Raw genomic sequence first — 72089 nt, forward strand, 5'->3', positions numbered from 1 at the left:
TTCTTGAGTGGCGCGTGCTGAGTGCAATGGTGCTGTTTAAATGTCCAAGGTCTGCGGCCACAATGTTTGCGTGCCAAAGGCTTTAATACACCCACCAGAATATTTTCGCTATAATATTTGGCATTTATTCTGATGCCACGATCGATTAGTATGAGCGGAGAGCCACCATCAGCTGTTATCAATGCGTTTCATGTCTTTCAGCTGACACACTGACAGGGAATTGGAGCTACCCATTTGTCTCCCGGTTAGGGGACATTTCTTCTCTAGACACGTATAAAAGCGTTTGCTGCCATGCATGTCCTCATTAGGATTTGCCTCTTCAGTGTTGGTTGGCGGAAACATGGCCAAATTGGCCTGATATAAATTACACTGCTGCTGATATTTGGCCAATATTTCCGAAGTCTTGTTCAGGGCAGTTTGAGAAAAATTCAAGGGCTGATGCATTAGATTCGGATAGAATTGTAAGGATTTGAGGAAAAAATTCTCCAGAGGAGAAGGGAATGTGGAATTTAATACAGTATTAAGTAGCGGGCAAAGGGGGAGGGAGGTAGACTGGTGGCTGCCAAGGCACTTGAAGAGGGCTGCAGGGGTGTTTGTGGCATGGTGAAATTGTTTGAGTTAGCCTGTGATGAGGATGAGGACGGTGGTGTGGGTGGTGTTTGGGATTTTCTGGTTCCTTGGGATCCTCTAAGTCCCCTGCAGGTTTGTGTGAGGGTTTCTGTAAATTTTCAAGAGAAATTATTATTATTATTATGGACTTATTTTAATATTTCTGATACCATACATTGTTGTGAACATCTGCCAGATCCTTGATGACCAATGTCTCCGCCAAACTAAGTAGGGTGGGTATTTATTCCTCATAGACATTCACCTCACTCGAGTACATAAAGGTTAGCAGAGAAACAATGGCCTGAAATGAAGCTCCTGGTAAAATTATCACCGAATGATGGGTATTATCCAGGGTCCGAAATATCTCTAGGAAAAATTAACTACAGGCACTGAGCACAACACGATGGGCACGCAGTGTCCACCCTCAGCCGATATGGCAACATCGGTCAGATGACTTTGATCCAACAAAATGGACAGTGTACTTAGTAAACTGGTCTGAAATCAAATAGAAAAATATATATTTGGTTTTGTTTTTAATGAAAAAGAAGCTAAGTTCGGCCGGGCCGAACTTTTAATACTCTCCACCATTTGGAAGAAAACTGAAAATTTTCAAAAAGAAAAAAAAAAAAACAAAAAAATCCAAAAATTACCACTTAAATGAAAACTGCTATATGGAGACTATACGAAGACGTGGACCTAATTACGAAAATTTTTGTCATAGGTTGTAGTACCCACTACGAACTTCAAATATCAAATCATGGTTGGCGCTTGAGTTCTGTTGGCCAACCGAAGGTGCACATTTTTAGCTGACCTCTTTGGCAAGTAAACACGATCATTTTGTTTGTTTACAAACTGCTGGACAACGAATTTTTTTTCATCGGAGAAACCCAAATTCGGCAGCTCATCAATTTCGGCCAAGCGAAGCAACTCTTTAGCTCTTTTGAGTCTATTTTTCTTTCTGTTGCGGTGTACTTTTTGGAATTTCAATGGCTTCACCCCGAGCTCATTTTTCTATATTTGCCGATTGGGATATTACGCTATGTTCAGCTCACGAGCCATTTTTCGGCCACTGTGACGGGGGTTCCGATCAAGTCGCTTCTTTACTTTTCGAACCATTTCTGCTGATATTGCTGTTTTCTTCCGTCCATTTCCTCGACGTCGGGCTATGCTACAAGTATCACGATGCGAGACACAAAAAATTTTAATTCACATTTAAATGCTGGAGTGCTCTAACGATAGCCACTTGTGCTTTTCCAGCCAAATATAAAGAAATCTCACCATCACGCTTGACTTCCATCACGAATAACTTTTTTTTCGGGAAAATTCTCACCAAAATGCTTTTGTATGCTTGTAAACAATGTAATGAGCTGTCACTGGAATAATTTTAACAGCTTTCGGACGAGTGGCTTAGAAATGACAATAGTCTGAAGTTGGTTGCACTTTTTTTATCTCACCCTGTATTTGTTTAAAAATCCACATCTGTTGGCCTTGAAGCAACTTCCGTTTTAGACATGCTCCATGATTTACTAAAAATCCAAGGACCAACAGACCAAATAAGCGTGGATTTTTAAACAATATTTTTTCAAGGACCAATATTTTTTCAAGGACCAACAGACCAAATAAGCGCGGATTTTTAAACAATATTTTTTCAAGGACCAATATTTTTTCAAGGACCAACAGACCAAATAAGCGCGGATTTTTAAACAATATTTTTTCAAGGACCAACAGGCCAATATTAAAAAATGTTTTTCAAGGATCAACAGACCAATAGTAAAAGATTTTTGCATAAAATATTGTACCAACAGTAGTGTATTCAAAAGTATAGAGGACCAAAATGTCAATCATTTTGTTTTAAAAAAATAAAAATGCTGTAAGTTGTGTTGAGCCGAACTTCGAATACCCTCAACCTCTAAATTTTTCTTCAAAATCCTTTTAAAAGGTATTTAAATATTCTCCAAATATTTGTCCAAAACTTCAAGTCTATGTATCCTTAAATTTCCCCCAAATGAATGCTAAAAAAAAAAAATTCCATGCGATTACATTTTAAAAAAGGAGAATCACATTAAGAAAACTGTAACAAATTCCGTGCACTTGTTGTCACGCGGACCAACAATGACAATGGCTGACGATGATGATGATGACCTTTCGAAAAGTGAAGCAGTCGATGATTACAAATGTCAAAAACCAAAACGAATCACCAGAGTCATGTTAATTGAAATGGTCAATTTTATGCAAACACATGGCCGGCTGGCCAACTGCTAATACCTCCAGTCATTATGGGTTAAAACGACGACGGGCCACCATCACCAGTGGCGATGGCTAACTAGAACATCGTCGACAATAATGAACTTTATGCAATGCAAAATAAAAATGGCAACAACAACCACAACAACACTTAAACAATGACAATGACTTCAAAATTCAAAATAACAGCGGTTGGATGCCTCAGTTGCAGGATTACAATATTGGTTGCTATTTTCGTTGTTGTTGCTGCTGTCTAACGATACTCGTGGCAAAAATCAATGAAGGTTATTATCGAAATCTTCATTGAGATTATTGACAAACAAATATAAAAATATACCCCATCATCATGCCATGGCTAATGGCTGCCAGAAGAGCCACCATTGGTAGCCCAAAACAAAACGACAACAAAAAACAAGTAAGCAAAGGCTACAGTCGAGCGGGGCCGACCGTTAAATACCCTACAACACTATAATAAATGATACAGTTTATATAGGCGAGATACTCGAAAGAATTCCACAAGATATTGTTCCAAATAATAAAGAAAACCATCAGGTTTCGTTCTCTAATTTTCGAATAATAGCAACTTAAACTAATTTGCTCATTTCCAATTTATTGGTAGATGTTGCACGTAAATGGTCTTCCTAGATCTGGAACCAATATTTCCCAAAGACCTATAATCTCTCACAAGTGGCAAAAGATTAACATTTATTATTGGTTTTTGACTGAAACGCATCTATATGAGATACAGAAATTTGACTATATTCTTCAACGAAATCAGCGTTAACGAAATAGTCAGAAGTGCGTCTTTCCTGTATCTGTGAATTCTCCAAAAAGTCACTGGAATGGACATTTTCGTATTTTGTCTACAAAAGTTGGCAAACTATTTCACACATTGAATATTTTTGGATGGCCATTCAAAATTGCTTGGCTTTTGCAATGTCCGGTAACCCCCATTCAAATGTGCGTGAGGATCGGTTGATAATTACGACCTGCTGACAATTTTGCAGTTTTTTGGTCCATTTCAACCCCTAAATATATGGCGATCATCTCCAAAAAGAGTAGGCTTCTATTCTGACCCTCATCTTATCCCCATGCAAATTTTCGTAAGGATCGGGCCATAAATGCGATCTGTATATGATATCCTGATATCCTAACTACTTAGTTTTGTTAGCTGTAGAAATATTACCAAATGTTTAATTCAAAATGAAAATATGCCAAAAATATGACAAAATTGAAAAAAATATGAGAAAATTTAAAAAAATCAACATTTTCATCTTCATGGAGATATTTTTATGCGATTTTTTTAGACGTTTTTTCTTTCCTGCCAAGATGCCATTCTGAATTAATGCGAACTGTCGAAATCAGTTCAGCCGTTCTCGACATATAAGAGATCTTTCAAGCATATCTTCTTTGATAGACATATATATCGCACATATTTCGCTATATATCCGATTTGTTGGATGTTAACATCAATGTAAAGGTCAGAAGTAACCTTGTCATGGCTTTGTGATTTCGCCGGTATTTAAAAAAATCGCGGTTTAATGAAAAATTTTGAATTTTTTCAACACAAAAGATATGGTCTATTTTACCCGCTAAATATTATCCGATGGCCACCCAAATTGGTAGGCTTCTTCCCCGACCTAATCTCTAGCTACATGCGAAATTCCGCGTCGATTGGTCTATAATTGCGACCTGTATAGCTACTGCAAAATCCGACATTTTTTCAGTATTTGGTCCATTTCAACCCCTAAACATTTGGCGATCATCTCCAAAAGAAATAGGGTTCTATTCTGACCTAAGCCCCACCTCCATTCTGAATTTTGTGAAGATCGGGCCATAATTGCGACCTGTAGAGTGATTACAAATTAACATGGACAGACGGACAGACGGACAGACGGACAGACGGACGGACGGACATACATAGCTAGATCGACTCAGCTCGGCGAGCTAGGAAGATCCATATATACTTTCCTATATGGGAAACCAATATTTCGAGGTGTTACATAAATTCTGGCCCAATCAAACTTATAATACCCCCAACACATAGTGTTGTAGGGTATAAAAATCAACATTGAAAATTAGATGATTGTCATGAGATTAACTAAACGAACTGCAAATGCAATGACATTAGCCAGAAGCCGCACAGAGGACTTTCCAAAAGTAGTCATTCACGTTTTCCAATAAAATTGCTCAAATGTTAAACAGAGTTCAAATATTCTCTTGGACTAACATTCATCGATGGAATTATAACAAACAAATATTAATTGTCTAATTGGACAGTTTTCAGGAGAAGAAGGAGGACATAAAATTTAATAATTCATAATTTAGGCAGAGATAAAGAAGTGAATATTTCAATATTTAATTTGAATATTAAATATTTTAGATAAGGAAAAAAAGGTCTTCTAAAGGTCTTCTCATAGAAGAAGAGAAGGTCTTTTCATAGAAGACCCGGAGGATTTCCAATAGAAGACCGGAAGGTCTTCTATAAGGAACCAGATGGTCTTCTCAGGGAAGACCTCAAGGTCTTCTGAAGAATATCGGAGAAGATCTTCTCATAGAAGACCAGAAGGTCTTCGTATAGAAGACCGGAGAAGGTCTTCGTATAGAAGACCAGAAGGTCTTCGTATAGAAGACCGGAGAAGGTCTTCGTATAGAAGACCGGAGAAGGTCTTCGTATAGAAGACCGGAGAAGGTCATCGTATAGAAGACCGGAGAAGGTTTTCGTATAGAAGAACGCAGAAGGTCTTCGTATAGAAGACCGCAGAAGGTGTTCGTATAGAAGACCAGCAGTGGGTCTTCGTATAGAAGACCAGGGAATGTCTTCTCATAGAAGACCAGAAGGTCTTCGTATAGAGAAGACCAGAAGGTCTTCGTATAGAGAAGACCAGAAGGTCTTCGTATAGAGAAGACCAGAAGGTCTTCGTATAGAGAAGATCTGGTCTTTCTTCGCAGAAGGTCTTCGTATAGAAGACCGCAGAAGGTGTTCGTATAGAAGACCAGCAGTGGGTCTTCGTATAGAAGACCAGGGAATGTCTTCTCATAGAAGACCAGAAGGTCTTCGTATAGAGAAGACCAGAAGGTCTTCGTATAGAGAAGACCAGAAGGTCTTCGTATAGAGAAGACCAGAAGGTCTTCGTATAGAGAAGATCAGAAGGTCTTCGTATAGAGAAGACCAGAAGGTCTTCGTATAGAGAAGACCAGAAGGTCTTCGTATAGAGAAGACCAGAAGGTCTTCGTATAGAGAAGACCAGAAGGTCTTCTTATAGAGAAGACCAGAAGGTCTTCGTATAGAGAAGACCAGAAGGTCTTCTCATAGAAGACCAGAGAAGGTCTTCTCATAGAAGACCAGAGAAGGTCTTCTCATAAAAGACCAGAGAAGGTCTTCTCCTAGAAGAGATGAAGGTCTTCTCCTAGAAGACCGGAAGGTTTTTTCATAGAAGACCAAAAGGTCTTTTCATAGAAGACCATTAGCTGGTCGGCTCTTGGAAGACCGGAGAAGGTCTTTTCATAGAAGACCAATAGCTTTTTGGCTAATAGAAGCTGGTCTTCTCCTAGAGGACCAGTAGCTGATCTTCTCTTAGAGGATCAGTAGCAGGTCTTCTCCTAGAGGACCAGTAGGGCTGTTCTTCTCATAGAGGACCAGTAGAGCTGGTCTTCTCATAGGGGATCAATAGTTGGTCTTCTCGTAGAGGACCAGTAGCTGGTCTTCTCTTAGAGGACCAGTAGCTAGTCTTCTCGTAGAGGACCAGTGGCTGGTCTTCTCATTGAGGACCAGTTGCTGGTCTTCTCATTGACGACCCGTAGCTGGCCTTTTCATCGAGGACCATTGGCTTGTCCTTTTACAAATAATTTCAAATGAATCAAAATCCACATTTTTTCACCCAGTAACCTCCTTTTAATTTAAGCCTTCCCAACCATTTAATATATTTTGAAAATTTCTCAGTATGTGTGTTTGTGTGTGTTTTGGCTTTAACTTGCGGCAAACTATTCCATGAATGCATTTGGGGGAAAAAAAAACTGTTTCACCTATTGCCCGACATATGTTGCGATCGACCATTGACCGAACTTTGATAGGAAAAACAAACGCCAACTTCAACAATAGCTACCAACAATTTGCAACATTCAATCTTGTCTATGCCTCATCGTCTCCCTCTGAACCCATTCGAGCACCTCGAATGTGTAACATTATGTTATGGTGATTGTGGTCCGTAACATTTTATGGCCCATTGTTCGACCCGCCAAACCAAAAAAAAAAATAGAGGAAAAAATTGTTGGGCGTTGTACAAGATGAGAAAACGTTAGTGTGGGCTACTGCCATAGCGAAATTGTGGCGGACCATGACTAAGGCTTGTAATGGTATTTGGACAAGCGATCGAATTGTCCATTTGCAGATTGTTGATTTTTTTTTTCACCGCATTTGCCAAATATCTTGGGGCGTTTCGAACATTTCCTGGAGTAGATAAGAATGCAATGACATGAAAACAATTTTTTGCGCTGGAATATATATATTTTTTTTTTTTTTTTTTTGGAATTTAATAAAACAATAATGTAATTGAATCCAATGTGGTGAGGGTTGGCTGGGTTAATTTACTTATGAAAATTTAATTTTTTGGATTATCAAAACTGAGTGAATAATTATCGAAGCAGCAAGGACCTCAGAAGCAATTTTGGTAAATTTTGGAAATTCAATTTTAGAAAATTTATTTTAATGTTTAAATTTTATTTTTAAAAATTAAATAAAATGCAACAAATGAATACGGAATTTAATAAAACAATAATGTAATTGAATCCAACGTGGCGAGGGTTAGCTGGGTTAATTTGCTTATGAAAATGTATTTTTTTGAATTATCAAAATTGAGTGAATAATTATCGCAACAGCTTGACAAAATTTTGGTAAATTTTTGAAATTAAATTTTAAAAAAATTAATTTAATGGTTAATTTTAAATTTTAAAAATTTAATGAAAAGCAACAAATGAATACGATTCCATTTCGTGCTAAGAAAATATATGCATAGTTTCGGACACATGCCATTATTTTTACATTCTGTAAAGAATTAGCAGCACTTCCCAGCCCGCGTAGAACCGCTAACAATGGAAATAACTTTGTCACATGAATATGTATGAAATCAGTTGTAAATGACAATATACGAAACAGAATTATCTACCAGTAGCCAATCTAATCATTAGAAAGGTAGAAACAAAACAAGTAAAAAAGCACTAAGATCGGCCGGGCCGAACTTTGAATACCCTCCACCATTTGGAACGAATTAGAAAATTTTCAAAAAAAAAAAAAAAATAAATAAAATCCAATAAAAATTCTTTTATAATCTTTAAAGTATCTAATATAGGAAGGTGCCGATATATGGGGGGATATACGATATTGTGGACCTATAAAGACAAATCTATGTCTGCGTGTAAAGTACTCACAAGGAACTCTTTGTATGGATTTTCAGACAATTCTGTTAAAAAATGTGGGTAAAATCATAAAATACCGAATATCAGGAGGTACCGTTACATGGGGGATATACGATATCGTGGACCTGTATAGACAATTCTTTCTCAGGGGGTGAAGTACTCACAAGGAACTACTTGTGTTAATTTTAAGACAATTCCATTGTAAAGCGTGGCTAACATCATCAAAATACCGAATATCGGGGGTTACAGTTATATGGGGGATATACGATTTCGTGGACCTATATAGACAATTCTTTTTGGGAAGGTAAATGCCCACAAGGGTAAATTGGGTAAATGCCCACAAGGGACTCCTTTTGTGGATTTTCAGACAATTCCATTGAAAAATGTGGGTAAAATCATCAAAATACCGAATATCGGGGGGTACCGTTATATGGGGGCTATACGATATTGTGGACCTATATAGATAATTCTCTGCCGAGGTATAAAGTACCCACTAGGAACTCCTTGTGTGGATTTTCAGACAATTCCGTTGAAAAATGTGGGTAAAATCATCAAAATACCGAATATCGGGGGGTACCGTTATATGGGGGCTATACTATATCGTGGACCGATATAGCCCATCTTTGAACTTGACCTGCCTGCAGACAAAAGAGAGATCTGTGCTTCCTATCTTAATTCGTTTAGACTGTAGCGTGATTACAACAGACGGACAGACGGACGGACAGGGCTAAATCGTCTTACAATTTTACGCTGATCAAGAATATATATACTTTGTTGGGTCTAAAATGATTATTTCGATGAGTTACAAACGGAATGACGAACTTAATATACCCTCCATACCTTTTTTGGTGGAGGGTATAACAAAGTAAAATAAGTATTACATTACCACCGAAACGGCTCCCATCTGCAACCCTCTCCCTTGTGTCCACCATCAATGTCATCATCATCAAGATTTTTGCAGACTTCTGGTATTACAACAGCATCAACGGTCTTTGTTTTGTTTTGCTTAGCTAGTTCTTTAGAAATGACCTTCGCCGGCAAGCAACACTTGCTCAACAATATAATTAAACGCTTGAGAACTTAGCTGGCAAAAAAGTCCATAAAATTACAAAATTGTGCAAGAAATGAAAAACAAACAAAAAATCTGAAATCTGCAAAAAAAAAAAAAAAAACGTATCAAAATAACAATGGACTAAACAAATAGCAAACATTCTTGTTAATAATTATTTCTGGGTGCCAAAACAACGAAAAAAGTGTTTATGTATTGTTTTTTGGGAGGTAGGAAGGGAGAATCACAGCCAGAACCCCCATCCAGCAAATGGCAACATTGGCCATTGATCTCCAAAATAACAAAAACAAAAAATCTGCAAACACCAAATTACAAATACACAACTTTTAACCGTCAAAATATCTAATGAGAAAATCGCCAATCAGCGGAAGTTGATCGTTAAGATCTGCTCTCTGGGTGTTTGTTCGTTGTGTTTATTTTGCTAAGATTTCGGAAATTGTTGCTCTTTGCCAGAAGATAAAAAAATTGGTCAAAACTTTGTCTGTTTGGTGTTGGGAAAAGAATTTGAGATTCTTTTGTTAAAATAAAATGTCTTGGTACATTTCGCAACTTAAAAACTTCGTTCACTGCTGTTATGTCTTTAGTTGTGGTTTAATACATTTTGGGCACCTTCACAAGAAAGGAGGTCCAAATTTGTTCAAATTTGCATTTATACCCTCAGTCATACAGAGGGTATATATCATTCGATACGACCAAAAGGTGCGAAATAACGGTTTAAGAACCAAATTCGTAGCAGAACATTTGTAGTCGATCTAGCGATGTCCGTATGTCTGGTTGGATTGTTGGCTGGTGCGCACGATAACTCTTTAAGGGAACATTCGCTTTGGTGCTACTTGGTACATCGGCATATTATTATCAAGCTTAGATCGATATCGGAGATGAACAATATCGGTCCACTCCTTCTGGTACCTCCTCAATAAAAGGTCGAATTTTTCAAAAAAAAAAAAAAAAAAAAAAAAAATTACTGCAGAGACAAGGAAAGGATAATCCGATAATTCCTCCAGCTTTGCAAATCCTAACATTTACATTCATGCTAGGTTAGGTGCGAAAATGAACAATATCGGTCCACTGCAACAAATACCTTCCCCAAAAAAGTTCAAACATACGACGTCACATATGGATTTTTCTATCTCAACGAGCTGAGCTAATCTAGTTATGTGTATTCGTCCGTCTATCTGTCCATGTTAATTTGTAAGCACGCTACAGATCGCAATTATGGGACGATTCGCACGAAATTTTGAATGGAGTTGGGGCTAGAATATAAGCCCTTTTTTATTTGAAGCGGTTAATATGAACCAAAAAACAAAAAATCCTTATTTTGGAGCTGCTCCACAGGCTACAATTAAAGGCCAATCGCTGAATTTTGCATGGAGTAAGAGCTTAAGCAGTGCAGGAGCCTACGAATTTGATAGGGTGTATGAGGTGAAATTCAGCTTAACTTTTGCGAAAAAAAAACTCACATTCTCCACAAAACCGCCAAAAATTTTAACTCCTACAAAATCCCAAATACACGTAAAGGGCACTTCTGGTCGTAACATTACTGTTGATAGCCAAATAACTGGACTGGTTTTTGACAATATTCACCAGTTCAGAATGGCCTTTTCACAAATTCTTAGAGGCTTAGGCAGAGTCTTTTTATATACTCCACCATTATGTTTATCAAAGTAAAATAAAATATTGAAAAGAGTAGAATATGTTAACCTAGAATATCAATCCGTTTTAATTAAAATAAAAAAGACAAGAAAACAATCTTCAAAATTCCGAAAATCGGGAGGTACCGTTATACGGGGTCTATCAGGATTTCTAGAGAAAGACGGACATCGCTAAATCGACTTAAAATTTTACTCTGAACAAGAATGTATATAACAACAACAATCGAGGTGTTGCAAGCGGAATGATAAATTTAATATGCCCTCCATTGTATGGTTGAGGGTATAAAAATCGCGTAAAAAAATAAATAAAAATTTGAATTTTGGGATTTTTTTTTTTTTGTCTTTTTATTTTTTTGTTTTGAATTAGACTTCACTTTCGAATTTTTCGTTTTGACTTTGTATCTGGCAACACTATTTGTAGAGGGTATTGTATCGCAATTATCGTCTGATACTCACATCATTCTGAGTGTTGGGATAGGGTCAGAAAAGAACCCTATTGCGATTTAAGTTGATCGCAAAATGGAGCAAAAACTGAATTCTTCAGATTTTACAATGAAAGCCCAATAGTCAAAACATTGTACAATGGACCCAGATCCAATTTTTCGTCTCCATATGTCAACCATTGAAACCAACAGTGACCTTAATATCAAATTTGAGGAATTCTGCTCTATTTCTTCACCCAATATCAAATTTAGTACTATTTAGTACTTTTTGTACAAATATAGTTTGCATATCCGAAACCACATCCATATCTCAATTCCAAATACCAAAAGAGACCTCAACATCACATCCCTTCACCCAATACCAAAGTTACTAACATTTAGAACGCATATCCATAACAATCTACCTCCCTCCATCCTAGACACTGTACTTGTACTTTTCGTACAATTATAGTACACACATCCAAAACCACCTCCATAGCTCAATTCTAGATACCAAGAGGGACCTCAACATTAAATTTGAGGATTTCTGCCCTATCCCTCACCCAATACCAAATTTTGTACCATTTAATACTTTCCGCATAAATATATGACGAAAACACAGACGCCAACAGACATCTTAATATCAAATTTGAGGATTCCAGACCTACCCCCCACCCAAAACCAAATTTATTGCTTGTCGTACAATTTTTGTACATATTTCCAAAACCACCTCCATATCTTACTTTCAGAAACCAATAGAGATGTCAATATCAAATATAGTACACTTTTCCAAAACCACTCCCATAACTCAATTCCAGATACAAAGACAGACCTCCAATACCAAATTAAGTACTTTTCGTACAATTTTTGTACAAACTACCTCCATATCTTAATTTCAGACACCAATAGAGACGTCAATGTTAAATTTGAGAATTCCAGGCCTATCCCTTGATACAATACCAAATTATGTACCATTTAGTACCTTTCGAACAGTTGCCCTCTTCCGAAACCACCTCCATATCTCAATTACAGATACCTACAGAAACTTAAGTACCATTTAGTACCTATCGTACAATTATGGTACACATTTCCGAAACCACCTTCATATTGTAACCACAGACACCAACAGTGACATGTCAAATTTCAGGATTTCAGCTCTATTCCTTCACTCAATACCAAAGTAAGTACTCCTCCAAAATCATCTCTATATCTTAAACACAGACACCAACAGTAACACCTATATCAAATTTCAGGATTTCAGCCCTCTCAAGCTCTGACACCAACAGTTATTGCAATACCAAATATGGTACCATTCAGTACTTTCCATACAATTATAGTATACATTTCCAAAACCACCTCCATATGTTCATACACATGAATAGCGACCTTAATTGCAGAGTATTATTTATTCACCCAATACCAAATATAGTACAAATTAGTACTCCTCGTGCCCATGTAGGACCAAAACCACCTCTATATCACAAACCAACCACTAACAGGGACCCCAATACAAAAATTTCAAAATTCTACATTCATTCATTCATCCTAAACCAAATTGTTCCAAATTTGGTAAGATTTCGTACATTTCGCACACTTAGTACACATTTCCAAAACGACCTTCATATCTCAAATTTACATTCCAACCATGATTGTCATACCAAGTTTTTAGCTCTAGGCGTTCACATAATAGCAAAATGTACAATTTTACAAGTTTGCTACCATTTTAGAACTTTTCGTAACCTTAAAGTTCGAATTTCCAATAACCCGTTGATACATTCATTCTGCACACCATCAGCGATTCTTATTCCAAATTTCAGAATTTTAGCTCATAGCTGTCGGTATATTTAATTACTTTTCGTATCCTTTTAATACGAATTTCCAAATCCAGACTTATCACATGTCTACACACCGAGACTGATCCTCGTGCAGAACTTTACGATTTTAGCGTCAGTCGTATCGTCTCGGCATTGATTCTCGGTCAGCCAGTCAGTTATTTCTAAATTGTTGTAGTATACAGGATGAGATAAAAAAAACTGCAACAAAGTCAAATGTCATAATTTTTAAATTTTTCTTTAAATTTTATTGAATGAAAGCAAAAAATGTCGGAAATAGCATCAAATTTTAGAATAAGTTAAGATTTGTTCGAATTGGTCACCTTTGACATGAATTATGGCCTCTAAACGGCCAATGAAACCGTCACACGTTGTCCGATTGTTGCTCTGCGGTATTTTGGCCCGGCGAAGCGCTTGCTTGAGGTGATCGACACTTTGGTATTTTTTAGTACCAACCTTGCTTTCCAAAATACTCCTGACACAATAGTCCAACGGATTGGTAAACGGAGAGATGGCTGGAAATGAAGCGAGAAACCTCATTTTGTAACCATTTTTGGGTGGCGCGTGCTGAGTGCGATTGTGCTGATTCCTTTTGGAATGTCCAAGGTCTGCGGCCAAAATGTTTACGTGCCCAAGGCTTTAATACACCCTCCAGAATATTTTCGCGATAATATTCGGAATTTATTCCGATGCCACGGTCGATTAATACGAGCGGAGAGCGACCATCGGTTGTTATGGCGGCCCACACCATCACCCTGGCCGGCGCTTGAGTTCTGGTGGCCAACCGAAGGTGCATATTTTCAGCTGACCTCTTTGGCAAGTAAATACGATCATTTGGTTCGTTTACAAACTGCTGGATAACGAATATTTTCTCATCCGAGACGGAGAAAACCAAATTTGGCAGTTCACCACTTTCGGCCAAGCGAAGCAACTCTTTAGCTCTTTTGAGTCTATTTTCTTTCTGTCGCGGTGTAAGTTCTTGCACTTTTTGGAATTTCAAGGGCCTTACCCCGAGCTCATTTTTCAATGTTTGCCGAAGGGAACTTTGCGATACGTTCAACTCACAAGCCATTTTTCGGCCACTGCGACGCGGATTTCGATCGAGTCGCTTCTTTAATTTTCGAACCATTTCTGCTGATGTTGCTGTTTTCTTCCTTCCACTTCCTTGACGTCGGGCTACTCTACCAATATCACGGTAACGAGCGATGGTACGAGACACAAACGATTTATTCACATTTAAATGCCGGAGTGCTCTAACGATAGTCACTTGTGGTTTTCCAGCCAAATATAAAGAAATCACACCATCACGCTTCAATTCCATCACGAATAACTTTTTTCCTGGAAAATTCTCACCAAAATGATTTTGTACGCTTGTAAACAATATAATGAGTTGTCACTGGAATAATTTTAACAGCTGTCGGACGAGTGGTTTAGAAATGACAGCAGTCTGAAGTTGGTTGCAGTTTTTTCATCTCACACTGTATTTTTTTTTGCGATGATTTTGCCTCAAATTTTATTTTTTTATTTTTATTTTTTTTTTCTTTTTGGTCAAAGTATTTTTTTTAAAGTAATCAATTTTGTCTGAGAGTCAAGACAATGAATGACTGTCACAAATAATAGCCAAAAATATATTCTCCGCACCACAACAATGGCAACAGTGTGTATTTTGACAACAAGATTCCAAAATCGATAAATAACAAATCTCTGGCGAGTTGATGATTTATATCCGGTGTGGGTATTAGAACTTTGAAATATTTTTTAAAAATTATTTCTTTTAACGCTCCATTGAATAGGTATTTGGATTTTTTAAAGAAAAACAAACAACAACTACAATAGTCGGCATGTCGATACAGTTGGCTTTGTTTTCTTTCCTCAAAACTCGCCAGTTGAATAGACGGCGAAGGTCATCTACAACAAAATGCAAGGCAAAATACAGCACACACACACGAGGAAAAAAGGTTCTGAATTCAATACTCGACTTGGATCTTGACAAAAGAAAAACAACAGAAAAAAGCATGTCAGCATGATTAGTTGTAAGAAAATATCAGCCACGGCAACAACAAGAACGATTTTCTGTTATGCTTCAAGTGATTTACGATATCGCTTACAGCCGTTCTTCCGGGGGGACCCAAGTCACCGTTGGAGACTCTACTTACAAAATGGACTTTCACAAATTGCAAATCTCAAACACTCGCTCACACACACACACACACACTCAGAAAAATCAGTAGACAGACTGCCCGTCAATGATGACGGCAGCAAACAAAGTCCAGCAATCTGAACTCAACTCGCTCGGCAGGTTTCGAGAATAGAAGGAAGTTAGTCGATTAGGTTTCATTTTCAATTCATTTTATTTTTCTAGTCGATGTGAATTATGTTCTGTTGACGGAATTGACAGACGAATAGTTGTCGTTGTTGTTGTAGTTGTTTGTTGTAATTACAATGCAATCTTTTGATTGATTTATTCTAAATAGTGATTTCAGTTTGAAATCAGAGTTGTTTACAAAAACACATTGGCATGTTGGTTCACACTGTTTTTAAATGGGATTTTTATTATTTTTTTTTTTTTTTTGTAATTTAAATAACTTTATTGAAATGGATATTTAATATAACGGGTTATCAATGTAATTTATCTAGTTATTGGAACGTTCTTAGAGTATAATTATATTGTAACCCTATGATATGGCGACTGTGGCATGAGCTTAGCATTTAGTTGCTGGAAAATATATTTTTTCTGAAGAAAAAACTCCAGTTTAGCAAAAACTGTGGGATTTTTTTTTATACCCTCCACCATACTATGGAGGGTATACTAACTTTGACATTCCGTTTGTAACTCCTCGAAATACTCATATCAGACCCAACAAAGTATATATATTCTTGATCAGCGTAAAATTCTAAGTCGATTTAGCGATGTCCGTCTGTCTGTCTGTCTGTCCGTCTGTCTGTTGTAATCACGCTATCTTTCGAATGAATTGAGATAGGTGGCTAAAATTTTGCACACATGTTTATTTTTCCAGTAGGCAGGTTAAGTTCGTAAATGGGCCATGTAGGTCCACGTTTTCATATAGCCCCCATATAACGGTACCTCCCTATATTCGGTATTTTGATGATTTTAGCGACATTATTCACGGGAATTGTTTCAAATTTGGTATTTGAAGTTCAAAATGGATACTACACCCTAAGACGGAGAATTATCCGTGCAGGTCCACGTCTTCGTATAGCCCCCATATAACGGTACCTCCCGATATTCGGTATTTTGATGATTTTAGCGACATTATTCACGGGAATTGTTTTAAAATTGGTATTTGAAGTTCGTTATGGGAACTACAGTCTGTGACAGAAAATTGTCTGTGCGGGTCCAGCTCTTCGTATAGCCCCCATATAACGGTACCTCCCTATATTCGGTATTTTGATGATTTTAGCTACATTGTTCACCGTTTATTTCAAGTTTCGAATTTGAATATGGTAATGGCTTATGACCAACAATGCCTATGTATGTCCACGTCGTATAGACCCCAAAATAACGGCTATATTCGGTATTTTTAAAATTTTAACACAATTTTTTAAGGATTTTATTTTTTGAAAATTTCCAAATTCGTTGCAAATGGTGGAGGGTATTAAAAGTTCAGCCCGGCCGAACTTACTGCTCTTTAACTTGTTTGAATTTTTTTTCAAAGGAATATCCGAATATTTGACCCGAAAGTCCAAGTCCAGACCCGGGTCAGACCTGAACCTCCTAAACCGAAATGGACAATATAGGTCATTTGAAATGATTTGAATTTAATCTATCATTTTAAAGCTAATAAAAATTCTTATCCAACAAGTGGTCACGTGACGGGTTTAATATTAAAAAAATCACAAGTAAAAAAATCTCTAAATCCGTCCGGCCGAACTTTGAATACCTTACACTATTTGGAACAAATTTAGAAATTAAAAAAAAAAATAATAATAATAATAATAATAATAATAATAATAAATATCTGCTTAAAATTCCTTTCAAATTTTAAAAATATCGAATGTAGCCGTATATATACCACGACGTAGATCTCCATAGGCAACTTTTGCCATAAGCCTTTACAATATTCAAATGCGAAATTTGAAAAAAAAAATCGTCGAATAATTGCTTTAATCGTCAAAATACCGAATATAGGGAGGTATCGTTATATGGGGGCTATACGAAGACGTGGACCTGCACAGACAATTTTCTGTCATAGGCTGTAGTATCCATTACAAACTTCAAATACCAAATTTTAAATAATTCCGGTGAATATTTTCGGTAAAATGATAAAAATACCGAATATCGGGAGGTATCGTTATATGGAGGCTATAAGACGACGTGGACCTGTAGAGACAATTTTCTGTCATAGGTTGTAGTGTCCATTACGAACTTCAAATACCAAATTTGAAACAATTCCGGTGAAAAAAGTCAGTAAAATCATAAAAATACCGAATATCGGGAGGTATCGTTAAATGGGGCCTGCACAGACAATTTTCTGTCTTAGACTGTAGTATCTATTACGAACTTCGAATACCAAATTTGAAACAATTCCGGTAAATAATGTCTCTAAAATCATCAAATCACCAAAGTACCGAATATCAGGAGGTACCGGTATATGGGGGCTATACCAAAACGTGAACCTAAATGGCCCATTTTAAATACCAAAAAGCCTGCAGACATAATATACATTTGAGTAAGATTTTATCAACCTACTAAATTTCGTTCGGAAGCTAGAGTGATTTCCATAGAGGGACATACGGATAGACGGACGGACATCACTAAATCGGCATAGAATTTTATGCTGATAAAGAAAAAATTTACTTTGTGGAGTCCAGAATGTATGTTTCGAGGTGTTACAAATCGAATGACAAACATAATATACCATGGTGGAGGGTATAAAAAATTGATTCGCGTAGCCGGTGTTGGACATACTCAGAGGAAATAATCTTAAGCCCCGACCGAAGGCCGGCTACTTAAAAGAGTATCAAATTTAGAAACATTTTAGCCCGTGTTGGACTTACTCAGAGGAGTAAATCTCAAGCCCGGCAGAAGGCCAGCTACCTAAAATAACATAAAATTTAGAAAAACTGAACAGAATAATCGTGTTGGATCTGGATCCAAGAAAGGGTTTGAGAACCCATATCACTGGGTTCAAGAAAGGTAATAGCACATATATATTGTGGCATTTTGAATAGGTTATAGTGTAGTTTGTCGTAAATGTTGTGATCTCCCAAAATGGGGCCTTTTTCAACTTTTTGAAGATTTTTAAAAAAATCCAGGTCAAAAAAAAAAAAAATTAATAATTTTTATACAACTATAAGATATGTATTCTAGTTTTCAAATTATTCCTATATTGTCTACATCTGTTAATTAGGTCCTGATATAATCCGGGTCTTCGACCCGAACCTTCGGGTTAACTTTACGGGCATCCGCGTCCATCCGAAAAGAAATACTTTCCCGAAATCAGGGTGCGAATACTTACATCTGGAAAAATTTCGAGAGTTTTTTCTAAACCAGAGTTAAGCTAAATATTTAAAATTAAATTAAATAAAATTCGGAAGTGGCGACTTTAACTTGTGAAGGCAACAGACATGCTGTTGGATAGACCCACCCAAAAGGAAAAAATGGAACTATATATAAGATCTTCCCACTACATATAACATCTGAGAGAAATTATTATAAAAAATGCGGAAAAACAATTTTAGAAAAATGTATCTTAAAAAAATAGACAAGTGTCCATTTCCTCTCCCGGGTCAAGCAGGACAATAATCATGCAATGATCCAGCAGATTATGAAAGTAGAGCTGAATGCAAGTTAAAAAGCATCAGTCGGTTTCGCCGACAGATGTATGTATACCCTCATCCAATGTTCGATAATTTAAATATATGTTCACTTCTGTTATGATTATTCAAATTGTTGGCCCTCTATGGAGTAGGTTCCGAGAGAATGGTCCAATATTGTCCATTTCTTATCGGACCTACATAAAAATCATATAAAAATTGCTACGTGCCAGGTTTGGACTATATTGGTTACTTCGTTTTTTTATATGAAATGTGTGATAATTTTTAGAAAATGTTAAAATGTACGTGAGATACCAGTTATAGTGGACCGAAGGAGTGGGCCGAATGTGTCCATCTTCGAACTCGATCTTAGTTTAATAATAAATTTACGATATGCCAAGTTTGTAGCAAATCGGATACTCCCTTCGAAAGTTATAATGCGCACCTAAAAATGGCCTGAAACGGATTTGGCCCAAAGAGACATAGGGTATTATATTATTATTTTAATAAGGCACGTTTTCGCCGTATCAAATTACAAATACACTCTCTGGGTGAGGTGCCAGAAGGGCTTCGAAGATATATACAAATCTTGTGTTAGCAAAAATTTTGTATGTTTCAAATTTGCAGAGATGCTTATTTCGCTTTATTTGAGCGTTTTTTTTTTTTCAAAATCTTGAACCCTATGTATGGGGGAGGTACCAGAAGAAATGGTTCGATCTATACCATATTTATAAAAGATGTCGACACTTTGTGGGGAGGTACCAGAAGGAGTGGACCGATATATTCCATGTTAACACCAGATCTTAGGTTTATAGAAATATTGGGGTGTGTGAAATTTTAAGACGTTTGGTTCCTAACATCACATTTTATATGAGTTATAATTATTCAAAATTTTGACCCTTTGTGGTGGAGGTACTTGATGGAGTGGACCGATATAGTCCATTTTCGCACCTGAAGTAGCACTTTCGCAAATATTAGGATTCGAGCAAAATCGGTTCATCCTTTCTCTTTCTGTGCAGAAAATAAATTTTTGCAAATTTCGACCTTTTGTGGGGGAGGTACTTGATGGAGTGATCCGATATTGTCCATTTTTGCACCTGACCTTGCGCTGTTACAAATATTAGGATCTGCAAAGATGGGGCAAAGTCGGATCATCCTTTCTCTTTCTGTGCAGAAAAAATATTTTTTTTTGAAAATTTTGACCTTTTGTGGGGGAGGTACTAGAAGAAGTGGACCGATGTATTCCATCTTCACACCAGATATTACGCTAATAAAATTATTGGGATGTGTGAAATTTGAAGACAATCGGACCCTTACTTCACATTTTATAAGAGTTGTTATTATTCAAAATTTTGACCCTTTGTGGGGGAGGTACTTGATAGAGTGGACCAATATTGTCCATTTTCGCACTTGACCTAGCACTGACAAAAATATTAGGATTTGCAAAGTTGAAGCAAACTCGGATCATCATTTCTCTTTCTGTGCAGAAAATATATTTTTTGAAAATTTCGACCTTTTGTGGGGGAGGTACCAGAAGGAGTGGACCGATATTGCCCATCTCCGAACTCGATCTAAGTTTGACAAAAATATTACGATGTACAAAGTTTGGACCAAATCGGGTACTCCCTTCGAGAGTTATCGTGCGCACCAGCCAGCCAGACAGACAGACGGACGGACGGACGGACATCGCTAAATCGACTCCAAATGTCCTGAAACGGATTTGGTCCAAAGAGCCCTAGGGTCTAAAACCGTTATTTCGACTAGGCACGTTTTGACCGTATCAAATGATATATACCCTCTATAGCCATATGGCTGAGGGTATAATTAGGCCAATAACACAATTGTAAAAACCGCTCATAATAATACCTATACATAATTAGCATACTGCATGACATTACAACCGTACATCTGCTTACATTACATTTCACTTTTCCACACACAAAACCTCCGTCATTGCCCACAAAAGTAGTTTCGAAAATAAGCCCAAAATAACTGCTGTAAAATTAAAACGGAATACCTATCCGTTTGGCCAGCGAACACGCACGCGTTCGTGAACTTGAACCACAGTTAACAAAGTCATTTTAACCTGAACCACAACTATTCACACTCACATACGCACACACGTAACCGTGTGCGTAAATTGTGTGGTACATTAAAAGTGCATGAATTCACGGCCATCAAACACAAATTGTCTTACAGCTCACTGCTATGGTTGATGGTTGATGGCTGTTGGTTGGCCATAACCATGCCCGACCAAGTTACTGACGGACCGCAATAAAGCACAACATACAACGTCATTAGCCACAAATGAAACCGCGATGTTTTGGTTGTGGAAAACAGATAACGTAAGGCCTAAAATCGTACATATCGTAGTTGAAAGAAACGCAACTGGTTGCAAGGCATAGAGGCCTAGAAGCTGAAGTACTGTAAAGAGTTGTAACATTTTTTTGTTGATTATTTTTGGACAGAAATTATTTTTGTGGTTTATCAACGAATTGCAAATGAGTATTCAGATTTGTCGATAACATTTTTATTTAATTATTTAATTTTAAATATTTTGATAATATATATTTTTTTAAATCCTAATACCGGGCTAATGGTAATTGTAATTCAATCTCTTAGTTCTATAGAGAGAAAACCAGTAAGGAAAGCTCAAAATTCGGGCGGGGCCGACTATATGATACCCCCCCCCACTATGCATATTTAGTAGAGCTCTCGTAAAAAGGTTTATACAGGGCATTTCAGAGCTCTATGAGATATTTGGTACAAAATCAAAATCTATCCAATTCTATCGTGCATTTTACGAACTATAGCTATCTCTGAACCGGGTTTCTCCAAATTTTACGTATTAGCTTCTAGACTGAATTCGGTCTTATGTACGAAAATTCAGGTGATTTGGGCTGATATTGACCATTTAGTGCACATTTAACCCGAAATTGGATGAAGATATATATGAGAGCTATATCCAAATCTGAACCGATTTCGATAAAATTTAAAACAGCTATTCCTGTGCTCCATCTAATACCTGGTACCAAATATCACGGTAGTGGAGTGAATATCACGAATGTATGGGACTAAAACTCTAAATCGGATGAAACATGTATATGGTTGCTATATCTATATCTGAACCGATTTTCACTAAATTTGATATACTTGCTTCTAGGCTGAATTTGGTCCGATGTACTAAAATTCAGTCCATTTGGACTTATATCGGCCATTTGGTGCACAATTAACCCGAAATCGGATGAAGATATATATGGGAGCTATATCCAAATCTGAACCGATTTCGATAAAATTACAAACAGCTATTTCTGGGCTGTATCTTATATCTGGTACCAAATATCATTCTTGTGGAGTGCATATTACGAATGTGAGAGGCTTAAACACCAAATCGGATGAAAGATATATATGGAAGCTATAGCTATATCTGAACCGATTTTCTCCAAATTTGATATACTTGCTTCTAGGCCGAACTCGGTTGGGTGTGCCAAAATTCAGGTAATTTGGACTGATAGTGGACATTTGGTGCACATTTAACCCGAAATCGGATGAATATATATATGGGAGCTATAGCTGTTTCTGAACCGATTTTCTCCAAATTTGTTGTATTTGCTTTAAGGCTAATCTCGGTCACATGTGCCAAAATTCGGGCCATTTGGGCTGATATTGGCCATTTGGTGGTCAATTAACCCGAAATCGGATGAAGATATATATGGGAGCTATATCCAAATCTGAACCGATTTCGATAAAATTTAAAACAGCTATTTCTGTGCTCCATCTAATACCTGGTACCAAATATCACGGTTGTGGAGTGTATAGTAGGAATGTGAGGGACTTAAAGATCAAATCGGATGAAAGATATATATGGGAGCTATAGCTATATCTGAACCGATTTTCTCCAAATTTGATATACTTGCTTCTAGGCCGAACTCGGTTGGGTGTGCCAAAATTCAGGTAATTTGGACTGATAGTGGATATTTGGTGCACATTTAACCCGAAATCGGATGAAGATATATATGGGAGCTATATCTAAATTTGATCCGATTCTCACCAATTTCAATAGGGTTCGTCCTTGGGCCAAAAAAATATTGTTTGGAAAATTTCATCTCAATCGGATAATAAATGCGACCTGCATTTTGTTCACAAGAATACATGGACAGACGGACGGACGGACGGACTGACATGCATAAATCGACTCAGAAAGTGATTCTATGAAGGTTCTCAAAAGTAACTATGGGTCTATCTCGTTTCCTTCTCCATGTTACAAACAAATGCACAAAGACATAATACCCTTACCACTATGTGGTGTAGGGTATAAACATTTGTGGGTAGCGTCTTAGAAAGATTGATAAAATATAAACAATTGAAAATTGTTGCCAAATAAGGATCTCTTTTCGCCAACGACAAAAAAATGAGATTTTCAAACAAAACTTAAATTTATCATTTCGGAGAAGACATATTTACAGAAAATAAACTATAATTAATTAAATAATGTGAATCGTGCTATCAATTCCAATATATATTCTTTTATTTTTGGAAATCTTTCCTACGTATAGACCTATTTTACAAAAAAAGCACATATTTGTGTACCCTCCACCATACATAGTATGGAGGGTATATTATGTTCGTCATTCCCTTTGTAATTCATCGAAATAATATTTTTAGACATAACAGAGTATATATATTCTTGATTAGCGTATATTGTCTATGTATTCAGATTTTTCGATATCGTATATCCTGATATTCCGTATTTTGATGATTTTAAGGACATTATTCACCGGAGTTGTTTCAAATTTCGTATTTAGAAATCCTAATGAGTACTGCAGCCTATGAAAAAATTGAAAATTGCGTATTAAGGCCCCCGTCTTCGCATACGCCCCATATATCGGTACCTCCCTATATTCGGAATTTTGACAATGTTAGGTACAAATTCACCGGAATTGTTTCATATTTCGTATTTTAAGTTCCTAATGGGCCCCCGTCTTCGCATACGCCCCATATATCGGTACCTCCCTATATTCGGAATTTTGACAATGTTAGGTACAAATTCACCGGAATTGTTTCATATTTCGTATTTTAAGTTCCTAATGGGCACTACAGTCTATGCCAGAAAATTGTCAATGCAGGTCTACGTTCTCGTATAGACCCCATGTATCGGAACCTCCCTATATACGGTATTTTGATGATTTTAGCTATATTATTCACCGATTTTTTTTTCAAGTTTCGCATTTGAATATTGTTGTCCACGTCGTCGTATAGACGCTAATATAATAGCTATATTCGGTGTCTTTAAGATTTTAACAGAATTTTTAACGGATTTTATTTATTTTATTTTTTTTTTTGTTGAAAATTGCAAAATTCTTACCAATTAGGTGAGGGTATTCAAAGTTCGGCCCGGCCGAACTAACAGCTTTTTTACTTATTTTTTGGTAATTTTTAGACAGATCATTATTTTTGTGGCTTATCAACGAAATGCGAATAAGTATTCAGATTTTCCAATTTTTTTTTTGTTTTGTTTATTTACATTTTTTTTCTTAATATTCAAATAACATTGGTGTATAGTGCATGATATGACCTCGATAAGAATTATATTAAAAAATATTTATTGGAACAATAGACATACCGGGCCGAGATTCACAAAATGGAAAAATTCGGCTGAATATGAAAAAATCTCTCCAATTTGGGTTGATAATACATATATGGTGGACAAAAACCGTAAAATCGGATGAGGATGTATGTCGAAGGTCTATGAACAATCTTAACCGATCTCGATCAAATTTAGCAGACGTATTTTCGAGCTGTATCTGATGTCTAGTATCAGTATGGAGAGTATATTACGCATGCGAGGGACTTTAACACCAAATCGAATGAAAGATATATATGGGAGCTATTGCTATATTTGAACCGATTTTCACCAAAATTTGAAGTACTTGCTTTTGGGCTAAATTCTTTCGTAAGTGTCAAAATTCTGTCAATTTGGGCTTATATTAGTCATTTAGTGCACAATAAATCTGACATAGGATAAGATAAATTTATTTAAAGGAGATATATCCAATTCTGAACCTGAGCTAAGCTATATTTGAACCGATTTTCCACAAATTTGAAGTTTTTCTTTCTAAGATGAATTCAGTCGGAATTTCAGTTAATTTGGGCTGATATTAACCATTTTGGTGCACTATAAACATAAAATCGGTCGCAGATATAAATGAGAGCTATATACAAATCTGATACGATCTCGATAAAATTTGACAGAGGTATTTCTGGGCTGTATCTGATATCTGGTACCAAATATTATTTTTGTGGAGTGCATATTACGAATGTGAGGGACTTAAACACCAAATCGGATAAAACATTTGTATAGGAGCTATAGCTATACCCTAACCGATTTTCACCGAACTTTATGTACTTGTTTCTGGTCTGAATTCGGTTGGATTCAGGTCCTTTGGATTGATATTGGCCATTTGTTGCACAATTAAATCGGATGAAGATATATACGGGAGCTATATCTAAATTTGAACCGATGCTCATCAATTGCAATAGGGTTTGTCCTTGTATGGAAAATTTCATCTCAATCGGATAATAAATGCGGCCTGCATTTTGGTCACAAAAATACTAGACAGACGGACGGATGGACAGACATCCATTGATCGACTCAAAAAGTGATTTTATGAAGATTCTCAAAGGTAACTATGTGTCTATCTCGCGTCCTTCTCCATGTTACAAAGAAATGTACAAAGACATAATATCCTTACCACTATGTGGTGTAGGGTATAAAAATCCGCGAACATAGCCCATATAGTTCTTGAAAAATATTTTTTTAAAAATACAATTTTTTTAAAAATTCATTTAAAAATATAAATATGTTTTGTTTATGTAAATATTAGAATTTTTTTAAATCCATGTTTCAAGGTTTTGAGCAATATTTTCTTAAACATTTTCACGACAAAGGCCATATATTTTTCAAGCAATCTAGGGTTATACCCCCAGATGTGCATAAAAAAATATTTTTTAAAAGTCAAGGATTACAATTCTTTTAGTCCTTGTAAATATTTTTTTAAAAAGTCCACGATTGTAGCCCTGTTTATACCGTGAAATATTAAAAAAAAAAACATAAATTTGGTTGTTGAAAAAAACTTAAAAGTTTTTTGAAACCCCACGTTATTTTCGTTGAATTATTTTTATACTCTCCACCAAAAAAGGTATGGAGGGTATATTAAGTTCGTCATTCCGATTGTAACTCATCGAAATAATCATTTTAGACCCAACAAAGTATATATATTCTTGATCAGCGTAAAATTCTAAGACGATTTAGCCCTGTCCGTCCGTCTGTCCGTCTGTTGTAATCACGCTACAGTCTAAACGAATTGAGATAGGAAGCTAAAATTTTGCACAGATTTCTCTTTTGTCTGCAGGCAGGTCAAGTTCGAAGATGGGGTATATCGGTCCACGATATCGTATAGCCCCCATATAACGGTACCCCCGATATTCGGTATTTTGATGATTTTAGCCACATTTTTCAACGGAATTGTCTAAAAATCCACACAAGGAGTTCCTTGTGGGTACTTTATACCTCGGCAGGGAATTGTCTATATAGGTCCACGATATCGTATATCCCCCATTTAACTGTACCCCCGATATTCGGTATTTTGATGATGTTAGCCACATTTTTCAATGGAATTGTCTTAAAATCCACACAAGTAGTTCCTTGTGAGTACTTTACCTCGTGAGACAGAATTGTCTATACAGGTCCACGATATCGTATATCCCCCATATAACTGTACCCCCGATATTCGGTATTTTGATGATTTTTCCCACATTTTTCAACGGAATTGTCTGAAAATCCACACAAGGAGTTCCTTGTGGGTACTTTATGCCTCGACAGAGAATTATCTATATAGGTCCACGATATCGTATAGCCCTTATATAACGGTACTCCCGATATTCGCTATTTTGATGTTTTTAGCCATATTTTTCAACGGAATGGTCACAAGGGATTCTTTGTAAACAAGGGGTTCTTTGTGAGCACTTTACCCCCCGACAGAGAATTCTCTATATAGGTTAACGATTACGTATAGCCCCCATATAACGGTACCATGCGATATTCGGTATTTTGATGATTTTAGCTATATATTCCAATGGTAGTCTCTGAAAATCTACTCAAGGATTTTTTGTGAGCACTTTAACCCCTGAACGGTATTTGTCTATATAGGTCCACAATATCGTATATCCCCCATATAACGGTACCCCCGATATTCGTGATTTTGATGAATTTAGCCACATTTCCCAGTGGAATTATCTGAAAATCCACACATGGAGTTCCTTGTGAGTACTTTACCCCCAGACATAGATTTGTCTATATAGGTCCACAATAGCGTATATCTCTCCATATATCGGCACCTTCCGATATTAGGTATTTTAAAGATTTTAACAGAATTTTCAATGGATTTTATTTTTTTGAATATTTTCTAATTCGTTCCAAATGGTGGAGGGTATTCAAAGTTCGGCCTGGCCGAACTTACTGCTTTTTTACTTGTTAAGTTTCTTAAAATTCAGAATTCCTGCCATTAAAACATTTTGAAAATGTTCAAGATTTTGGCCTAGGTAAGATATTTTTTAGAAATCCTCTGTTATTTCCAATGGATACTATTTTTTTAACAAAATCCACTGTTAAGATGCTACAAGTGTTTTAAAAATATATATTTTTTTAATTCACGATCATAGGGTTGGCGAAATATTTTAAAATTTACAATTAGGAGACTCAAAAATATTTTTTTATTGCAACCCCCAAATCAACCAAAATCTGCAATTGTATACCTTTAAAGATATTCAAATAAAACTTACAGTTATAGCGCTTAAAAAATATTTTTTTTTAAATATCTCTGATTATGGTCTTATTTTCAATAGTTACGATAATTGAAAAGCATTGTTTAACAATCCACGATTATAAATATATTCTTTATAAAAAATTCCTTATTATCCATGGACACATTACATGCAATATATTTTTTAAGAACTTCAGTCAGTGAAGACTTTTTTAAAATCGAAAATTCCACGATTATAGTCTGTCAAAAATCATTAAAAAAATCAACGAAAAACGTTTTGCAATAAGCTTTTTGTTTTACAAAACTTTACTTTTAAAATTCTTAAAAAAATGAAATAAACGTCCACATTTTTTTAAAACATGGACCATTTGAAATCATTGGACTGACAACTGAAAAACGAAAACAAATTTCACTTTCATGATATAAAAGCACCGCCCCTCTAATTGTTCTTAAGGTTACCAGAAAATATCAGGTTCAACGATAATATTAATTACAAAACTTCTAACCGTTTGACAAAGCCAAGAAAATCGCACGTGTTTACAGTATTGAATGATCGATGTTCAGAAACCAGAATTGTGATTAATACAATTTATTTTATTGATTTTGAAAACAATCTATATCGAGTAAACAAACCCATTATTCAAAACACATGTTCTTATCCTAAAACAGGAAAAGTGATCTAAAAATATTTATAGTATTTATTTCTTGTTTTGCAAATTATGATGAGTCATTTGGAGAAATTCGCAATAACTGTGGTAGCACGCTGTCCAAAATTCAATGCATTTTTAATTAACTGGGGCAATAACTTTTTCCAATTCACATGTTTGAACAAAATCGTTTGGATTTATATATTGAATTGTAGCTTATTGATTATTCATATCAAATGTTTGAAATTGTGCTAATTTTTTGTTTGCTTGTATACCGACAAGCAAGGCATATAAAGAAATAAAGAACAGGTCGGTGAACCGCTTGAACCCCAATAGCTCCTTTAGCCATCCCTTATTAGGATATACACTTTTGATGCTGTTAGAATTAAAAGAGGAGATTTTGCTTAGCAGAAGCACATCATCTTTTGTAAAATAATCGAGCAATTTAGATATATACAGGGTGGGATGAAAAAACTGCAACCAACTTCAAACTGCTGTCATTTCTAAGCCTCTCGTCCGACAGCTGTTAAAATTATTCCAGTGACAGATCATTATACTGTTTTCAAGCGAACAAAAGCCTTTTTATGAGAATTTCCCAGAAAAAAGTTATTCGTGATGGAATTCAAGCGTGATAGTGTGATTTTTTAATTTTTGGCTCGAAAACCACGATAAAGCACTCCTGCATTTAGATGTGAATAAATCTTTTGTGTCTCGTAACATCGCTCGTTACCGTGATACTGGAGGCGTAGCCTAACATCAAGTAAGTGGACGGAAGAAAATAGCAACATCAGCAGAAACGGTTCGAAAAGTAAAGAAGCGACTTGATCGAAACCCACGTCGCAGTGGCCGAAAAATGGCTCGCGAGCTGAACTTATCGCAATATTACATTCGGCATACATTGAAAAATGAGCTCAGGGTAAAGCCATTGAAATTCCAAAAAGTGCAAGAATTTACACCTCAACAGAAAGAAAGTAGACTCAAAGAAGCTAAAGAGTTGCTTCGCTTTCCCAGAAGTGGTGAACTGCCGAATTTGGTTTTCTCTGATGAGAAAACATTCGTTGTCCAGTAGTTTGTAAACAAACAAAATTATCGTGTTTACTTGGCAAAGATGTCAGTTGAAAATGTGCACCTTCGGTTGGCCACCAGAACTCAAGCGCCGGCCATGGTGATTGTGTGGGCCACCATAACAGCCGATGTTCGCTCTCCGCTTGTATTAATCGACCGTGGCATCAGAATAAATGCCGGATATTATCGCGAAAGTATTCTAGAGGGTGTCTTAAAGCCTTGGGCATGCAAAGATTTTGGCCGCAGACCTCGGACATTCCAATGGGACTCAGCACCATCGCACTCAGCACGCGCCACCCAAGAATGGTTACGCTTTATTTCCAGCGCAAAATCCCCGGATACCAATCCTTTGGACTATTGTGTGTAAAGTATTTTGGAAAGCAAGTTTAGGACTAAAAAATACCAAAGTGTCGATCACCTCAACCAAGCGCCTCGCCGGGAATGGGTCAAAATACCGCAGAGCAACATTCGGTCAGCGTGTGACGGTTTCCTTGGCCGTTTGAAGCCCATAATTCGAGCCAAAGGTGACTACTTCGAACAAATCTAAAATTATCCTAAATGTGATGCTCTTTCCGGCATTTTTGTTTTATTCAATAAAATTAAAAAAAAAAAAAAACAATTATAAAAATAATGGCGTTTGACTTTGTTGCAGTTTTTTTATCTCACCCTTTAGGAGTCCTGTTAAAGGTTATCTGTCTATAGAAGATCTAAAAAGAGTTTTGTGGTTAGAGAATAAAGGTTTTCTGGCCACACAAGACCTGTAAAAGGTCTTAGGACCGTAGAAGGCTTCCGGCCACAGAAGAGCTGTGAAAGGTCCACTGGCCATAGATGACCTGTAAAGGTTTTCTAGACATACAAGACCTGTAAAAGCGCTTCTCTTCATAAAATACCTGTAAGAGACCTTCTGACCATAGCAGTTCTGTTAAAAGACTTCAAGTTACAGAAGAGCTGTAGAAGGTCCTTTGGCTATAGAAGACTTGCAAATAATGGTCTTGTGGTCAAAGAAGATCTGAAAATGGTTTTATGGCCTGTAAAAGGCCTTCTGACCATTTAAGTCCTATAAAAAGTCTTGCTTTCACAGAAGAGCTATAAAAGGTCCTCTGGCCATAGAAGACATGTTAAATGTCATCTAGCAATAGAATACCTGAAAATTGTCTTGTGGTCAGAGAAGACCTGTACCAGGTTATGTGGTCAGAGAAGACCTGTGAAAGGTTTTCGAACTATACAAAACCTGTAAATATTTTCTGGTCATAAAAAACCTATAAAAGGCCTTCTGATCATAGAAGTAGAGATATTTTTAAACCGTGTATTTTTAAAAGTGAGCTTATATTTTTAATAGAGGATTTTTTTTTAAATTGTTTTAAATTCTCAATTTTTTCATAATTTTTGTACATCATGGATGAACTGAAAAAAAAATGTGGATATTCTACAAATATATTTTTCGAACTTCCCGAACAGTACAAATAGTGTTTAATTTAAAATATATTTTCCGGAACTTCCAAGCTATATATAAATCATGGACTTAGATAGAGTCAAGATTCGAAGAATAACAAGTTGAAAAACAGTAAGTTCAGCCGGGCCAAACTTTGAATACCCTCCACCATTTGGAACGAATTTGGAAATTTAAAAAAAAAAAAATAAAATCCTTAAAAAATTCTGTTAAAACTTTAAAAATACCAAATATATAGCCGTTATATTGGGGTCTATACGACGTGGACCTACATAGGCATTGTTTGTCATAAGCCATTACCATATTAAAATTCGAAACTTGAAATAAACGGTGAATAATGTAGCTAGAATCATCAGAATATGGTATATAGGGAGATACCGTTATATCGGATCTGTGCGAAGACCTGGACCAGCATAGACAATTTTCTGTCAAAGGCTATAGCATCCATTACTAACGTCAAATACGATATCTCAAACAATTTCGGTGGGTATTGTACCTAAACTCGTCAAAATACCGAATATAGGGAGGTACTGATATATGGGGCCTATACGAAGACCTAGACCTGCATAGATATTTTTCTGTCACAGACTGTAGTTCCCATTACGAACTCAAAATACGTAATTTGAAACAATTCCGGTGAATGATGGAGCTAAAATCATCAAAATACCGAATTTTGGGAGCTACCGTTGTATGGGGGCTATACGAAGACGTGGACCTGCCCAGATAATTTTCGGTCATAGGCTGTAGCATCCATTAGGAATCTCAAATACCAAATTTGAAACAATTCCCGTGAACAATGTCGCTAAAATCATCAAAATACCGAATATCGGGAGGTACCGTTATATGGGGGCTATACGAAGACGTGGACCTGCCCAGATCATTTTCTGTCATAGGCTGTAGTATTTATTTCGAACTTCAAATACCAAAGTTGAAAGAATTCCGGTGAAAAATGTCGCTAAAATCATCATGGCCCATTTACGAACTTAGCCTGCCTACTGGAAAAATAAACACGTGTGCAAAATTTTAGCCTTCTATCTCAATTCGTTCGAAAGATAGCGTGATTACAACAGACAGACAGACGGACATGGCTAAATCGACTTAGAATTTTACGCTGATACTTTGTTGGGTCTGACATGAGTATTTCGAGGAGTTACAAACGGAATGACAAAGTTAATATACCCTCCATAGTATGGTGGAGGGTATAAAAAATAACTAAGCTAAACAAATTTTTCTTGAGGAACTTGATTCAACGGGGTCCTCCTATTTTCCAAGAGAACACCATTAACATGTTTTCAAACTATACAAGGCCCAGAACCACTTTATTGCTTTTACAAAGCTCCTCAATGAACTCCTGAAGTCCTGTAAAATGTCTTCTGGCTGTAGAAGACGTGTAAAGTTTTTTTTTGGGCAATAGCAGACCTTAACCAGTAAAGAAAGTCTTAAAGTCGGGCGGGGCCGACTTTATGATACCCTACACCACTTTGCTAATTTAGTTGAGCTGCGCATAACAATTAAAAGTTTTTATGGGAGAATTCAATTATACATGCTATGATTATAATTATAATTTAAAATTCAAAGGACTAAATATGCCGAAGCATTTGTATCTTTTAAATTCGGAGTTGTATTGCCCATTTGGTGCACAATTAATCTGAAATCGGATAAAAATATATATGGAAGCTATATACAAATCGGAACCGATCTCGATAAAATTTGGCAAAGATATTTCTGAGCTCTATTTGATATATTCCCCTGAATATCGTTGTTACGGAGTGCATATTACGGCTGTGGGAAACAAATATGACAAATCGGATGAACAGTATATATGGGAGCTATAGCTATATCTGAACCGATATTTACTAAACTTGACATACTAGCTTCTAGACTCAATTCGGTCGTAAGTGCCAAATTTCATCTAATTTGGGCAAATATTAGACGTTTAGTACACAATCCAATGTAAATCGGACGAAGTTATATGTGGGAGCTATATCCAAATCTGAACCGATCACGATAAAAATTAGCAAATGTATTTCTGAGCTGCATTTGATAAATTTCACCAAATATTGTTGTTACAGAGTGCATATTACGGCTGCGGAAGACAAAAATAACAAATCGGATGAACAATATATATGGGAGCTATAGCTATATCTGAACCGATTTCGATGAAATTTGGCATACTTATTTTGAGGTCCAATCTGATCGTACATGCGAAATTCCATACTATTCGGACTGATATTACACGTTTGGTGCACAATAAAAGGCAAATCGGACGAAGATATATATGGGAGCTATATCTAAATTTTGACTGATTATCTCCAATTTCAATAGGGTTCGTCCTTGGGGCAAACAAATGATTTGTGCAAAATTTCATACTATTCGGACTGATATTACACGTTTGGTGCACAATAAAAGGCAAATCGGACGAAGATATATATGGGAGCTATATCTAAATTTTGACTGATTATCTCCAATTTCAATAGGGTTCGTCCTTGGGGCAAACAAATGATTTGTGCAAAATTCCATACTATTCGGACTGATATTACACGTTTGGTGCACAATAAAAGCAAATCGGACGAAGATATATATGGGAGCTATACCTAAATTTTGACCGATTATCTCCAATTTCAATAGGGTTCGTCCTTGGACCGAACAAATGATCTGTGCAAAATTTCATCTGGATCGGGCAATAAATGCGACCTGTACTTTGTTTACAAAAATACGTGGACAGACGGACGGACGGACAGACGGACGGACGGACGGACGGACGGACGGACGGACGGACATGCATAAATCGACTCAGAATGTGATTCTATGCAGATCATCAAAAGGAACTATGGGTCTATCTCGTTTCTTTTTGCCTGTTACAAACAAATGCACAAAGACATAATACCCTGACCACCTTGTGGTGTAGGGTATAAAAATGTGTTCTGGCCATAGAAGACTTGGATAACGTTTTCTGGCCATAAAAGGGCTGCAAAGCATTTCCTACTTTACATAACTCGTGGTTTTTAAAAAAAAAAAAACTTTATTTATTATTTTTGTAAGGACATTTTGAAAATGCCTTCCTAGCTGTTCATTTTGAACTGGTCCCCTATATCCGCTCCCGAATTACATTGCAACCATTTCGAAATTTAAGAAATTTTTGCGAATTAAATTTTGTTTTGGCTTTTTCTTGACCGACATAACAGTTACAAAATTGCATGTGAGTGATTTTCTTAAAAACAAAAATAAAAATTAGCTAATGCTCAGGAGGCGAATGACGAAAACTGTATATGTTCCCCCCAGATTGCCATGGAATATGTTGTAATCGATTTATATGTATGTAAAATGGAATTGTTACATTGTTTATTGTTGAAAATAAAACAAAAAACTGCACTTCTGGAGCATGGCTAGGTGGTGGTTAACAGCGGCCGCCACCACAGTCAACATCATTGCCACCTAATTCTAAACCACCAATTGTCAGTTTTCTGGTCACTCACATTTAAGACGACAAACCACCACCAGCAGCAGCAGCAACAATAACAAAGCACAGCAGATCTAGGAAACAATACAACAAACAACAATTTGTGCATTAACTTGATTATAAAGTGTCTGCTAAGCGTTCGGACCGAACTCACCCCCCCCCCCCCCCCCTTTTACCTCCTTTTTCTGAGAAGGCCAACTACCGGGCGGCATATGCTGTTTTATGAGTTTGGAGTTTTGTTTCTGTTCTCATATTTGCCAACAATTTTCGCCAGCATTTGTTGTTATGCTCGCGTTCGGTTGTTGTTGTATTTCGTATTTTCATTCTGTTTTTCTCGCCGCCTTTGTTATGGTTTGTGTTCAACCACATTTGTATGGCTTTAGATCAGCTGCGGCGGCGACGACGACAACATTAGCAGCTGATTTGGGGAATTATTTTTGTTTTTGTTGTATTCGCCAGCCATTTTGAGGAAATAAGCCAAGTTTTAGTATATAAATGGCCACATAAACCTAGATTAAAACATAAACTATTCAGACTTCAAAACAGTCTAAACACACAACAGCAACACAGACCTCTTTGTCGTTTCTTTTCTTCGTAAGCTTCAATAAAAAGGATAATCAAAATGTTCAAATTGGTAAGATGGGGAAAAAGGATATTTGAAAAAGAAAAGTTCTGAAAAAAAATATTGCATTTCAATAATTTTAGGTGGTGTTGTCTGCTCTCTTGGCCGTAGCTGCTGCTCGTCCCGGTTACTTGGCTGGTCATGGTCCTGTGCTTGTGGCTGGTCCTACCCATGTCATTCATGAGCCTGCCTATGCCAAAGTTGGTGCCATTGTCAAATCCGTACCCACTGCCGTGTCGCATCAATCCATTAGCCAGGTCCACAGCTCAGCTCATGTTGTGCAACCCATTGTGGCACCGGTAATTAAGACCACTTATGCTGCAGCTCCCTTGGCCCTGCATGCCAGTTATCATGCTCCAGTTTTGCCTTTGGCCCATGGCTATGCTCATCCCTGGTAAACAAGGAAGACTCACGCTGATAGAAGGGGTGTTGTATGGATCTGTTATGGCTATGGACTTAAATTCTCCCAACTTTGGCCTATCCTGCCCTAGTTGTAATCCGGTACTGAACAGTTGGACATGATGTCGTTTTTTCCACTACCACAACCACATGGATCACATACTGTTTCGCCTAAGCTACTACACTGCTCTTTCCGATCCATCATTGCCATAAAATCATGTTCATTTGTCATATTTTAATATATTCTTTTTATTTGTATATACCTTTTGTATTTATTATGTTTATCCTCATATTTTATCGCCCTCTACCCTCCCCACAAACTTTAGTGAATGTACGTTTGTTCTTTAAAATATTTCCAAAAAATCCGAAATTTTCATATTTTTTTATCCAAAAATCCTTTTGACTGATAATACAATAATTTTTTTTGTCATAAAGAAAAATAAAAATCAAGAAGATTTGTAAAAATAAATTAAAATTTTTATTTAAGTTTCAAGATTTGAATATTAAAAAAATATTCAATCCAGACATAGTTCTCTTGAAGAGCTTGGTTCAAAGAGAACTCCTTAAGGATTTCTTCCAAGAGAAGGACATTAAAAAGTTTTCAAACTGTACAAGGCTTAGTATCCCTTATTGGTATTTCAGAGCTCTATAATGGAATTCTGAAGTCCTGTAAAAGAAAACCTGTAAAAAGTCTTGTGATCAAAGACGACATGTAAAAAGGTTTTCTGACTATACAATACCTTTAAAAAGTATTCTGATCATAAACGACATGTAAAAGGTCCTTGGGCCATAGAAGACCTGAAAATGGTCTTGTGATCACAGAAGACCTGTAAAAGTTTTTTGGCCATAGAAGACCTGAAAATGGTCTTGTGAACACAGAAGACCTATAAAAGGTTTTTTGGCCATACTAGATCTTTGAAAAGTTTTCTGATCATAGAACAATTGTAAAAGGCCTTCTGACCATAGAAGATCTGTAAAAGTCCTTTGGCTAGAAGCTCCTCTGGATATAGAAGACCTGTAAAAGTGATATTTGGCCATAGAAGACCTGTAAATGGTGCTCTGACCCTAGAGGATCTGTAACAGATCTCTCAGACACAGAAGATCTTAAGCAGGTCGTCAGACCATAAAATAATTGCTTAAGGTCCTCTGGCCATAGAAGATCTTAGAAAGACCTTCTGTTTGTAGAAGTCATCTAAAAAGTCTTCTGGCCGTGAACCACAGAAGCTGTGTAAAAGTTCCTCTGGCTAAAATCAACCTATGAAAGGTCCTCTGGCCATAAAAGACCTGTAAAAGATACTCTGGCTATAGAAGAACCGAAAATGGTCTTGCGGTCAGAGAAGACCTGTAGAAAGTCTTCTGGCCATAAAAGACGTGTAAAAGGTCCTCTGGCCATAGAAGATCTGTCAAAGGATTTCCGGTCTTAGAAGACCTGTATGTAGCCCTCTGGCCATAGATGACCTTCAAGAGGTCTTTCAGTCACAGAAGATCTTTAGAAAGTCTTCTGACCATAAAAAAATAACTAAAGGTCCTCTGGCAATCTTATAAACCCCTTTTGAACGTAGAAGTCCTGTAAAAAGTTTTCTGGTCGTGAACCATAGAAGCCGTGTAAAAAGTCTTCCGGCCACATAAAAGCTGTAAAAGTTCCTCTGCCTATATCAAACTTGTAGAAGGTCCTCTGGCTATAGAAGACCTGAAAATGGTGTTGCGGCCAGAGAAGACCTGTAGAAAGTCTTCTGGTCATAGAAGACCTATAAGAATTCATTCGGCCACAGAAGGCCTCTAAAAGATGCATTGGCCAGAGAAACTCTGGAAAAGGTCATCTGGCCACAGACGAATTATAAAAGCCCTCTGCTCATAAAATCTCTTCCGGATGTAGAAACCTCTACAACGTCTCGTGAATTTGCAAGGTCTGTCAAAGGTCATCTGGTCCATGAAAAAATATTGTACAATAAATCAACGTTGAGGCCTATTGTGGTTAGTGAACAAATAAATCCACGTCTCTGATGATCCTTGAAAAATATTCTTTAAAAAATCCACGTCTCTGATGATCCTTGAAAAAATATTCTTTAAAAAATCCACGTCTCTGATGATCCTTGAAAAAATATTCTTTAAAAAATCCACGTCTCTGATGATCCTTGAAAAAATATTCTTTAAAAAATCCACGTCTCTGATGATCCTTGAAAAAATATTCTTTAAAAAATCCACGTCTCTGATGATCCTTGAAAAAATATTCTTTAAAAAATCCACGTCTCTGATGATCCTTGAAAAAATATTCTTTAAAAAATCCACGTCTCTGATGATCCTTGAAAAAATATTCTTTAAAAAATCCACGTCTCTGATGATCCTTGAAAAAATATTCTTTAAAAAATCCACGTCTCTGATGATCCTTGAAAAAATATTCTTAAAAAAATCCAAGTCTCCGATGATTCTTTGAAAAAATATTCTTTAAAAATCCACGTCTCTGATGGTCCTTGAAAAAATATTTTTTAAAAAATCCACGTCTCTGATAGCCCTTAAAAATATTCTTTAAAAAATCCACGTCTCTGATGGTCCTTGAAGAAATATTTCATGACAAATCCACGTCTCTGAAAGTCGTTGAAAAAATATCCTTCAATGAAATCCACATCTGAGATAGTCCTTGCAAAAATATCCTTAAAAATTCACATTGGTCCCTGAATAAAATGTGCCCTAAAATCCACTCTTGACATTTTATAATTTATATTTTTTATTCCCAACCTAATCCACCACTTGTCCCATCCATTGTCCACCTCAGCCATGCACAAATCATGCATTTCCCATTACGAAATCCACCCGTTTGACAGGTGTTCTTTGAATGCATTTAACATTCGATTACTGCATGTTTTCTATAATCAAATTTCTTTTTCTGTCTCCTTGCAGGTATTACGGCCAACAGCAGGTATGTATGTGACCATTGGCATATTTGCTCTTCATCAATCATGGCAATTGTAAAAGGCCTTCTGACCATAGAAGATCTGTAAAAGTCCTTTGGCTAGAAGCTCCTCTGGATATAGAAGACCTGTAAAAGTGATATTTGGCCATAGAAGACCTGTAAATGGTGCTCTGACCCTAGAGGATCTGTAACAGATCTCTCAGACACAGAAGATCTTTAGCAGGTCTTCAGACCATAAAATAATTGCTTAAGGTCCTCTGGCCATAGAAGATCTTAGAAAGACCTTCTGTTTGTAGAAGTCATCTAAAAAGTCTTCTGGCCGTGAACCACAGAAGCTGTGTAAAAGTTCCTCTGGCTATAATAAACCTATGAAAGTTCCTCTGGCCATAAAAGACCTGTAAAAGATACTCTGGCTATAGAAGAACCGAAAATGGTCTTGCGGCCAGAGAAGACCTATAGAAAGTCTTCTGGCCTTAAAAGACGTGTAAAAGGTCCTCTGGCCATAGAAGATCTGTCAAAGGATTTCCGGTCTTAGAAGACCTGTAAGTAGCCCTCTGGCCATAGATGACCTTCAAGAGGTCTTTCAGTCACAGAAGATCTTTAGAAAGTCTTCTGGCCATAAAAAAATAACTAAAGGTCCTCTGGCAATCTTATAAACCCCTTTTGAACGTAGAAGTCCTGTAAAAAGTTTTCTGGTCGTGAACCATAGAAGCCGTGTAAAAAGTCTTCCGGCCACATAAAAGCTGTAAAAGTTCCTCTGCCTATATCAAACTTGTAGAAGGGTCTCTGGCTATAGAAGAACCGAAAATGGTGTTGCGGCCAGAGAAGACCTGTAGAAAGTCTTCTGGTCATAGAAGACCTATAAGAATTCATTCGGCCACAGAAGGCCTCTAAAAGATGCATTGGCCAGAGAAACTCTGGAAAAGGTCATCTGGCCACAGACGAATTATAAAAGCCCTCTGCTCATAAAATCTCTTCCGGATGTAGAAACCTCTACAACGTCTCGTGAATTTGCAAGGTCTGTCAAAGGTCATCTGGTCCATGAAAAAATATTGTACAATAAATCAACGTTGAGGCCTATTGTGGTTAGTGAACAAATAAATCCACGTCTCTGATGATCCTTGAAAAAATATTCTTTAAAAAATCCACGTCTCTGATGATCCTTGAAAAAATATTCTTTAAAAAATCCACGTCTCTGATGATCCTTGAAAAAATATTCTTTAAAAAATCCACGTCTCTGATGATCCTTGAAAAAATATTCTTTAAAAAATCCACGTCTCTGATGATCCTTGAAAAAATATTCTTTAAAAAATCCACGTCTCTGATGATCCTTGAAAAAATATTCTTTAAAAAATCCACGTCTCTGATGATCCTTGAAAAAATATTCTTTAAAAAATCCACGTCTCTGATGATCCTTGAAAAAATATTCTTTAAAAAATCCACGTCTCTGATGATCCTTGAAAAAATATTCTTTAAAAAATCCACGTCTCTGATGATCCTTGAAAAAATATTCTTTAAAAAATCCACGTCTCTGATGATCCTTGAAAAAATATTCTTTAAAAAATCCACGTCTCTGATGATCCTTGAAAAAATATTCTTTAAAAAATCCACGTCTCTGATGATCCTTGAAAAAATATTCTTTAAAAAATCCACGTCTCTGATGATCCTTGAAAAAATATTCTTTAAAAAAATCCACGTCTCTGATGATCCTTGAAAAAATATTCTTTAAAAATCCACGTCTCTGATGATCCTTGAAAAAATATTCTTTAAAAAATCCACGTCTCTGATGATCCTTGAAAAAATATTCTTTAAAAAATCCACGTCTCTGATGATCCTTGAAAAAATATTCTTTAAAAAATCCACGTCTCTGATGATCCTTGAAAAAATATTCTTTAAAAAATCCACGTCTCTGATGATCCTTGAAAAAATATTCTTTAAAAAATCCACGTCTCTGATGATCCTTGAAAAAATATTCTTTAAAAAATCCACGTCTCTGATGATCCTTGAAAAAATATTCTTTAAAAATCCACGTCTCTGATGATCCTTGAAAAAATATTCTTTAAAAAATCCACGTCTCTGATGATCCTTGAAAAAATATTCTTTAAAAAATCCACGTCTCTGATGATCCTTGAAAAAATATTCTTAAAAAAATCCACGTCTCTGATGATCCTTGAAAAAATATTCTTAAAAAAATCCAAGTCTCCGATGATTCTTTGAAAAAATATTCTTTAAAAATCCACGTCTCTGATGGTCCTTGAAAAAATATTTTTTAAAAAATCCACGTCTCTGATAGCCCTTAAAAATATTCTTAAAAAAATCCAAGTCTCTGATGATCCTTGAAAAAATATTCTTTAAAAAATCCACGTCTCTGATGATCCTTGAAAAAATATTCTTTAAAAAATCCACGTCTCTGATGATCCTTGAAAAAATATTCTTTAAAAAATCCACGTCTCTGATGATCCTTGAAAAAATATTCTTTAAAAAATCCACGTCTCTGATGATCCTTGAAAAAATATTCTTTAAAAAATCCACGTCTCTGATGATCCTTGAAAAAATATTCTTTAAAAAATCCACGTCTCTGATGATCCTTGAAAAAATATTCTTTAAAAAATCCACGTCTCTGATGATCCTTGAAAAAATATTCTTTAAAAAATCCACGTCTCTGATGATCCTTGAAAAAATATTCTTTAAAAAATCCACGTCTCTGATGATCCTTGAAAAAATATTCTTTAAAAAATCCACGTCTCTGATGATCCTTGAAAAAATATTCTTTAAAAAATCCACGTCTCTGATGATCCTTGAAAAAATATTCTTTAAAAAATCCACGTCTCTGATGATCCTTGAAAAAATATTCTTAAAAAAATCCACGTCTCTGATGATCCTTGAAAAAATATTCTTTAAAAAATCCACGTCTCTGATGATCCTTGAAAAAATATTCTTAAAAAAATCCAAGTCTCCGATGATTCTTTGAAAAAATATTCTTTAAAAATCCACGTCTCTGATGGTCCTTGAAAAAATATTTTTTAAAAAATCCACGTCTCTGATAGCCCTTAAAAATATTCTTTAAAAAATCCACGTCTCTGATGGTCCTTGAAGAAATATTTCATGGCAAATCCACGTCTCTGAAAGTCGTTGAAAAAATATCCTTCAATGAAATCCACATCTGAGATAGTCCTTGCAAAAATATCCTTAAAAATTCACATTGGTCCCTGAATAAAATGTGCCCTTAAATCCACTCTTGACATTTTATAATTTATATTTTTTATTCCCAACCTAATCCACCACTTGTCCCATCCATTGTCCACCTCAGCCATGCACAAATCATGCATTTCCCATTACGAAATCCACCCGTTTGACAGGTGTTCTTTGAATGCATTTAACATTCGATTACTGCATGTTTTCTATAATCAAATTTCTTTTTCTGTCTCCTTGCAGGTATTACGGCCAACAGCAGGTATGTATGTGACCATTGGCATATTTGCTCTTCATCAATCATGGCAATCAGAGTGCAGTGTCATCAATCCTTGGCATTGGTGTTCATTTGTGTACTGCGTGCAATATTCATACACTATTAGCAGGCGTGATAATACTCCAGTACCTACCATTTTTGTGCTGGTGGAAAATTCTCCTTTGGGATTTCGAAACGAACATGAGGCCACACCACTTACCTTGAGGAGGTAGGTAGTGTGGTAACACTTATCCATGGACGAAATCCCAACGTTTGAGTCATTCATCATTTCACATTTGCAACCAACGATAGATACAATGTTGTGCGGGACTGCATTTAAGACTTTATTGTGGCACGTGTCAAATGGAATTGTGTTTATTGGTCATACGACCAGCGGTCCTCGGTCTTTATTTTCAGTGCAATGAACTGAAAACTGAATGACCTTCAACCGAGGGGGGAACAGTGGTATTTCAATATTTAATTGTCAAAAATTTCTAAATTTCAAATAATTTTGTTTCAACAACTACCAGACCACAAAATGCTGGGTTTTTAGAGAATACTTTTTCATGACCGTATATCGAGGAATATTGAAGAAGCTGTTTTTAAATAAATATTTTTCAATGTCTATAAGAGACATGTTTTTTTTTCGAAGCCTTTATAAGGGACGTGGATGATTTTAAATATTTTTTTAAGGAACAAAACATTTTCGTATATACCGAAAGAACTCGTTTTTTTTCGAAACACTTAAAAGGCGTAATAAGTCCGAATATTTGTAAAAACCAAAATAAAAAGAATTCCTAAACTTTGTTAAGAGGACCAAAACATAGCATGACTTTGGCAAGTCACCGAATTTTTTGTAAAGAGTTTTAGTACTGAAGAATATTTATTCATGGACCAAAGTCATGGATTTTTAAGGATTTTTTTAGAAATATTTAAGAATATCTTCATAGCTCCAGACATAGATTTTTTTGAACATTTTTTTCATTGACCATCAGGATTTCAGAGGTTTTTTGAACTATATTTTTGCAACGTAAAATACAATTTTAAAGGAACTTTAAGAGCCTCAGTTGTAGATTTTATTATACCCTACAACACTATGTGTTGGGGGTATTATAAGTTTGATTGGGCCAAAAATTATGTAACACCTCGAAATATTGATTTCCCACATAGGAAAGTATATATGGATCTTCCTAGCTCGCCGAGCTTAGTCGATCTAGCTATGTATGTCCGTCCGTCCGTCTGTCCGTCTGTCCGTCTGTCCATGTTAATTTGTAATCACTCTACAGGCCGCAATTATGGTCCGATCTTCACGAAATTTAAATTGGAGGTGGGGCTAGGGTCAGAATAGAACCCTATTTCTTTTGGTGATGATCGCATAATATTTAAGGGTTGAAATGGACCAAAAACTGAAAAAATTTCTGATTTTGCACTTGCTCTACAGGTCGCAATAATAAACCAATCGACGCGGAATTTCGCATGTAGCTAGAGTTTAGGGCTGGCAAGAAGCCTACCCATTTGGGTGGTCATCGGATAATATTTAGCGGGTAAAATAGACCATATCTTTTTTGTTGAAAAAATTCAAAATTTTTCATTAAACCGCGAATATTTTAAATCCCAGCGAAATCACAAAGCCATGACAAGGTTACTTCTGATCTTTACATTGATGTTAACATCCAACAAAACGGATATATTGCAAAATATGTGCGATATATATGTTTATCAAAGATGATATGCTTGAAAAATCTCTTATATGTCGAGAACGGCTGGACTGATTTCGACAGTTCTCATTAATTCAGAATGGCCTCTTGACAGGAAACATAAAACGTCTAAAAAAATCGCATAAAAATATCTCTCTAAAGATGAAAATATTGATTTTGTAAAATGTTCTCATATTTTTTCCATTTTGTCATATTTTTGGCATATTTTAATTTTGAATTAAACATTTGGTAATATTTCTACAGCTAACAAAACTAAGTAGTTGGGATATCAGAATATCATATACAGATCGCATTTATGGCCCGATCCTTACGAAATTTTGCATGGAGATAAGATGAGGGTCAGAATAGAAGCCTACTCTTTTTGGAGATGATCGCCATATATTTAGGGGTTGAAATGGACCAAAAAACTGCAAAATTGTCAGGAGGTCGTAATTATCGCCCGATCCTCACGCACATTTGAATGGGAGTTACTGGACATTGCAAAGCCAAGCAGTTTTGGATGGCCATCCAAAAATATTTGTATTTGTAGACAAAATACGAAAATGTCCACTCCAGTGACTTTTGGAGAATTCACAAACACAGGAAAGACGCACTTCTGACTACTTCGTTAACGCTGATTTCGTTGAAGAATATAGTCAAATGTCTGTATCTCATATAGATGCATTTCAGTCAAAAACCAATACTAAATGTTAATCTTTTGCCACTTCTGAGAGATTATAAGTCTTTGGGAAATATTGGTTCCAGATCTAGGAAGACCATTTACGTGCAACATCTACCAATAAATCGGAAATGAGCAAATTAGTTTAAGTTGCTATTATTCGAAAATTAGAGAACGAAACCTGATGGTTGTCTTTTATTATTTGTCACAATATCTTGTGAAATTCTGTCGAGTATTTCGCCTAATAAACTGTATGGTTTATTATAGTGTTGTAGGGTATTCAACGGTCGGCCCCGCTCGACTGTAGCCTTTCCTTACTTGTTTTTTATTTGCTTTTAAGCATATTTGTAAGAGACGTATATTTTTGTTAGAAACAATTTTCTTAGTAGATCATCAGAGGCCGGAAATTGTTTGGGAAAACATTTGTTGACCATCAGAGAGGTGGATTTTTAAAGAAAAAAAATTTTGGGACATTCATATCCTCTCGATTGCAGGACGATTACAGCCCCAGCGGTGGATTTTTAAAGAAAAATTTTCAACTACCATCAGAGCCTTAATCGTTTAAAAATCAGACGTGAATTTTTGAAAGAATATTATTCCAAGGATCATCAGAGACTTGGATTTTTTAAAGAACCATCCGGGAATTGGAAATATGTGGATTTTTAAAGGATATTTTTTCAGGAACCATAAGATACGCGCATTTTTGAAAGAATATTTTTTCAAGGATCATCAGGGACGTGGATTATTGAAAAAATATTTTTTCAAGTATCATCAGGGACGTTGATTTTTAAAAGAAAATTTTTTCAAGGACGAAAAGAGTCGTGGATTTAAAAAAAAAATCAAGGACCATTTAAAAAAATCGTGGACCATTAGAGACGTGGATTTTTAAAAGAAGATTTTGGAAGGATCATGAGAGACATGAATTTTTGAAAGAATATTTTCTCGAAGATATTCAGAGACGTAGATTTTTTAAAGAATATTTTCTCAAGGATTATCAGAGGCGTGGATTTTTTAAAGAATATTGTTCTAAGGATCATCAGAGACGTCGATTTTTGAAGGAATATTTTTTCAAGGATCATCAGAGATTTTTAAAAGAATATTTTTTCATGGGTCATCAAAGACGTGGATTTTTGACGGAATACTTTTTTCAAGGATCATCAGAGACGTGTACCTTTGAAAGAATATTTTTTCAATTATCATCAGAGACTTTGGTTTTTGAAAAAAATATTTTTTCAAGGATCATCAGAGATTTTGGTTTTTGAAAAAAAAAAATATTTTCTCAAGGACCATCACAAACCATCAACTCCAGATGTGAAATTTTCAAAGAATATTTTTATTCAAAGGTCATCAAAGACATGGATTTATTAAAGAATAATTATTTAAGAGACGTAAATTTTCAAAAGAATAATTATTCAAGAGACGTAGATTTTTTAAAGAATAATTTTTAAAGAAGCATCAGAGACGTGGATATTTTTTCAAGGATCATCAAAGAAGTGGATTTTTGAAAATAATATTTTTTCAAGGATTATCAAGGAAGTGGATTTTCGAAAAGAATATTCTTTCAAGGATGATCCAAGAAGTGGATTTTTGAAATGAATATTTTTTCAAGGACCATCAGAAGCGTAGACTTTTGAAAGATTTTGAGAACTTTTTCAAGGATTATCAGAAATGTGGATTTCTTCATAGATCATCAGAGCCTTAAAATGGATTTTAGACATGAAATTTATTTAAGCAATATTAGATATGAATGTTTTTAACAATATTTTTTCAAGGATTATCAGAGCATTCGACACGAGTTTTTCAAGATTTTTTTTGCAAACACCGAGTCGTAATTTAAAAAAAATATTTTTATTTATATTTTTGAAAATTTATTTCTTCTAGGACAATTATAGCTTTAGATGTTGAATTTTTGAATAATGTTTAACAAGGAAAAAGAGAGCCTGAAACTTATTTTATTAATATTTTTTTCATGAAGCAACAGACGTTATTTTTCTGGTATATTGTTTAAAAGAGCTTCTGACGTGTTTCTTTTTTTACGGAATGTTTTTTTCAAGGACCATGTCACACATTTTCAAGGACTATAACAAAGATGTATTTTTGGAAACAATTTCTTAAAAGACTATTAGAGCACGATTCCTTTAATATTTTTAACGTCCATAAAATCGGATTTGTAAAGAAAGAAAATAAAAAATAACAATAATAATGATAATAATAATAATAATAAAAATAATAATAATAATAATAATAATAATAATAATAATAATAATAATAATAATAATAATAATAATAATAATAATAATAATAATAATAATAATAATAATAATAGTAATAATAATAATAATTATAATAACAATAATAATTATAATAATAATAATAATAATTATAATAATAATTATAATAATTATAATAATAATAATAATATAATAATAATTATAATAATTATAATAATATAATAATAATAATAATAATAATAATAATAATAATAATAATAATAATAATAATAATAATAATAATAATAATAATAATAATAATAATAATAATAATAATAATAATAATAATAATAATAATAATCAGAGTATAAATTAAATGATTTTTTTACGAATTTTTCTAAGAGTACCCTTGACGGTAATGTTTTGGATATTATTGATGTATTTCAGTTTGAATTTTAAAAATTATTTCATTTCTTATTTTTAAACATATTTTCGATGCTTTTAATTTGTTTTTTTTTTATTTCAAGTTTTTTTTGTTCGAAATATTTGTGTGGGTATTCATAGTTTTAAACGCGGATCTTGCAAGAATATTTCTTTGATTTTTTAAATATATATGAGGACATTTAGAGCCATTTCTCGTTATTAAGAGCCTCAAATAGAGATGACTATTTTTCTAGACCTTCAGATTCGTAGATAATTTTTTAAAAAATTTTTTATTTTTACAAAACTCCGAATTCCCATAAGCGACATAAGCGGCATTGTCTTGTGGCTTTGATCATATTCGAACTTAGTGATAACAATGAACTTACAACAGAAATTTTTTTAATTATTTGTAACGCCTTAAAACCATACCTGGTATTTATTAATGATCTTTCATAACAGACCAAAGGGTTTTAGATATACAGAAAATTTACCTCAAATTATAGTTGAATTTTAAATTTTTAAATAATTTTTTAATAATTTAAAGGGTTGTCATTGCTAAATTTTTATTTTTTTCATTTTGTTTTCAACGTCATTGATTTCTTAAAAAATATTTTTCAAAAATTATCAAACTATGTTTCTTTTTTAAATATATATTTTTTTAAATACATATATAAATTGTATTTCTACATTTATTTTAGGATTGTTATCAGACCAACAATTTTTATTTATTTATTTTTTTTGAAATTTTTATTCCTATGCCTCACAAACCACTGTGCCCTCTGGCTGGCACTTTTCATGCATCGAAGAAAGGTCAATAAAAACGATAATAACTGTCACCGCAAGGCAATCACGCGGAAATCTGAGGTCAGTCGGAATTATATGGACAAGGAGGAAAAAAGTAACGGCTGTGATAAACAAACCTAGTTGCCTAGAAAGGGATAATGGACGGGATTAAAAACGGACTTTCCATTAGTAGTCATGTTTTAGAGTAATTATGAAAAATGTTCTAGAACACTACAACACACGTAATTGGGTTTTAAATTGCATCTAAATAATTCAATTTGTAAATACATATTGCATACCTGAGTTTAATTATCAAAGGCAGGGGATAATTGTATTGTCAGATATTACAAAAAAATATATATGGAATACTATTCAGGTAAACATAATCGGATTACAAATGTTTGTAAGCTGTTTGTAGGGAATGTAAAATGTTTTTTTGTTTTTATTTATTAGGCTATTTGAATGTTTGGTTATTTGTCATTGACAAAGCTCGGAGTAATTTTTAGTAAAGTCTATTGAATTATTTGCCTAGGTGTTGAAAGAGATGGAATTTTTCTACATTTCTTTTTATATTCTCGGCATAAATAAGCTTTTACAGTTTTAGCAAAGTTCATATGGATCTGAGGTCGATGACCTATGTTTGGTAGAAGATATGTAAGCTCTGTGTATGAAACGATTAAAATTTACCGATTGACACCAAAAGAAATATATTGATGTGAAAATTTTACATCGATTATGGGGATGTCATGTTTGTTCCAAATTTTTAAAATCAACATTAGTATTAAACAAGGTTAAAAGTAACAGTCGATTTTGCCGACAAACTTATGGCCTCACCTAATCTTCGATTATTTAAACATATATTGACTTCTGTTATCATTATTAAAATTGATGGCCCTCTATGGAGAAGGTTCCGAAGGAATGGGCCAATATTGTCTATTTCGTATCAGACCTAAACATGATATAAATGTTGCGACGTGCCAGATTCGGACTATATTGGTTACTTACTTTTTTACTCTACAGGGTGAGATAAAAAACTGCAACAAAGTCAAACACCTACCTTCTTAAATTTTTATAACCTACAACACTATGTGTTGGGGGTATTATAAGTTTGATTGGGCCAAAAATTATGTAACACCTCGAAATATTGATTTCCCACATAGGAAAGTATATATGGATCTTCCTATCTCGCCGAGCTGAGTCGATCTAGCTATGTATATCAGTCCGTCCGTCTGTCCGTCTTCCCGATCTTCACGAAATTTAGAATGTAGGTGGGGTTAAGGTCAGAATATAACCTTACTTCTTTTGGAGATGATCGTATAATATTTAGGGGTTGAAATTGACCATAAACTGAAAAATTTCATGATTTTGCAGCTGTTCTACAGGTTGCAATTATAGACCAATCGAAGCGGAAGTTAGCATGAGGCTAGAACTTAGGGCTGGGCAAAAGCCTTCCAATTTTGACGGTCATCGCGTAATATTTAGTGGGTGAAATAGACCATAACATTTTTGTTATATAAAAGTCAAATAGAGTTTAATAGAAAACCGCGAATATTTTTAATCCCGTCGAAATCACAAATAGATGAACAGGTCAACTCTGACCGTTACGTCGATGCCTATAGCAAATATATCGGATGTATATAGCGAAATATATACAATGTATATATAGAAATGAAGGGGATCTTAGCTAGAATGCTTATATCGCAAGAATGGCTAGACCGATTTCGACAAATGTCAATTCAGAATGCCCTCCTGGCCTAAAAGAATAAAATATAATAAATTCGCATAAAAAGATACCAATAATGGTGTTAATATAGATTTTGTAGTATTTTGTGACATTTTTTTATTTTTTCATATTTTTTATCGCATGAAATTTTTTCAATTTGATTGTTAATATTGAAGTGTCTATTTTGTAATATTTTTTCATTTTACAACACAGGTTGGGGTTATTATATACAGATTGCAATTATACTCACGAAAAAAGTAGGGTTAAGCTCAGAATGGCTAGGCTTATTGTTTTCAAAGATGTCCGCAATATATTTAGGCGTTGAAATGGACCAACAACTAAAAATGTTCCTGATTTTGCAGCCTTTATAAAGTTAACAAATTGAATCCAAAGGAAATCTCGCATGAAGTTAAAGTTTAGTACTGCGGGTAGAATGGACCACTACTTTTGTGTGTAAAAATACCAACATTACTTACAGGCGATATCCGAAATACACAAAAGATGAACTTATGGCTTGTTTATGAAGAATTCTAGCATTTTGGATAACCATTGGTATATGTGCTTAAATATTGGGCAAATGTCCCTGGTCAAAACGCTAAGGCTAATATCTGGGCAGTGCTCTATGACATAATTTCAAAAGCGAAACCCTCCAAAGTGGATTTAGACATAAGGTTGTTTCTAACATATTGTTGTGTTGTAGGGTATCACATGGTCGGCCCCGCACGACTATAGCCTTTGCTTACTTGTTTTTTAATTTTATTGAATGAAAGCAAAAAAGTCGGAAATAGCATCAAGTTTAAGAATGAGCTTAGATTTGTTCGAATTGGTCACCTTTGACACCTTCACCTTCAAACGAATAATGAAACCGTCAGACGCTGTCCGAATGTTGCTCTGCGGTATTTTGGCCCATTCCCGGCGAAGCGATTGTCAACCTTGCTTTCCAAAATACTCCATACACAATAGTCCAACGGATTGGAATCCGGAGATTTTGGTGGTCATTGTGCGCTGGAAATAAAGCGAGGAACCTCATTTTGTAACCATTCTTGGGTGGCGTGTGCTGGGTGCGACGACTCTGAGTTCTGTTTGAATGTCCAATGTCTGCGGCCAAAAAGTTTGCGTGCCCAAGGCTTTAATACACCCTCCAGAATATTTTCCCGATAATATTCGGCATTTATTCTGATGCCACGGTCGACTAATACGAGCGGAGAGCGACCATCGTCTGCTATGGCGGTCCACACGATCACCATGGCCTGCGCTTGAGTTCTGGTGGCCAATCGAAGGTGCACATTTTCAGCTGACCTCTTTGGCAAGTCAACACGATCATTTTGTTTGTTTACAAACTGCTGGACAACGAATGTTTTCTCATTGGAGACGGAGAAAACCAAATTCGGCAGATCACCATTTTCGGCCAAGCGAAGCAACTCTTTAGCTCTTTTGAGCCTATTTTCTTTCTGTTGCGGTGTAAGTTCCTGCACTTTTTGGAATTTCAATGGCTTACCCCGAGCTCATTTTTCAATATTTGCCAAATGGAATATTGCGATATGTTCAGCTCACGAGCCATTTTTCGGTCACTGCGATGCGGGTTTCTATCACGTCGCTTCTTTACTTTTCGAATCATTTCTGCTATTGTTGGTGTTTTCTTCCGTCCACTTCCTTGACGTCGGGCTACGCTACTAATATCACGGTAACGATCGATGGTACGAGACAAAAAAGATTTATTGAAATTTGAATGCTGGAGTGCTCTAAGGATAGCTACTTTTGGTTTTCCAGCCAAATATAAAGAAATCACATTATCACGCTTTAATTCCATCACTAACATTTTTTTTTTCTGGAAAATTCTCACCAAAATGCTTTTGTGCGCTTGTAAACAATATAATGAGCTGTCACTGAAATAATTTTAACAGCTGTCGGACGAGTGGCTTAGAAAAGATAGCAGTCTGAAGTTACTTGCAGTGTTTTCATCTCAACCTGTATTTATAACAGATCTGAGATTCATGGGAATATTGGGATGTGCCAAGTCTGAATGGCATGGGATGTTAATTTCCGGTTTTATGGGCTTCCTGAATATTCAAAATTTTGACCCTCTGTAGGGGAGGTACCAGAAGCAGTGGACCGATATATTCCATCTTCAGACAAGGCCGTGGGTTAATAAAAATATTGTAATGTGTTAAATTTGAAGATAATCGGACTCGTACATCATGTTTCATAAGAGCTATAATTATTCAGAATTTTGAACCCTTGTGGGGGAGGTACTTCATAGATTTGACCGATATTATCCATTTTTGCACCTGACCTAGCACAGACGCAAATGCTAGGATTTTCAAAGTTGGAGCGAAATCGGATTATCGTTTCTCTTTCTGTGCAGAAAATATATTTTTTGAAAATTTGGACCTTTTGTGGGGGAGGTACCAAAAGGAGTGGACCGATTTTGCCCATCTACGAACTGACAAAATATTACGATGTACCAAGTTTGGACCAAATCGGATACTCCCTTGGAGAGTTATCGTGCGCACCAGTCAGAAGATGGACGGACGGACATCGCTAGATCGACTCCAAATGTCCTGAAACAGATTTAGTCCAAAGAGAAATAGGACCTAAAACCGATGAAGCACGTTTTGGGCAAATCAAATTATATATTCCTTCTGTAGCCACATGGCTGAGGGTATAAAGAAAAAAATACCTATATAGGTGGGCTTGGAGAATTTCATCATAAATTCATTTAAATATTATGATATAACATCTCCGATTGTTAGTGATACAAGAAATTTTAAATTGTTCTGCATTTTGATCATTCGTTCTAAGCTACCGGAATGCAATGAAAATTTTCTAATTATTCATCATTTGCTTCCTGAAAAACTTAATAGTTCCTCTCCCCAAAAAAAACTCCCACTTCTTTGAAAATCATCATTGTCATTGCCATTTTTCCTGCTCTTAATTATTTGACCCTGAGATTTATGAGACATTGAACTGAATAAATTGTTGCAGGAAAATACGCAACCACATTTAAAATGAATTGCAAATTTGCAGACATAAACGTACGTGCAACATTTCTGTTGTGGTGGCAGACAATGAAGACATTTGTGCCTTTAATGAAAATGTTAATTAGATGCAATAAATCCGCAAGAGATGGAGAAGGAGGAGGAGGAGGTGGCGAAGGCAAAACTTAAAATGAGTACTTCCGATCCATATGGCTCGTAGAAACGTGTGTATGTGTGCAAATTATGTGAAGGGATTTAAATTAATAGACTCATTTATATAAAATGATGGCTAACCATGAGGTGGGTAGGCACCATTGAGACGGGTGTGGAGAGTTGCAACTACACCTAAATATAGAACGAACCTTAAACTATATGAAGTTGAAATCGATTTCTCGATTGATGCTGATAAGAATCTGAGACGAGAAAAATTATTCAACTCACACTCTGGATAGAAGAATTTTATAGGTTTTGGAAGAGGGTATATGTACTGCATTACGGATAAAATGTCTGCCTCGGAGCGAGTATCCATTTTTGTACAAATCCAAATATTTTTCCAAAAAGTTGGGTCAGATTTGAAGACGGGTTATATCGGCCTTTATTCGTCTCTGTTTCCCCTTTAAATGTTAAAATATAAGAAGTTAATAAATGTCAGTTAAAAAGCATCAGTCCGTTTTACCGACAGATGTCAGCTGCAGATGTCCTCGAATGCTGATAAAAATATTAGGCTGTTCAAAATTTAAAGAAAATCGAAGGGGGGAGGTAGAAAATCAAAATGTTAAACCATTGATGGAGATGTCCCACATCTTGCGTTTATAAAAATATTGAGATATTTGAAATTTGATGAGAATCGTATACTTATTTCGTATTTTGTTATTCAAAATTTTGATCCGTTTGTGGAGGAGATACCAGAAGGAGTGAATCCATATCTACCATCTTCAAAACAGATCTTGTCTTAGTGGAAATATTGAAATGTGAGTAGTTTAGAATGAATCGGATGTTACTTCGCATTTGATGACCTTTTGCGGGGAAGGTACCAAAAAGAGTGTACCGATGTTGCTCATCTCAGGACTCGATCTGTGTTTGATAATAATATTACGATTGGATACTCCCTACTAGAGTTATAGTGCACACCAGCCAGGCAGGCAGAAAGAGGGACTTCCCAAGATTGATTTCAAATATTCTGAAATGGATTTGGTCCAAAGAGACCTAGGGTCTAAAGCCGTTATGTCGATGAGCCACGTTTTGCGGAAAAAGTAGGCACGAGTAAAATCTGCTCATTTCGAGCAGAATGTATTCTTAAAAAAAATGTTTCAGCAAGCTGTAGGACTGATCATATCTCACAAAAAAGGGTCAGTGAAATTTATGGAACCAACCGAATTTAGGTATGTCTAGCTGTAATTCGGCGAGTGAGATTCTCAAAGAATAAAATCACGTCATAACGAAAATTTCCAATTGGCATATTCCATAAAATGGTATAACACAATTTTCCGAATTTAAAAATTTAAGCATCAATTAACAGATGGAAATTTAATCCTCTTATTGAATTTTCATTATAACCTCAGCCATATGCCTATATATGGTATATATCATTTGATGCAGCCAAAATTTGCCTCATCGAAATAACGGTTTTAGAACCAAGGTCTCTTTGCACCAAATCCGTTTCAGGAAAATTGGAGTCGATCTAAAGATATCCGTCCGTCCTTCTGTGTATATGGCTGGTGCGCAATGCACAATATTTTTACTAGCCCAAGGTCTGGTGTGAAGATGAAGTATATTGGTCCACTCCTTCTGGTACCACCCCCACAAAGGGTGAAAATTTTGAATATACATGAATATCATAAAATGCGAAATATACATCCGATTCCATTCAGACTTGGTACATATCAGTATTTTCATCAACACAAAATCTGTTGCAAAGATGGAAGAGATCGGGCAATTTCTTTTAGTACTTCCCCCACAAACAGTCAAAGTTTTGAATAACCAAAACGATCGTAAAATCCGAAATAAGCAGTCGTTTCTTTTCAAATTTCACACATCACATTACTTCCGCTAACACAAGATCTGCTGTAAATATGAGATATATCTGTACACTCCATCTGGTACGTCCCCCCACCAAAGGTCAGAATTTTGAATAACCAAAACAATCATAATATCCGAAATAAGCATTCGTTTCTCTTCAAATTTCTCACACATCATTACACTCTACGAACACAAGACCTGCTGTAAATATGCGATATATGTGTCCACTCCTTCTGGTACCTCCCCCACAAAGGGTCAACATTTTGAATATCCATGGAGCTTATAAAACGCGAAATAAACATCCGATTCCATTCAGACTTGGCACCACTCAATATTTTGTAGAGATCAGACTGTTTCTTCTGGTACCTCCCCCACATAGGGTTCGAGATTTTGAAACCAAAACGCTCAAAGAATACTTTTATCTGTCATAACTTGCGAAACAAGTCAGAGATTCTTTACAGTTTTCTATATCTGAATATGTTTCTCAACCGGGAACTTGTGATGAATATGCAATTTCGGATTGTGCTTAAAATTGAATATAATTGTTCGATTTTCTTGTAATTTTGCCCTTACCAATATTTTTATCTCTATTATTAGATAAGGTATGAAAATTGAATACTTCGGTCGACTATATGTGGTTTCTCGGGCACACTTTAAACATTTTCTAAAAATTAGCACATACCTCATATAAAGTGAAGGAAGCTGTCGTTATAGTCCAAACCTTGTAAGTAGCAATACCTTTTTACCTCCTTAAATTTTAGACGATTCTGTTCCCACTCTGATTTATCAAATAGGATTTTCTCGGGAGTGCTCCCACCCAAAACAAAAGAGTGAAGAGTAGACTTCGTAAAAAACTCCCATTCTGCGAACAATCCAGCTTGCGAAGTTTCACTCTCTAGAGAACATGAGCAAATCGATATTTTTCTTTTTGCAAGAAGGGGACTGATCTATTAAGAATCGAAATTATTAAGTTTCATAAAATTTGTGCAGAAACCTTCAAAATACCGAAAATCGGAAGGTTCAATTAAAGGGAGGCTATACCAAATACCGGACCTGAATCGAACATTTTTTGCAATGAGAGGACAGACCTCTCAAGAACCTCAAACGTAAAGGTTCATCTAATTTGGTTGGAAATTATGGCAGAAACCTCAAGAATACCGAAAATAGGGAGGTACCGTTATATGGGAGCTATATCAATTACTGAAGCTGGAGCTACATTTTTTCAGGGAGAGAACAGACCTACCGAGAGCACCAAATGTCAAGTTTCATCTAATTTTGTGGGAAATTGCAGCAGAAACCTTTAAAATACCGAACATCGGGAGGTACCATTATAGGGTGGCTATACCAATTAGTGGACCTAAATCGAAATTTTCCAAGGAGAGAACAAACCAGTTTCCTCAAATTTGGTTGAAAATTGTGGCAGAAACCATAAAAATTGCGGGAGGTTCCGTTGTATGTGGACCTGTGGCAAATATTTTTAGCAAGGAGAGAACAGACCTACAGAGGACCCCAACTTGCAAGTTTCGTCTTATTTGGTTATTTGAAATTATGGTAGAAACCTTCAAAAAATAGGATTTACTAGGGAGTGCTCCCACCCAAAACAAAGAAGTGAAGAGTAGACTCCGTAAAAAAACTCCCATTCTGCGAACAATCCTGCTCGCGAAGTTGCCAAATTTTTTTGCTAAAACAAAATTATTCAATTTTTTTGTATGTTAAAGGTCCTATATTAAGGATATCTACAGGTTTGCAGCTATGGAGCTCGAAGTCAACATACCCTCAAATCGTTTGAAGATAATGTAAAGTTAGCAGTTTTTGTAGAGTATATTGCAGTTTTTCTCAGTCGTCCTGACTCGTATTTTTGAGCTATTCCGACTTTGGGAAACTCTTTGTTTGAGTAAGATAGCTTTTTGGCATAGTCCGCCGGACTAATATCTTTAGTCCTTTAAACATGTATTAGTCTTAACAAAAGTGACCCGACCCAGCATCCCTGAGTTGAACCTTTCATCCCACGTTCTTTATATTGCTCACAACAGATTTTCAATAAATATAAGATTTTTTTATTTGTTGTTATTTTAAAACTACACAAATTTTAACAAATCGATTTGAATATCCTCCTTTTCGCAATCCATGGTCAATTTTTCGAAACACCGCATTTTTTCCCTCCAATATTTACCAGACACCAGTGGCTGTGTAGGTCAAAGGAGCTGAGGCGGCATAGGTGGACACAGCAGGAACGGCAGCATAGGTATGAGCCAAAGGAGCAGCAGCATAGGTTTGTACTACAGGAGCGGCGGCAGCAGTATAGCTGTGGACAACAGGAGCTGCAGCGGCATAGGTTTCCACAACAGGTGTGGCCAAAGTCTTTGTGGTATAGGAAGTGGTCTTAACGGCGGGACTGTAGACATCTTCCACTACATTGGCAGTGCTGTGGACAACACTGTTGCTGTGATGTGAGACGGCAGAGGGGACACTCTTTACCACGTTGCCGACATGGGCCAAGGCTGATTCCTGGACGGTAACAGTGGCAGCAGGGGCAGAGTAGTAGAGGGGTGTTTCCAAATGACCGGGACGAGCAGCAGCTACGGCGAGGAGAGCAGACAATACCACCTGGGGGAGATATCAAATATTTTGTTATTTTGGGAATGAGAGGAATATTTGGGTGTTTTTTTCAAACTTACCAACTTGAACATTTTTGTAAAGATTTGTGGTTTTGTTTTCAAATGGGTCTGTATTGAATGAATGAATTCTAGAACTGATACCATTCTCGTCACTGTCTCCCGTTTTTATACTAAAAGAATGAATGAACAATTGTTCCCAAAAAAGAAAAACAAACAAACGTAGTACCAAATGAACTATTAAAAGTTCAAAAACGTAATGCGTACACTTGGCCTTGCCAAGAGATTAACAAAAGAGGAACCACAAAAAAAAACACAAACAGAAACAAACATTACTAGAATTCTGGTTATACCAATTCATACCAACTGCACATACACACATACCACCTGGCCACAAAAGGTAAAAGTATGTAGCTAAAGCGAAAGAGAGAAAATTAACGAAACCAATATCAATTAACTGAGAAAAAATTGTAGCATTTTTTTTGATTCGAAAAAAACCCAAAATCTGCTGTGGAGGAGTTGTGCCGCGCCAAACAGGTTGGATGTTTGACGTATGCGGTGACTTGCAAATGATGGATGTGATGTAATTCGAAATAAAGGGTGCAGCTACTGTTACAAAAATGGAATGCCACCAAAAAAAAACTTAATTCTAAATAATACCGTGTGGTCGCATATCCTGTTCCAGTTGGAATTAAAAAAATAAGAATTATTGTGACGTGATTTGATTAAAATAAGGGGAAGTTGAAAAAGAAAAAAAAAAACAAAAAACGGGTTGGGACGAACTTTCTATACCCTCCACCATTTGAAAAAACTAGACTTATGGCCAAAGCCCTTTAAAATTAAGGAAATTATTTAATAGGCAGGCTATACCTATCCCCCCAAAAGTTATGAAATGGAAGTTTTGATAATGTGAGCAATCTAACTTCTGCATTATTTTTACCTTAAATCACAGTAGAAATGGGGAGTTACCAGGATTAGTTCAATATTACCCAACTTCGAAGTCGAGAGCAGATCGATGGGAGGATCTCGATCTATACAAAATGTTCTGGAATGTATTTTGCCTAAAGAGAAATGGGACCGCAAGAAGATAGCAGACTTTTCAAGAACCCCAAATGTGAAGTTTCAGCTAAATTGGTTGGAAATTGTGGCTGAAATCGTCCAAATACGGAAAATCGGAAGTTATAGGTTACCTATATGAAATAGTGGACCTGTAACGATTTTTTTCTTTTTGCAAGGGAAAGGATTGATCTATTAAGAATCTCAATTATCAAGTTTCATAAAATTTGGGTCGACATTGGGGCAGAAACCTTCAAAAATACCGAAAATTGGGAGGTACCATTATAGGGTGGGGGGAGGGGGGTTGGCTATACCAATTAGTGGAGCTGAATCGATCATTTTTGTCCAAAGAGAGGACAGATCTCTTAAGAACTTCAAACGTAAAGTTTCATCTAATTGGTTGGAAATTGTAGCAGAAACCTTAAAAATACCGAGAATCGGGATGTTCCGTTATATGGGGGCTATACCAATTAGTAGACCTGTGGCAAATGTTTAAAATAAAGTTTCAACAAATTTGTTTCGAAATTGAGACAGAAACCTTCAAAATACCGAAAGTTCCGGAGATACCGGATCTGTGGATCTGTAGAGAATCTTTTTTGCAAGGAGAGAACAGAACTTTCAGAAACCCTAAATGACAAGTTGTAGGTGATTTGTTTGTAAATTGTGGCGGAAACCTTCAAAATACCGAAAATCTGGAGGTACCGTTATATGGCGGCTATACCAATTACTGGGCCAGGATAGAATACTTCAAACCTAAAGTTCCATCAGATTTTATTTTAAATTTTGGAAGATATATTGGGGTCTCCGACGAATATTTCGAAAAGACATATTTTATATACCCTACATAGTATGATGGTGAGCATAAAAATCTTCCTCAGTTCTCCTATATATCCCAAGGTCTTCTAAGGATAAAATATATCTTCCACGTCTTCTATGGATAAGGACTTATTTCGGGATTTTCATGGATAAATTAATTCTTAAAGGTCGTCTGGTAAAGAAAGACGTCTTACAGGACATTTAAAGATAGAATACTTCTAATAGGTCGTCTAAACATTGAAGACCTCTTGAAGGTCTTCTAAAGATGGAAGACCTCTGACAGGTCTTCTAATGATAATGAAAATTTCATATAGGTATTCTAAAAGAAACGTCTTGCAGTCTTTCTGAAAATGAAGACCTCTTGTGTATTGAAGACTCCTTACATGTCCACTAAAAATAAAATGCCTCTTACAGGTAAATTAAAAATAAAAGACAGGTCATCTAAATATAGAGGACCACTTACAAGTCTTCTAGAGGAAGCAGACCTCCTTCAGGTATTTTTAAAAATAGAGGACATCTTAGAGATCTTCTAAAAAAGAAGACTTGTTACAGGGCTTCTTAACATAAAGGAAGTAAACTTCTTAAAGTTTTTCTATCACAGATTTTTTAAATATAGAAGACCTCTTGGAGACCTCTTCAGTGCATGGAAGAACCCTTACAAGACTAAATATTGCAGATCTTTTAATGGCCTTCTAAAGATTCAAGATACAGGTCTTCTGTATATAGATTACCTCTTCTAAAGGTAAAAACCCTCTGACAGGACTTCTAATGTTAGAAGACCTCTTGAAGGTCATCTAAGGACATAACACCTCATACAGGTCTTCTAAAATTGGAAACCGCTTACAGCTCCTCAAAAAAAACCTCAGATATATCTAAACATTGAAGACGTCCTAGAAGGTCTTTTAACAATAGAAAAACTTCTAAAGATAGAAAACTTCTTACAGGTTTTCTGGAGACTGAAATCCCGTTAGAGGTCTTCTAAAAATAGAAAATCTCTCCAGATCTTTTAAAAATAGAAGACCTCTTTCACACGTTGTAAAAAATAGAAGATCTCCTATTGGTTTTCTAAACATAGAAGACATAGTACAGTTCTTCTAATGTGAGAAGACCTCTGACAGGTCTTCTAACGGTGAAAGACCTCTTGCCGGTCCTCTGAAGACATAAAACCTCATACAGGTCTTCTAAAAATAAGAGAGAGATAAGAGAAAAAAATGTCTGACAGGCTTTCTAAACGTTGAATATCTCCTAGAAGAACTTTTAAAGATAGAAGAACTTCTCAATACAGAAAATTTCTTACAGGTCTTCAGGGGACTGAAGACCTCTTACCTCTTTTAAAAATAGAAGACCTCTTACAGATCTTTTAAGGACAGAAGACCTCCTACGATGTCTTCTAAACATAGAAGACAACGTACAGATCTTCTTAGGGGAGAAGATCTCTGGCAGTTTCTCTAAAGACATAAAACCTCATACAGGTCTTCTAAAGATAGAAAACCTCTTACAGCTCTTCTAAAGGTTAAATACCTCTGACAAGTCTTTTAAAAATATAAGACCCCTTTCACCCTTTCTTGGAAGATCAAAGAAAAAAGACCTCTGCCAGATCTTCTAAAAATAGAATACCTCCTACGAGTCTTCTAAACATAGAAAACATCGTACAGGTCTTCTCTGGAAGGGAGACCTTTTACAGATCTTCTAAAAATAGCAAGTTTTTTATAGATGGAAAACTTTTTAGATGCCTTCGAAAAAACAGAAGACCTCTTAGAGGTCTCCAATATTTTTTTTCTTACATACCTTTTAAATACATGAGGCCTTTTAAATATCTTCTGAAAGTAGAAGACCTCTTAAAAGTCTTCTTAAAAATCTTCTATAGATGGAGGAACTCTTACAGGTCTGCAATGCATAGAAGACAGTTCTATGGATAATAGACTTCTTTACGTGAATGAATATAAGACCACTTCGAAGACTCCTATAAATTTGAGAACTTTTACACGTCTTCGATGGGGGGTTTCTACTTCCAAGTATGGTATTGATGGGAGACCTCTTTTCCATACCTCTTACTCGTACAAGTCTTTTAGAGACAAAGTACATTTTTCTTATGGAAATCATATCTTCTTAATGGAATCTATTTTTTTTTATTAATGGAATGCCAAACTAAATAACAGACTGCATACATCTTCCAAATCCCCAAGGCAGGGTACACAACTAAACTGAATTCACATACCTATTAAATGGTAAACAATAAAGACTCACACACAGCCACCTCAGCTTATGGCAAGGCCATACACACGTAAAACTACATTGAATGATTGTTGACTTCTTCTTTAATTTGAAAATAATTTTTAGTATATAAACTGAAGCCATTGGCCAAAACAGTATCAGTTAAACATTTCAAACATTCAATACAGATCCATTTTGAAAACAAAACCACAAATCTTTACAAAAATGTTCAAGTTGGTAAGTTGGAAAGAATCAAAAAAATAATTTCATTTGAAAATAATGTAATTTTCAAAATTTCCCCCAGGTGGTATTGTCTGCTCTCCTCGCCGTAGCTGCTGCTCGTCCCGGTCATTTGGAAACACCCCTCTACTACTCCGCCCCAGCAGCCACTGTTACTGTGCAGGAAACCTCTTTGGCCCATGTTGGCAACGTGGTAAAGAGTGTCCCCTCTGCCGTCTCGCATCACAGCAACAGTGTTGTCCACAGCACCGCAAATGTGGTGGAAGATGTCTACAGTCCAGCTGTTAAGACGACTTCCTATACCACGAAAACTTTGGCCACACCTGTGGTGGAAACCTATGCCGCTGCAGCTCCAGTTGTCCACAGCTATGCTGCTGCTCCCGTAGTCCAGACTTATGCTGCAGCTCCTTTGGCTCACAGTTATGCAGCTGTTCCAGCTTACACCAGCTATGCTGCCTCAGCTCCTTTGACCTACACTGCCACCGGTCTGTGGTAAAAAGGGGGAAGCGGAAAATTTAGTTGGATAAGGTTTTCGAAAAATGACTGAGATAATCTTAAGTACTATATTGGAGGATAGGAACTGTTATTTAAATATGATTTAAAGTGAATAAAATAAAAAATAATGCAAATGTGTGTTTATCATATTTTTATAAAAATATTGAATTATTTATAAAAAGATATTCATATAAGATTAACGGGCTTAGAAAACAGTATTTACCCATTCAACTCCCGAAGTGTCGAATTTATCTAATTTGGATTAATTTTTACGACTAATGGTTTAAAAAGTCTATATTTGTATGGAAATTTATATGGCAAGTAGAATCGCGATAGATCAGGAATATGAACCCTTAAAGGGAAAGTTGTAAGGACAAAATTTTTAAAGCATTTTCAGCTACAACCATAAATTTTATTTGGTCGTACTTCTTGATTAATCTGGGCTTTTTTCGAGAAAATTTCAAAAATTTGAAAATGACGATCTTTGACCAATGGTGGGTATATTACATTTTACCTCGAAATTTTTATCCGAGACCCCATATAGTCGATTTAGCCACATCTGCATCTCTAATAGATAGTGCTCGCACAGTCATTGGTCTAGGTCTCTTTGGACCAAATCCGTTTCAGGACATTTGTCTGTCTGGATGGTGGGCACGATAACTCTTAAAGGGAGTTTCCAATTTGGTCCAAACATGGTACATCGTAATATTTTTGTCAAACTTAGATCGAGTTTAGAGATGGGAAATATCGCCCCGCTTCTTCTGGTACCTCCTCCACAAAAGGTCGAAATTTTCAAAAAAAAAAAAAAAAAAATAATAATAATAATAATAATAATAAATAAATATTCTCCTTCTTGTACCACCCCCACAAATGGTCGATATTTTTAAAAATATATATTTTCTGCACAGAAAGAGAAATGATAATCCGATTTTGCTCCAACTTTGCAGATCTTAATATTGGCGTCAGTGCTAGGTCTGGTGCGAAAATGGTCAATATCGGTCCACTCCTTCTGGTACCTTCCCCACAAAAGTTCGAAATTTTCAAAAAATTTATTTTCTGCAAAGAAAGAGAAAGGATAATCCGCTTTTGTTCCAACTTTGCAAATCCTAGTATTTGCGTCTGTGCTAGGTCAGGTGCAAAAATGGATCCAAGAAGTGCCTCCCCCACAAAGTCAACATTTTGAATAATTCCAAAATTTGATGTAAGAGTCCGATTGTCTTCAAATTACACACATTCTAATATTTTTATTAACCCAAGGTCTGGTATTAGGATGGAATATATCGGTCTGCTCCTTTTGGTACCTTCCCCACAAAAGGGTGAAAATTTTGAGTATCCATGAATTTTTAAACGCGAAATTAACATCCGATTCCATCAGCACATGACCTGTTATAAAGATTATAGAGATCTTACCGTTTCTTTTGGTACCTGCCCCACATAGGGTTCAACAAAGCGGTCAAGGAAAGAATATAAGAATATCCTTACCCATATTTTTATATGTATTAGATGAAGCATGAAAATGGAATACTTCGGTCGACTATATCAGGTATCTCACGTTAACATTTTCTGAAAACTATTACATATGTCATATAAAGTGTAGAAAACTGTCGATATAGCCCAAACCATTTATTTAGGTCCGATATAAAATAGACAATAATGGCCTATTCCCTCGAAACCTACTACATAGAGGGTGAACGATTTGAATAATCATAACAGAAGTCGAAATATATTTAGTTAATCGAACATTAGCTGAGGGTATACATCTGCCGGCAGAACCGATTGATACTTTCTAACTTGTTTTTTTGGAACATTGATTCATATATGATAAAGAATAATTTTATTTTTGATGTCATCCTTAAAAAATGTTGCTTCTTTGGAGATTTTTGCACAAAATCACATAAAGTACGGATTTAACCCTTTTTTATATACGAATTCCTCGGACCTAAAGTCGAAATTTATGACAACTAATTTTGTGGAATATTTTGACGATCCCTTCTACAGCGAGTTCTTGACCATATTTTTTACTCCCTCGAGGGTTTAAAATTTCGATCAATGTCAATGTTGGTGTCTGTGGTTAAGATATGGAGGTGGTTTTGGAAATGAGCATTAAAATTATACGAAAGGTAAAACTGTTACAGCATTTGGTATTGGATGAAGGAATAGAGCTGGAATCATGAAGTTCGATACTGTGGTCATTGCCGGTTTCTGGGGTTTACATATGGAGACATTAAAATAGTTTTGGACAGAAAAATTGGATATGGACCCATAATATCCTTCTCCTCGGTATAGTTCAAAATGAAAGATTTTGAAGAATTTTTTTGTAAAGGTAAATATTTTTAATTATTCTTTCCGAAAAAGGAAAAAAGCTTGTATAATATATAGAACATTGAAACTTGAGTAATATAAAGAACATTTATTACGGCGTATAAAGTTTTGTTTAACAAATATTATCAAGCTGAACAAATTGTGATTTTTTAGTACTAAAAAGACCTAACACGAACTTAAAATTTTAGGGTGGCAATTTCACTGACGAAGTAGCGGATTGTTGCTAATTTTTTTTTTATAAATTAATACTAATAAAAACCACCAATTCTATGTGTGTTTTCCCAAATTTCTAAGTTATTTTTATTCAGCCATTAAAACAAATTAAAAATCTTCAGTCGATCCTCGGACGGATATATATTCACAGCATTCCAACCCTTGTTTGTGTATACCTTTTTTGGGGGACGTACCACAAGTTGGGACCTTCATATATTAGGATTTCAGCATATCTAAGTCACATTAAAATATATTTTACCTTCAGTGGACATAAAGATGATTTAAAAAAATCAAAAAAAAAAAATCCTTTTTTAAATAATTTTAAAATCTCTTTTAATAATTTTTATTTTATTTTTAACAATATTAAACTAAGAAATCACAAACATTTTAAACAATTCGCTAGTATGAATACGATTACCAAGATTTAACCAAAACAGGGGCTGATTCATAGGTGTGCAAGACTGGAGTAGATACGGTCTTAACCAAAGCTGGGGCAGAGTATGTTTCAACAACAGGTGTGGCCAAAGTCTTGGTGGTGTATGAAGTGGTCTTTACTGCCGGAGCCAAAACATCCTCGACAACATGAGCCGAGCTGTGAACAACCGAGTGACTTTGATGGGACACAGCTGAGGGCACCGATTTCACAAGGGAACCAGTATGAGCATAGCCATGTTCCTGGACGGTCACTGTGGCCAAGGGAGCCGAATGCAATTCAACGGATTCATAAAGTCCTGGACGAGCCATAGCTAGGGCGAACAAAGCAGACAATACAACCTAGAAATGGATGAAAGATAATAATTATTACCACACGTTCTGGAATTGTTTTTCCTAAACGCTTCACTTACCAACTTGAACATTTTTCTTGTTTGTTTTTTTTGTTTTCTGAGAAGAAACCTCTGTGTTGTTTAGAATGGTTAACGCTTGAGTGTGATGATTTCCTCCAACACCCATTAACTTTATATACAAAATCGAAATTGAACAAATTTCAATTAGGAATTTAATATTGTTTTGGAAAAATAAACCCAAAAAGAAGAAGAAAAAAAACAAGTCTCCAAATCTTGACAATCCCATCATCAGCATCGTCATCTACATAAAGTCGGGTTTTATGGACTTCAACTGACATTGGAGTGGGTTTCTTGTGAGATTGCGAGCGTAAAAACCCTAGCGCACAAACAAAGCAACAAACAAACATACATTGTAGGGCAAGTAGTGCAGTACATAAGCCCCCCACCCTTTTTGTTAGCCATGTTAACACCAAATCTGAAGAGTTCACAAAACTTACAACGACCACACATTGTTGAGGTAGGCCATGGTAGTTAGTTATCAAAACAAAACAAGAGAAGTGAAGTGAATAAGAAATGAAATAAGAAAAATCATTAAGAATGAAGAATTAAATAGAAGGTTACAAAAACCTTAACCTTAGCCCTCCTCCCGCCGGAGAGTACATGATGGATGTTAAAAAGGGCCACTTGTAATTGTTTCTCAACAATTTGAAAGTATTCTGGTGTGTGAGTGTGTTTATGCGTGGTGAAGTCAATATTGAAGGGCCAGACCTACAATTGGTGTTTGCAGCTGAAGTACATGTTAAGAGAAGGGCAGAATTAAGAAGTAATCAATTTGACAACAACAACGAAACACCCATCAGAAAGATTTTGGTAACTATTTTTTCGGTTAATTGATGCGGTATTAAGACCTGTTACCTTGGTGGTGGACAGTGGTCACAGAACAGAAATTTGATAGCTTTAAATAAGATTTTTAAAATATTTTTTGTACCCTCAGCCATATGGCCAGAGAGGGTGTATATCATTTAATATGGCCAAAATGTGCCTCATCGAAATAATGGGTTTAAACCCCGGGACTTTTTGGTTCAAATCCGTTTCAGGACATTTGGATTCGATCTAGGGATGTTCGTCCGTCTGTCTGTCGGGCAGGTGCGCACGATAACTTTCGAATGTGATATCCGATAAGGTCCCATCTTGGTATATTGTAATATTATTATCAAATTTACTTCACTCCTTTTGGTAGCTCCCACTCAAAAGATCGAACTTTTCAAAGAAAATATTTTGTTGCACACAAAAAAAGTATGATCCGATTTTGCTCCAACTTTGCGAATCCTAATATTTCCATCAATGCTATGTCAGGCGCAAAAACTGACAATATCCATCAAGTACCACCCCCATAAAGGGTCAAAATTTTAAGTAGTTATAAGTCTGATTGTTTTCAAATTACACACATCACAATATTTTATTAGCCCAAGGTCTGTGGTGAAGACGGAATGTATTGGTCCACTTCTTCTGGTACCTCCCCCAAAAAGGGTCAATATTTTTAATATCCATAAAGCTCATACAACACGAAATATACATCTGATTACATTCAGACTCAATATTTCTATCAACACCAGATCTGTTGCAAAGATGGAAGAGGTCGGACAAATCCTTCCCCCACAAACAGTCAAAGTTTTGAATAACCAAAACTATTATAAAATCCGAGATAAGCGTCCTGTTCTCCTCATATTCCAAAACGATTATAAAATCCGAAATAAACACCCAACACTCTTCAAATTTTACACATCCCATTATTTCTTTTAACACAAGATCTGCTCTGAAGATGAGATATATTGGTCCACTCCTTCCGGTACCACTCCCACAAAGGGACAACATTTTGAATATCCATAAAGCTCATACAACACGAAATATACATCTGATTACATTCAGACTTGGTGCATCTCAATATTTCTATCAACACCAGATCTGTTGCAAAGATGGAAAAGATCGGGTAATTCCTTTTAGTACTTCCCCCACAAACAGTCAAAGTTTTGAATAATCAAAACGATCGTAAAATCCGAAATAAGCAGTCGGTTCTTTTCAAATTTCACACATCACATTACTTCCGCTATCACAAGATCTGCTGTAAATATGTGATATATCTGTCCACTCCTTCTGGTACCTCCCCCACCAAAGATCAGAATTTTGAGTAACCAAAACAATCATAAAATTCGAAATAAGCATTCGGTTCTCTTCAAATTTCTCACACACCATTATCTCTTCGAACACAAGATCTGCTGTGAAAATGGAATATATTGGTCCACTCCTTCTGCTACCTCCCCCACAAAGGGTCAACATTTTGTATATCCATGAGCTCATAAAACGCGAAATAAACATTCGATTCCACTCAGACTTGGCACATCTCAATATTTCTACAAACACAAGATTCGCTTTAAAGATGGTAGAGATCGGACTATTTCTTTTGGTACCTCACCCACAAAGGGTCAAAGTTTTTAGTAACCAAAACGACTATAAAATCTGGAAGAAGCATCCGGTTTTCTTCATATTTCATATACCATTATTTCTATGAACACAAGATCTGCTGTGAAGATAGGATATATCGGTCCACAGCTTCTCGTACCTTCCCCACAAAGAGTCAAAATTTTGAATATCCATGGAGCTCATAAAACGCGAAAAAAACATCCCATTCCATTCAGACTTGGCACATCTCAAAATTTCTACAAACACAAGATCCCTTTTTAAAAATGGTAGAGATCGGACTATTTCTTCTGGTACCTCCCCCACATAGGGTTAAAGATTTTGAAAACAAAACGTTCAAAGAAAGCGAAATAGCATACAAATCTCTTCAAATTTCACACATATTAAAATTTTTTCTAACACAAGATCTGTATTGAAAATGATATATATCTGCGAACTCCTTCTGATACTCTACCAAGTCACTGTGCGTCAACCATTTGTCAGCATTGTCTTAATTATTATGCTTTAACATTTTTATGCGGCTCTTAATAAAAAAAGCATACCCACACAGCCAGTAATGCTTAAGTAGAAGTACAATAAACATAAACAAAAAATCCCGGCCCTTTACAACCTCAAAATATTGAATATATAAAGAAGTTTAATTTCAGAAGAAATCATCACAGTTCGTCATCAGCTATCATCAACAACACAGATTTTCCTCAAAAAAAAAAAAAAAATCAAATCAAACAAAATGTTCAAGTTTGTAAGTGATAAAAAGGGATACTAACATTGAGAGAAAAATATGCTCTAATTTATTTTTTATAATTCCCACTAGGTGGTATTGTCTGCTTTGTTCGCCCTCGCTATGGCCCGTCCAGGACTTTATGAATCCGTTGAATTGCATTCGGCTCCCTTGGCCACTGTGACCGTTCAAGAACATGGCTATGCCCACACTGGCTCCCTGGTGAAATCGGTGCCCTCAGCTGTGTCACATCAAAGTCACTCGGTTGTTCACAGTTCGGCTCATGTTGTCGAGGATGTTTTGGCTCCAGCAGTAAAGACCACTTCATACACCACCAAGACATTGGCCACACCTGTTGTCGAAACATACTCTGCCCCAGCTTTGGTTAAGACCGTATCTACTCCAGTCTTGCAAACCTATGAATCAGCCCCTGTTTTGGTTAAATCCTGGTAGTTGTAGCTATACGAACGAATTGTTTAAAAAGTTTGTGATTTCTTAGTTTAATATTGTTAAAAATAATAAAAAAATATTAAAAATTATGTAAGAAGTTTTTTTTTGTTAATTGTTTAAAAAGCTCAGTTTTATGCTAGAATGGGGTATATATCATTAAAGGCGCAAAAATGTGCTTCAATTTTTTTTAGACCCTGGGTCTCTTTGGACGAAATCTGTTTTGGGACATTTGGAGTCGATTTAGCCATTTCTCTTGAAATGAGTATGCGATTTGGTTAAAACTTGATACATCGTAATATTTTTTTGTTGTCAAAATCCATTTTTCTGGCGCCTCTCCCACAAAAGTTCATTTTGGGCGTTATCTTTCGACGAAATCCGTTAAAGGACATTTTGAGTCCATTTAGTCATTTCTCTTGAAATGAGTAATATTGGAGAAATATTGATTTAAACTTCTTTAACCTATTTGATCAAATTTGAAGGTGGCCTTTCCTTCGAGTACCTTTCCCATAAAAGATCAAAATTTTGCGATAAATACAAATTTAATTTTAAGCGATGGAATTTAAGCTTGGCTCATCCTTATATTTAGTTGATATTTGGGTCAGGATCGGAAATGGATTAAGATTCCTTGGAATCCGTAGATTTTAGGTATGAAGTGTAGTGTAGGCAGTATTACGGATAAATATACGGGAATTATTTTGGTTAACCCTCCACGCCCAAAATTCTTCAAAAAATACTAAAAAAATCCACGCCTATAAGATCCTTTCAAATATATATTTTTTAAAACCCCACTCCTTTAAAATTCTTAAAAAATATATTTAAAAATTCCAAGCCTATAAAATTATTCAGAAAATATTTTTTTTTTAAATCCACGCCCATAAAATTCTTTAACGAATTTTTTCCAGTCATCCACGCCAATAAAATTCTAATATACGTCAATAAAATTCTTCAAAAAAAATACTTTTAAAAATTTCATGGCTATAAAATTCTTCAGAAAATATTTAAAAAACACGCATATAATATTCTTCAAAAAATACTTTTTAAAAATTCCACGCCAATAAAATTATTCAGAAAATATTTTTTTTTAAAAAATCCACTCCTATAAAATCATTCAGAAAATATTTTTTTAAATTTTCACGCCTATAAAACTAATCAGAAAATATAAAATTATATTAAAAATATAATTATATTAAAAAATAAATATTTTTTAAAAAATCCACGCCTATAAAATTATTCAGAAAATATTTTTATTAAAAAATAAATATTTTTTAAAAAATCCACGCCTATAAAATTATTCAGAAAATATTTTTATTAAAAAATAAATATTTTTTAAAAAATCCACGCCTATAAAATTATTCAGAAAATATTTTTATTAAAAAATAAATATATTTTAAAAAATCCACGCCTATAAAATATTTTTATTAAAAAATAAATATATTTTAAAAAATCCACGCCTATAAAATATTTTTATCAAAAAATAAATATTTTTTAAAAAATCCACGCCTATAAAATATTTTTATTAAAAAATAAATATTTTTTAAAAAAATCACGCCTATAAAATTATTCAGGAAATATTTTTTTTTTAAATTACACGCCTATAAAATTATTCAGGAAATATTTTTTTAAAATTACACGCCTATAAAACTAATCAGAAAATATTAAAAAAAATATTTTTTAAAAAATCCACGCCTATAAAATTATTCAGGAAATATTTTTTTTAAAATTACACGCCTATAAAATTATTCAGGAAATATTTTTTTAAAATTACACGCCTATAAAACTAATCAGAAAATATTAAAAAAAAAATATTTTTTAAAAAATCCACGCATATAAAATTATTCAGGAAATATTTTTTTAAAAAAAATCCACGCATATAAAATTATTCAGGAAATATTTTTTTAAAAAAAATCCACGCATATAAAATTATTCAGAAAATATATTTTTTTTAAAAATCTACACCTATAAATTATTCAGAAAATACTTTTTTTAAATCCACGCCTATGAAATTTTGCAAAAAATATTATTTTAAAAATCCACGCCTTTCAAATTCTTTAAATATTATTCTTTAAAAAATCTACGCTTATAAAATTATTCAGAAAATACTTTTTTTTAAATCCACGCCTATAAAATTTTTCAAAAAATATTCTTTTAAAAATCTACGACTTCCAAATTCTATTCGCCTATAAAATTTTTTTAAAAAAAAAAATTATTTTGAAAATCTACGCCTTTCAAATTCTATTCGCCTGAAAAAATTTTTCAAAAAGAAAATTATTTTAAAAAAACCCCGCCTTTCAAATTCTATTCGCCTGTAAAATTTTTCAAAAAAAAAAATCTTTCAAATTTTATTCGCCTGCAAAATTTTTCAAAAAAAAAAAATCTTTCAAATTTTATTCGCCTGCAAAATTTTTCAAAAAAAATCTTTTAAAAAATCCACGCCTACTAAATTGTTAAAAAATTATTCTTTAAAAAAACCCACGCCTACTAAATTGTTAAAAAATTATTCTTTAAAAAAACCCACGCCTATTAAATTGTTAAAAAATTATTCTTTGAAAAAAACACACGCCTATTAAATTGTTAAAAAATTATTCTTTAAAAAAATCCACGCCTATTAAATTGTTAAAAAATTATTCTTTAAAAAAATCCACGCCTACAAAATTCTTCAAAAAAATTTAAAAAATCCACGCCTATTTAATCTTTTTAAAAATATTTTCTAAAAGATCCGCGCCTATAAATTTCTTCAAAAAAATATTATTTTAAAAATTCCATGCATATAACATTCTTCAAAAAACATTCTTTTAAAAATACACGCCTATAAAATTTTTTAAAAAATATTCTTTTAAAAATACACGCCTATAAAATTTTTTAAAAAATATTCTTTTAAAAAAACCACGCCTATATAATTCTTCAAAAAATATTCTTTTAAAAAATCCACGCCTATATAATTTTTCAAACATTTTTTCCCGTAATCCACGCCTGTAAAATTTTTAAAAGAATTGTCTATGACTTCGTATATCCCCCATATAAATGTACCTCCCGATATTCGGTATTTTGATGATTTTAGCCAAATTTTTAAATGGAATTGTCTGCAATTCTACGCAATGAGTTCTTTATAACTACTTTAATCCCTGAAAAAGAATTGTCTATATAGGTTTACGATCTCGTATATCCCCCATATAACTGTACCTCCCAAAATTCGGTATTTTGATGATTTTCGCTGAATGTGGTAATGTAGTAATGGGTACTGCAACCTATGGTGGAAAATTGTCCATGGAGGTCCACATCTAGTATAGCCCCCTTTATTCGGTATTTTGAAGATATTAGAGACATTAT

General features: G+C 35.2%; 4 protein-coding genes and 1 pseudogene across 4 annotated transcripts in view; 2 read left to right on the forward strand and 3 right to left on the reverse strand.

Moving 5' to 3' along the window:
- LOC109613606 (uncharacterized) overlaps positions 1–10875 on the reverse strand; it is an 11141-nt pseudogene extending 266 nt beyond the window's left edge.
- A 24076-nt stretch (positions 10876–34951) lies between these two features.
- On the forward strand, positions 34952–35951 carry LOC101897069 (neuropeptide-like 3). Its single transcript, XM_005188743.4, has 2 exons — positions 34952–35099; positions 35171–35951. Exons 1-2 carry the CDS (start codon positions 35088–35090, stop codon positions 35483–35485), a joined length of 327 nt encoding a protein of 108 aa, XP_005188800.1. The 5' UTR covers positions 34952–35087; the 3' UTR covers positions 35486–35951.
- Positions 35952–56476: 20525 nt separating this feature from the next.
- LOC101897247 (cuticle protein LPCP-23-like) lies at positions 56477–57099 on the reverse strand. Its single transcript, XM_005188744.4, has 2 exons — positions 57036–57099; positions 56477–56964 (listed from the first exon to the last, which is right to left on the reverse strand). The coding sequence occupies exons 1-2, from the start codon at positions 57045–57047 to the stop codon at positions 56527–56529; spliced, it is 450 nt and encodes a 149-aa protein (XP_005188801.1). The 5' UTR covers positions 57048–57099; the 3' UTR covers positions 56477–56526.
- Positions 57100–61187: 4088 nt separating this feature from the next.
- LOC101897426 (pupal cuticle protein G1A-like) lies at positions 61188–61794 on the forward strand. The gene is made up of 2 exons (XM_005188745.4): positions 61188–61295; positions 61363–61794. The coding sequence occupies exons 1-2, from the start codon at positions 61284–61286 to the stop codon at positions 61792–61794; spliced, it is 444 nt and encodes a 147-aa protein (XP_005188802.1). The 5' UTR covers positions 61188–61283.
- Positions 61795–64742: 2948 nt separating this feature from the next.
- LOC101897594 (uncharacterized) overlaps positions 64743–72089 on the reverse strand; it is an 8816-nt gene continuing 1469 nt past the window's right edge. Inside the window, exon 3 of the mRNA XM_005188746.4 lies at positions 64743–65102. Within this exon, the coding sequence (XP_005188803.2) occupies positions 64743–65102 (360 nt within the window). The remainder of the gene's footprint in view (positions 65103–72089) is intronic.

The sequence above is a fragment of the Musca domestica genome, unplaced genomic scaffold (assembly GCF_030504385.1).
Source record: "Musca domestica strain aabys unplaced genomic scaffold, Musca_domestica.polishedcontigs.V.1.1 38, whole genome shotgun sequence".
NCBI lineage: Eukaryota > Metazoa > Arthropoda > Insecta > Diptera > Muscidae > Musca > Musca domestica.